Source organism: Dipodomys merriami, unplaced genomic scaffold (genome assembly GCF_024711535.1).
Source record: "Dipodomys merriami isolate MVZ:Mamm:240054 unplaced genomic scaffold, mDipMer1.0.p SCAF_120, whole genome shotgun sequence".
Classification (NCBI taxonomy): domain Eukaryota; kingdom Metazoa; phylum Chordata; class Mammalia; order Rodentia; family Heteromyidae; genus Dipodomys; species Dipodomys merriami.
The window spans coordinates 718,559-786,644 of NW_027202494.1; the positions used below are offsets into that span (position 1 = coordinate 718,559).

At 63.0% G+C, this 68,086-nt stretch overlaps 2 protein-coding genes and 1 long non-coding RNA gene across 6 annotated transcripts; 2 read left to right on the plus strand and 1 right to left on the minus strand.

Annotated features, from left to right (window-relative positions):
- The first annotated feature begins 1,125 nt into the window (after positions 1–1,125).
- LOC138823514 (methenyltetrahydrofolate synthase domain-containing protein-like) lies at positions 1,126–9,555 on the plus strand. 4 transcript variants are annotated; one of them, XM_070016880.1, is made up of 9 exons: positions 1,149–1,195; positions 2,001–2,217; positions 2,698–2,801; positions 3,607–3,720; positions 5,432–5,545; positions 7,051–7,141; positions 7,459–7,571; positions 7,798–7,923; positions 8,672–9,555. In XM_070016880.1, the coding sequence occupies exons 2-9, from the start codon at positions 2,031–2,033 to the stop codon at positions 9,152–9,154; spliced, it is 1,332 nt and encodes a 443-aa protein (XP_069872981.1). In that variant the 5' UTR covers positions 1,149–1,195; positions 2,001–2,030; the 3' UTR covers positions 9,155–9,555. The 4 variants fall into 4 exon arrangements, with proteins under 4 accessions (XP_069872982.1, XP_069872981.1, XP_069872980.1 ...); XM_070016879.1 differs by lacking the exon at positions 3,607–3,720 and adding an exon at positions 3,753–3,866; XM_070016881.1 differs by lacking the exons at positions 2,001–2,217; positions 3,607–3,720 and adding an exon at positions 3,753–3,866 and having other exon boundaries at positions 1,126–1,195.
- A 5,888-nt stretch (positions 9,556–15,443) lies between these two features.
- On the minus strand, positions 15,444–18,721 carry LOC138823515 (forkhead box protein F1). Its single transcript, XM_070016883.1, has 2 exons — positions 17,738–18,721; positions 15,444–16,900 (listed from the first exon to the last, which is right to left on the minus strand). The coding sequence occupies exons 1-2, from the start codon at positions 18,714–18,716 to the stop codon at positions 16,737–16,739; spliced, it is 1,143 nt and encodes a 380-aa protein (XP_069872984.1). The 5' UTR covers positions 18,717–18,721; the 3' UTR covers positions 15,444–16,736.
- An 8,307-nt stretch (positions 18,722–27,028) lies between these two features.
- On the plus strand, positions 27,029–55,695 carry LOC138823516 (uncharacterized). Its single transcript, XR_011370845.1, has 3 exons — positions 27,029–27,212; positions 54,866–55,047; positions 55,267–55,695. It is a non-coding gene; the product is annotated as an uncharacterized lncRNA (long non-coding RNA).
- Positions 55,696–68,086: the final 12,391 nt, after the last annotated feature.

Consider the following 68,086-nt stretch of genomic DNA (forward strand, 5'->3'; position numbering starts at 1 on the left):
CCCTAGTCCCGCCCCGGAGCCGAGCTCTTGCAGGCCAGGGCCGGTGGGTCGAGGCGCGCGCGCCCTGCGTGGAGACGGCGCCTAGGCTTGGCCCAGTCGGTTTGGGCCGGCCGTCCTCCGCCGGGGTCTAACATAGCCTTCCTTGGCCGGGACACGGTCAGGGAGCACCGCTGCTGGGTGCGCAGCCTGCGTCCACTGCCCATCACTACCAAGGGGTCACTGCCGACCGGTGGGCAGGTGGCAGGCCGCGCTCGAGGCGGGTGTATGCTGCTGTGACAAACACTCCCGGCCCCAGCAACGAAACGCTGCGGCCTGGGTGGGGACCCCGCCCGCCCCCCTTCTTTGCAGACCTCCGCCCCGCATGGCCCCAGCGAGGCCCCCCGAAAGTGTCTGCCAAACAAGGCGGCCCCAGCATACACAGGCCCAGCGGCAGTGTGCCGAGCAAGGCGGGCCCAGGGCGCTCTCCCCCGGAGCGCGTGCACAGAAGGCCCCCGCCGTGCCCGCTCCCGGGCAGGGCCGGGGCTCTGGGAACCCTTCCCCCTGCAGCCTCTGTGAGATAGAGGCCAAGGTGCGGCAATCAGAGCCTCGGTGGTGCGGCGGGCACAGTCCCCAGGCGGGGGTCGCGGCCTCTGGCTCTTCCCACCGGGGAGGCTGCGGTCAGCCCTGGGGCGCGGGCCTCCTCCCGGCCGGGCTGGGGGGCTGGCGGCCTGTGATGGGACCGCCGTGGGGGTGCGTGTGTGCACGTGCGTCCGTGTGTGTGTGCACGCGCCATCCGGGGACTTGAACCCAGGGCCTGGGCGCTGTCCCTGAGCTCCTTTTGCTCCAGGCTGGCGCTCTACCACCGGAGCCGCGGCGCCACTTCCAGCCTTTCGGTGACTACTTGGAGACGGGAGCCGCAGGCCCTTCCTGCCAGGCTGGTTCTGCGCCCGGATCCTCAGATCGCAGCCTCCTGAGAAGCTGGGATCCCAGGAGCGAGGCCTGCCCGGTGCGTTCCCACGGTGACGGGGCTCGCCGCCCGCGCACGCGCGCCCCGGCCGGTCAGGCGCAACCGGCCCCCGCCAGGGCGCAGGCGCGGAGGAGGGAGGTGAGAGCGTGGCGGGTGACGTCACTCGGCGCCAGGCCCCGCCCCCGGCGTCGCGCAGTGGCCGCGTCACCATGGAGTCGCGGGCGGCTGAGGGCCGCGGCGGGCGCGCGGGTGAGGACGGGTCGGCCGGGGCTGCGGGGGCTTTTGCGACCGGCCGGCAGGCCCGGCCGGGCTCGGGGCGGGAGGCCGCGGGGGCTCCGTGCTGCCCGGGAACCAGGCGCGGGGCCGGCGGCGCGGGCAGGACGCGGGGCGGCCCGGCCTGACCGGGGGCTCCGCGGGGCTGACCGCGGCCGGGCCCAGGCCAGACGACCCGACCGGCCCCGCGCCGCGTCTGCCCGCACAAACCCACGCCGGCGGGCGGGCGTGAAGTCATCCCGTGTTTCCAGAGCTTTCCAGGAGCCAGCGCGCCGCCTCTTACTTGCCGTGGACACGCTGCGCCTGAGTCACTGGCCAACCCCAGCGGGCGCTGCGGCGGCCGCGCGCCCCCGAGCCTCGCGCGCCCCCCGAGCCTCGCGCGCCCCCGAGCCTCGCGCGCCCCTGCGCCCGCCTCGCGCGCCCCCCGCGCGCCCCCGAGCCTCGCGCGCCCCCCGCGCGCCCCTGCGCCCGCCTCGCGCGCCCCCGAGCCTCGCGCGCCCCCGAGCCTCGCGCGCCCCCGAGCCTCGCGCGCCCCCCGCGCCCGCCTCGCGCGCCCCCGAGCCTCGCGCGCCCGCCTAGCGCGCCCCCGAGCCTCCCGCGCCCCCCGCGCGCCCCTGCGCCCGCCTCGCGCGCCCCCAGCCTCGCGCGCCCCTGCGCCCGCCTCGCGCGCCCCCGAGCCTCCCACGCCCCCCGCGCGGCCCCCCCCCCCCCCGCTCCCTCCGCGCCCCCCGTGCTCCCCGCGGCGGTGCTGGGAATACACCAGGCATTTCTGCATTGCCAGTGAGAGCCATGGGGTGATGACAGCGTAATCATGACTCCAACGTATCTTCCTCTGCTGAAAGCCCAAACACGATCCTCTGGGTTCCCAAAGGAAGGGCCTTTGTCAGAGCCTACCAGGAGCTCCCTGGTAGAGGCCGCATCCAGACCTAAGGGGAGGAAGGAAGAAGAGGCGCAGAGGCCGGGCGCAGCATGTTGCCGAAGCACACCTGAGTGTGCAGGTGTGATTTGTCAGCCAGGGACCAGGACCAGTATTTGTTACGTCCCCCCCCTCCCCCCCGAGGCCTTGGGCCTGGCCACCAGCGGCTTGTTGCACACTGTCTGAACGATTCGGGCCCAGGCCTCATGCTGCAGACCTACAGACAGGCTTACTGGAGAGATTGCACACACCATACCATAGGTTGGAAGTAAAACAAATGCCCAACAGTGGATACTGCAGGCTTTGGCCTGTGCCCATGGGGGGACAGCACGCAGTGCAGAAAAGCATGACGAACTTGGCCCGCCAGTCCAGACTGGCATAGTGGACATTTCCTAAGTTAGGAAAGATGGGGTCCCAATATTCAATTATAGAGAGGCTCAGCTATGGTCTGTTCCTGTGCTGAGGGTCTGAGGAGGGCCTGATGGAGTCATTTCTGCGTCCCGAATGCATGGTGGAATTCCTTTTTTTCCCCTTGTAAGTCACAGCCATTCGTTTGCCACAGGGGTCTCCAAGCAGGACATCCGGGAACGGATCTGGGACTACATGGAGTCCCAGAATTTAGCTGACTTTCCCCGGCCTGTCCATCACAGGATCCCCAACTTCAAGGTACGGGTCACTCTGGACAGACAGACCCCTGTCTGGGTCTCAGCATACCACTGTCTGGAATATAAAACAAGCAGAGACGTCCACTTACTATGGCATGAGTAGGAAAGACCATCTCCTTGAAGCAGCATCAGTTTGTCATTTTGGGCTGTGTATTTTCAGAGAGTAGCGCACTGTCATAGCTTAAGGCCCTCCCTGCTTCCCGATGCTCGGGTAGACTGGACATCTCCCTGTGTGGACTAAGCTCCGCCCCTTTAGCAGAGCTGGCCCCCTGATGACTGTTCTTTGCATGGGTTTCACTGTGCTCGTGGTTGGTTTTGTGCTTATTATCCCAGAGAGAAGCAGGTGTGGGGAACGGGGGAGGCTCTGAGCGGGGAGGGAGGGCTGTATCTGTGTAGGCAGCTGCTATGTGGCTGTTGTGTGGAAAACCCTCACTCTATAGTCATGACGTGTACTTTTTCCGGAGTGCATGTTTTATTTCAGCAAACACTGTTCCTAACTTGGCTCCCTTCTGTCCTCTTTCATAGAGGCCTCCTTGAGTCCTGTTTGGGCCTGGCTTTTCCTGCCCATCTGATGGTCCTGAGCCGGAGGAGCAGCCGGCCCACGTCCATGGTCCTCTCTGTATGACATTGCTTGTAAACAGGGTGCTCCGCTGGAGGCATGGCCCAAGAGGTGGAGAGTTTGCCTAGTGGGTGCAGGCTCTAAGTTCAATCCCCAGAACTGCAGAAGCAAAAGCAGGGCAGCCCAATCATGCGCTCAGCGAGCCCACGGCCATGGGTGGAATGATCTGGCATGTCTCCTTACACAGGGTGCTTCTCGAGCCGCAGAGCACTTCCCGCGCCTGCTGCCCTTCAGAACCGCCAGGACCATTAAAGTGAACCCTGATGCCCCTCAGAAAAGCATTCGCTTCCTCGTCCTCCATGTACGTGCAGCTCTGTCTGTTTGCCTAACTAGGGGTCTTATCTGGCTTGCCAAAGCATCAAAGACCTGGACGCCTATGCCAGGGCACAGGAAGTGAAAGTGGACCCCGATAAGCCACTGGAGGGCGCTCGGCTTCTGGCACTTCAGGTAACCCCACTTCCCACACTGCCCTGACCTCCAGGGTACTGGCTCGGGTCTGGTAAGTGGGAGCAGTCTATACTTAGATGAGTGGCATGCCCTGTGGCGGGTCTCAAGAGCAGACCAGCATCTCATTTCTGAATGTCTCAGCACAGAGATGGAGGGCTGCCGAGTGCTGGCACAGAGGCTCTCGGTGCCGCATGCCCATCAGAAGAGGAAGGGCGCCTGCCTCGCTCCCTCCTCCCTCTGTGATGGGGCAGCGCCTGAGTGCAAGGGGCTCATCAGAGTCTGATAACTGTGTCCCCCAAATCTAAGCTCTAGCACCATTTTCAACTTAAAATTGTTTGGATTTTCTTTAGAATACATTTAGAAATGTCCAAGCACTGTTGGCTCATGTCTGTAAATCAGGAGGCTAAGACCTGGAAAATCTCAGTTCAAAGCCAACCTAGGCAGAAAAGTCTTTAAGACTTCATCTGGCCGGGCGCTGGTGGCTCACGCCTGTAATCCTAGCTACTCAGGAGGCTGAGATTTGAGGATCGCGGTTCAAAGCCAGCCCGGGCAGGAGAGACCGTGAGACTCTTATCTCCAATAAACCACCAGAAAACCAGAAGTGGCGCTGAAGCTCAAGTGGTAGAGCACTCGCCTTGAGCTGAAGAGCTGAGGGACAGCGCCCAGGCCCAGAGTTCAAGCCCCACGACCGACAAAAAAAAAAAAAAAAAAGACTTAATCTGTAATTAACCAGTAAAAATCCAGGCAGGAGGCTCAAGCAGTAGAGCACCAGCCATGAGCAAAGCAAGTGTAGCACATGTGTAGGCACTGAATTCAAGCCCCAGTACAGGCAAAAAAAAAAATCAAATATGTTTCAGGAAGAACTATTTTAATATTACTAATTTATTATAATTAAGCATAATGTGTGATACGCTCAGTTCTTTAGCAGCTATGAAACCAGAATGGGCATATAACTTAAGTGCAGAGTTGTAAAAGGAGCGAGGTTCAGACGCGCCCATGAAGTCAGTGCGATGGCTGGTGTTTGGCAGAGGCAGGACACCTCCCTGCTGACGAGGGCCAGGGCTGGCTGTCCGGGGAGGCTCAGGGTCCTTGCAAGTCAGCCTCTGCAGCTGTGGCTGTGTTCTCTCCAGCTGATGTGGGGGGTGACTGCGGCACTCAGCACTGGGGCCTCACAGCTCCCCGCTATGCTACGTTAACCCCTGTGAGAGACATTGCTGACCCATGGTTCAGCCTCATGAGACTCGGTGGGGGCTCCAAGGGGGTCTGGCCTCTTGTCCGTGTCCTTCTACTGCTCCCCCGAGGGCAGTCAGGAGTTGTGTCCTGTGTGGTCCCCTGTGTGAGAGACCTATCCTGTCTGAGAGCATTTCCCCGCGGGCGCCACCATTCCCGTCCCCCACGTGGGGACTGGGGATACCTCCCCGCCCCCCCCTCAACCAGGCCTCTGTGTGCTGGGTCAGGTGTTCAGAGAACAGTCAGCTGCTTCCCTTTCCTAAATGGCAGAAGTATATACAAGAAAGTGCTGTGTAAAAGTTGAATCTTGAAATTTATTATCTGTTTCTTCAAAGAGCGGAAAAACATTGCTGGTCCCTACGCCACGACTGAGGACTGGATTGTTTAATAAGATCGCACCACCTGCTGGGGCCACTGCAGCCGTGCTGAGGAAATGTGCCACCTCTCAGGTAAGTGCTACAAGCAGCCCCCACGCCCCCATTAAAATACCTGCAGCCAGGTGGACGAACTCTGCTCCTGAAACTCAGTCATTTGCCCCAAGCAAACCCCAATTCCCCGTTAGTGTAAGCAGTTCACCCGGGTGCCCTCTAGCGTCAGCACCCTGCTCTCCCTGTGGCCACCGCGGCTCCTCTCCTGCAGAGGGCGATCTCCTCTCCACTTGTGAGTGGTTGCAGGCTGTTGCGTGTGTTAGATGGGAAGGCGTCACCATCTGGTGAATCTCTTGTGTGTGGTCATAGAATCTGTGTATTTTATAGCTAAATAAAACCTGGTGACTTTTTAAAAGAATTCTTAAACTCGGGTCATTTGATTCCTAATCTACTGAGAATGAAAAATAAGGCAATTCACGATACTCCTTTTTAGGAAATTTCCCTCGAGTCTAAGGTATAAAGAATGAGTAATGTATTACGTACTCATACTCTCGTCTTACCCTGAAAATACAACTTGCTGTGGCTTATGAAAACATACATGATGAGGTATAAAAAATATAGAACGGGTGTGGAGTAGAAGAGGCCAGGTGTGGTGCCTGCCTACAATCCCAGCACTCAGGAGGCGGAGACAGGAGATGAAGAATTTGAGGCTGTCCAAGAGAGGGTTAAGAGAGACCTTGTTTCAATGGTTGGGGATGTAATTCTGTAGCAGAGCACTTGCCTGGCAGTTGTGAAGCCCCGAGTTTCACTCTGTACACTCCAACCCAGGAAAGTGACCTGCTCAACCAGTGTGAGAGAAGGAAAGCTGGGATGAAAATCTTAGCTGTGGCCATGGCTCCCAGATGCAAACCTCTGGAAACCAGCAGGCATCTGGCCCCTCCGTGGTCCCTGAGACGGGGGGGGGGGGGGTTGTGGGTGTGGTACTTGGGGCACTGTGGGAGGACATGAGGCTCGTGGTGTGTACCTGGGGCTCTGAGCTCTGGAGTTCTACAGCCAGGCCTCAGCCCAACGCCACGTGCAGACTCCAGAAGGAACATGGACTCTGGGCCCCACACAGGTGACTTGCGCTCCCCAACAGCACAGGGCCACGCCCATGGACACGGCCTCCTCACGGTGTGTGTGCTGGTGTCTGGAGTTGGGGCGGGTGGACAGCCTTGCTGGCATTTAGAGGGGAGGCCGCTGGGTACACACAGGATGTGTGTGGCGTGTCCGGACTGTGCGCGCAGCCTCCAGGGCGTCCGTCCTGTAGTGCCGGCCCTTGTCTAGGCGAGGCGGTGAGGAGCCCGAAGCTCGGGCCCTTCCCGCTGCAGAGCCCTGGCTGAGCCGGGTGTGCCCTGACCTGCCCCGCTGCCTGGTGGGAAGTGGCCTAAATACCGGAAACTCACGTGCTGTGACTGTCACCACTTCCTTCTGGCCACACAAGGCTTCCGGAACCCGTGTGCTGGCTGTGTGTCCCTGGTGTGACCTCAGGTTGGAGGGAAGAGAAGGACCCATGGGGACCTTGAGCTGGGTGCCTCCCTCCGCAGGGCGTGCGGGACTTCAGCGTCCCCATCGGCTTAGACTCCAGCGTCTGCGTGGACCTCCTTGTGGTGGGCTCTGTGGCCGTCTCTGAGAAAGGTGAGGCCCGCACGAGTCTCCCTCCGCCGCCGGGCCCTGCGCTGTGCCCAGCCGAGGCCCCAGCCCCCTCCCCCGACACACCATGACAGTCCGGAAGCAGTTAAGTGGGGCTGGGCCGGTCTTGCCGCAGTTTGCGGTGAGGCGAGCTGGGTTCTCCCATGATGTTTAAATGTTTCAACCCCTGCACAGCTGGCATTCGCGCTTTCCCAGTGCTGAGCACCCACAAGTCCGTGCTCAGGGGCCGCCGTGGGGCTGGGGACTGGGAAGGCCGCGTCCCACCCCTCAGCAGGGTCTCTGAGGCTGGCATGGTCTCTTAGGCTGGAGGATTGGGAAGGGCGAAGGCTACGCCGATCTTGAGTACGCCATGATGGTGTCGATGGGTGCCGTGTGCGAGGACACGCCCGTGGTCACCGTGGTCCACGACTGCCAGGTGCTTGCAGCAGGGTGTGGCCAGCACTCGGAGCGGGAGGGGCGGGAGGGGGGTCTCCCCAGCGGGGCGTGCTGGGGCGGCCGCGGAGCCTGAGCAGAGTGGGGGAGGGCGAGCCTGGGCAGAGCGGGCGTGGGGGCTCCTCCCGCCGGCCTTGCGGTCCTGCGGGGCCGTGGGGTGGCCATGGCTCCAGCATCTGCAGTCCTGTCACCCACTTGGGTTTACACAGGTCACAGACATCCCCGAGTCCCTGCTTGAGGACCACGACCTCTCCGTGGATTACATCCTCACCCCCACCCGGGTCATCGCCACGGGCTGTGTGCGCCCGAAGCCAGTGGGAGTCACATGGTCCAAGGTGGGTGCTCTCTAGCGGCTCCTCTCAGCGCGCTCTGTGGCCTGGCCACCTCCGTGCAGCCAGGAGCTTGGCGCACCTTGCAGGCACTGTGGAGTGGCCGGGTGAGGTCTCCACTCCAGATGGCAGAAATGCCGGCTATTTGCCTGGCTCCGTGGGGCCTATGAGATCAGGCCCCCCCCCGCCCAACAGCCCACCTCAGACAGCAGGACAGCATCCCTGACCCACCACTGGGCCCACATGCATGCTTTCACAAGGGGGACCAGGTCGCCAGTGTGTGCGGAGTCTCGTCCTGCCCCAGCTCCTCCACCACGGCCGCCCTCAGCCTTGTTCCTCGCACCTGGTGCCCCGCTGTGTGTGGAGCACTCAACCTGGGCCTTGCTGGTGCCCCCCCCCCCGTCATCGCCACTGTCACAAAACAAGGTGGCTGTTGGCCAGTGGGAGGACCCTGCCCAGCACTGCCCCGCACAAGACGTGGGCTCCACCCGGCCAGGCTGTGGCTCCACCCGGTCCCTCTAGGACTCGTCCCCTGCGTTACCTAACTCACGCACCCCCGAAGTCGTTGGGAGCAGGACCCCCGTGTGAGCAGCAGCCCCAGAGCCAGGACTGGCCTCCACAGCTCCCAAGTCAAGGAGGCTGTGTGTACCAGAAAACAGAAGGCCGCTCGTGGCTGCCTCCAGGTGGGGCCTCCCTGGGTGGCCGCTGCCTGGCCCTGTCCCTTTGAGAGCAGCTGGGCATTTTGCTCTTTCAGATCACCAGTGAGATGCTGGGGAAAATCCCAGTACTTAGAAGCCTCCGGGACCGGGAGAGGCGCGCGGGGAAGGAAGTCTCCATTCGGACTGAGGCCCAGCCCCTGCCGGGACCCCGCAGCAAGCACCCGGCCCCGCGGAGCAGTGCTGGAAGACCCCACGATGTGCCGCAGCTGGACACAGGTGCTCTGGGAGCGGCCTGCGGCCCCCCGCCAGCGGAGGACAGCCCCCCGGCTGCCACCGTGTGTGTGGGGAACCTGCCTCCCGGCGCCCGCGTGAGGGACCTGAAGCAAGTGCTGCGGGAGCTCCGGGCGGCGCCCCAGCGGCTGGTCTGGCAGGGTGAGCAGCGCAGGGCGCTGCTGCAGTACCCGCACGCAGCCGCTGCCCAGCGGGCCGCCGCCGCCCTGCAGGGCCTGCGCCTGGGCTCCGGCGCCCTGACTGTGTCACAGGGGCCCACAGGGCCCGGAGGGCAGCCCGGGAGCTAGAGCGGAGCCACGCTCACCGCCGCCCGCACGCCTCGGGTGTGGGGCCCGCAGACCTGCCGTCCTTCCAGGAAAGCGGAGCTTGAGGGACGCCCACCGCCGCGCGCTGGCGTGCGAGTCCCCATCTCTGTTCTGGGCTCTGGGGGCCTGAGCCCGCATGACAGCAGCGCCCTGGGCACAGTGCACAGGCGTTGAGGGCGTGGAGTGACAGGACAGCAGCAGCAGAGAAGAGCCTGGGGTGTGGGGACCCGGTGCTGACGCGACCGTCCCCTGGGACGCAGCGGGCGCTGCCAGCCTCTGGAGAGAGGCAGGGTAGCCCGCAGACATGATGCTCAGGAGCTCGTCGCTTTTATACTTGTGGAAAACGGTACAAGAAAAACCACAGATCCTGTGCCTAAAATACAGATGCCCCAGTGAACCCTGTGTGCCTGCGCGCTGCGTGCGCACTGTGTCCCTGGGAGGGAGGGCGGGCGGGCGGGCGGGCACGCGGCCTGCCTGCTCACGCAGTGACCCTGTGACCTGGGCGAAACCACAGCTGCACCATTGGCCAAAAGTACTCGTCCCAGCCAAGTGCCGGCGGCTCACACCCATGATCCTAGTGACTCAGAAGCTCAAGATGGCAGTTCAAAGCCAGCCTGGGCAGGAAAGTCTGTGAGACTGTTCAGTTAGTCACTGGAAATAGTCTGAAATAGAGCTGCAGCCCAAGCGGTAGAGTGCTAGCCTTGCACATAAAAGCTTAGGGAATGCACCCAGCACCCAGGCCCTGAGTTCAAGCCCAGGACAGGTATGCGCGCGCGCACAAACACACACACACACACACAGCTGAGGCTGGGTGCCCAGGCCTGTGCACTGCGGGCCACCAGCCTGGCTACACCTTAGGCTCTGCCCTTCAGGTCAGAGGCCTGAACCTGACTCCCGGGCCCCAGCCCTGGACCAAACCACAAATGCACAGTGGTCAAAGCGGGCAGGCCTTTTCCTGTCTTCTGTGCAGTTCTAAGGGGCGAGTGGGCCACACCCCTTCCCTTGCCCCGCCCCCCGCCGCCCCCCCCCCAGGGTCACTGCCGGCTCACCTAAGAAGCTGCATTCCACTCTGCCTGTGAGCCGTCCTGTGCCCCGCCCATGGTGCTGAGCTGTGGGTGTGTGGTGCATTCCCATGGAAGACGCTACAGGCTCTAACAGACTCAAGTGCCTACTCACACTCCGCCATCAGTTGTGCTTGGATTTGGTAGTCAAGGCCCTGGGGCCACACAGTAGCGAGAGAGCTGAGATCTAAACCACAGCGGGTCTCCCCTCCGCCCTGGGCTGCCCCCCACCTGTGTCAAGGGAGGGCGGGGCAGGGCCAGGCCCCGCCCCTCAGGGTAATCATGGCCTCCAGCTGGCCAGGCAGGTGACTGTGATTGGTCCGGTCTGTGATGCCCGCAGGGGCCTTGGGCGCTGCTGCAGCCAGCTCTGCCCCTGGTGCTCAGGTGTCCAGTATGCGATCACTCTGCAGCCCAGGGCCCAGCAGCCCGGTGCTGCCCGGGCAGGGCCGCCCACCCTCCACGAGTGTCTGCCACATCCCCGTCTCGGTGGTCAGCGATGGTTTGCTGGAGACTGCCCGGGCAGCTGTAAACAAACCAAGATTCACGCCGGGGACCCACGCCTTGTCCGCTCCCCCTCCCAGAGCCGGCTCCTCCTGTGATCGGAGCCCGATCTCGGATGGGAAGCGAGGAGGCCCGAGGAGAGCCTGTGGCCGTGTGCTGTGGACGTGTCTGGGAAGCTGTCAGCACAGCCCCGAGGTGCCGTGTGGAGAGTGTGGACGGCGCCCCTGGCCCTCAGGAGCACCCCCAAGCCACTCCTCACCAAGGTGCTCACCTCCACTGCCAACCGGCGAGGACGGACGTACAGGACATGGCCGCCAGGGGGCACTGCTGCCACACCAGAAAGCCAGGAGCTGGCGCGAGGCTCCCAGGCCGGCCTGGACTCCCTGCCTTCCCGGAGGGGTCCCCGCCTGGGCTCCTCGCCCTGTGCCCCCCCCCACATCTCCACTGTGGCATCTGCCGCCTTGTGGAGTGCCAGCCCCCCACAGGCGGTCCCCTGCATCTTGACCAGGGCACTGACTGAGCCCTTCACTTCCCAGGGACCGCCAATCTGCTCCCAACCAGGGGCGATGGGGTCAAGGGTCCAGTAGGCAGCAGGGGGTGCTGGGCAGTGCAGAAACGCCGCCTCTGGTCTGTGGCTGGCCTTGGGGTTCCCAGAGGCTCAGGTATTTTATTGTTTTCCAGGGCCATGGGGGACCTGACCAGCTTCCATAGGGCTACAGCCAAGGGCTGAGGGACCCAGGGTCCCCGCCTCAGAGAGCGTGAGCACATTGTTCCCCACGCCACCACAGCAGCGCCACCAGTGCCACAAATGCCCTCCAGGTGGGTGGGTGCGAGGCCCAGGGCCCTACGCTGCCCACTGAGGGCAGGCAAGCAGCCAGGGCTGCACAGGTGGGGTGAGGCTGTCATGGGCTCAGCTGGGCTGGACAGGCAGGGGTGAGGCCAGGGTAGGAGCGAGGCCGTCCCAGACCCCGCAGAACTGTGTTGGGCTGGCTTCCGCTCCACTCAGGCCATTTTCCACCGCAATGTCTGGGGCTGTGGCCTGCTGGTCTCTCGGGTGTCCACACGAGCCCCACACCCTGGTCTTGCACATGGCTGCAGACCCCAAGTGGGCAGCACAAGGCCCCGGACTCGGCTCTGCGTGGGTCGGGCACACCGAGCACTGCGTGGGGCCCGGCCTCTGGCGTGGCTGGTCGGGGGCCGCGGGCTCTGGCCTGTCCTCGATGTGGCCAGGGCTGTCTGTCGGCTGTGCTCTGTGCCTGGAGGGCGCCATGGGCCTCGGTCTGCAGCATGGGACGGCTGCAGCAGCTGCTCCTCATCCGTCTCGCAGACCAGACCGCGGTCTGTCCTGCAGGCTCCAGGCGCCACCTCTGCCGCCTGGCCCCAGAGCGGAGGAGGCATGTAGCGCCCGGGACACGGCGCTAAGAGTGAGGCAGGGGCTCAGCCCTCCATCGGGGGAAGGAACGCAAAGGAAGTAGAGTATCATTGATAAAGACACCTTTGTGTGTGTGTGTGTGTGTGTGTGTGTGTGTGTGTAGCAGTCTTGAGGCCTGGGCACTGTCCCTTAGATTATGCTCAAGTCTGGTACTCTACCACTTGAGCCACAGCTCCACTTCTGGCTTTGTGGTGGTTAGAGATAAGAGTCTCATGGAAGCTGGGTGCCGGTGGCTCACACCTGTCATCCTAGCTACTCAGGAGGCTGAGATTTGAGGATCGCGGTTCAAAGCCAGCCAGGGCAGACACGTCCAAGAGACTCCTCTTATCTCTGGTTAGCCAACAAAAAGCTGGAACTATGACTTAAGTGGTAGAGAACCAGCCTTGAGTGAAAGAGGGCAAGACCTGGAGGTTCTGAGTTCAAGCCCCAGAACCGGCACAGGTGCACACCTGTTCCATGCCACGGCAGGTCATGCTTTGTCTCTGCAAGCGGATCAGCGAGGCAAGTCTAAGAAGATGTGCTGGGCTGGCTCCCATGCCGGCTGGGTCTCCTGAACCAATGCCTGCCCACCAGGCTTTTGCTTTTACGGCCACAGGAGCCAATACCACCAGCAGGCGGCAGGGGGCAGCAGAGGCCAGGCCGAGCTGCCCGGCCGGTACTCAGCCCGAGCAGAGTCCCAGCCTAGGCTCACCTGGGCCGTGGACAAGCTATGAAGACTGAAGGTGCTCAGGCGCCACCACCCGACGTTCCGTGGATAGATCCCGGGGACCGCACTAGGAAGAACGCTGGGCTTGGATAGTATTCTCCCCCTGGGGCTGGGGGCTGGGCCCTGCTGGCCTCCCTGGGTGGGCAGGGTGAGGTGATTGCATTCACTGGTGGGTCTATGCGGACCCCCCCCCCCGCCAGACCCACCGTTCAAGTTCTGCCCCTTTTTGCTGTGTTTGTGTGGAGATCTGCAGAGTCTTGCGACGCAGCCCAGGCTGGCCTCTGCCCCTGACCCTCCTGCCTCAGCCTCCCTCAGCCACCATGCCACACACAGTGGTGAGCGACTCTCGGAGAAGGGAGGGGAGACCAGGTGCGGCCAGCGGATGGGGTCCAGCAGCGCCTGGGCTGGGTGCCCCGGGAGCCGGCGGCCACCCTGGTGAGGGTGATTTGGGAGCTCCCCTCATGGCCTGGCACACTCAGGACACGTCCAGGACACCCCGACGTCCAGGGTGAAATGCCAGGCATGCTGGGCACCAGGTCGGGCTCCCCCGGGGCCCCAGGGCCCCTCTCTACATCCACTCAAGACATCCTGGTCCGTGACAGAAACAAATCCCCTGGTGACAGGTGGCCCGAAAGCGGGGCCTCCTCTCCCTCTCGGGCCTGCCTCCCACCTCAGCGAGGACGAGGTGAGACCAAGGCCCTGTGGCCAGCAAGGTGCCTCACAGCCAGGGCGTCCTCCAGCCGCCGCTGCGGCCGCCTGACCCAGCCGCCGAGCCGCTCACAGTCCCGCATGGCCCGAAGTTCCTCCCAAATGAGACTGGCAGCCCAAGTCGGTGCCCACCAGCCTTGGCTGGGCCGGGCTGGGCCGGGGGAGGGCGCGGGCGGCATGGAGCAGCTCCCAGGTACAGAGCTGGAGTCCTGGGGTCCCAGAAAGTCGCTGCTCCCAGGATCAGCCCCCACGGCAGGCAGCAGGCGTGGAGATTCCTCGCCAGGGCTCGCTCCTGGGTGCAGCCTCCGCAGGCCCTAGATCCCACGCCAGGCTGGAAGCTCATGTCTGTGGCTGCGCCACGACCCAGGGAAAGCGCAGGCTGAACACAGTAAACGGGGGACACACGACCCGGCACTACCCAGCGCAACCCAGCACTACCAGCACTACCGAGCAGCCTCTCTCCCGGTGGCTGCGGGAATCTGGCCTTTCTGGGCTTGGCTGGGGCCGCCCCCTCCAGTCCCAGCTGCTCTTCCCGCACCCACAGGTGCTTGGTGAGGCCTGGAGAGGAGGCCGGGCCTCGGGTGAGGCCTCACAGGTCCTCCACCCTCCCCACCTCCACCCGCAGTGAGCCGGAGGAGCCCGCAGCCTGCCCCGTGGTGAGCCAGGATTCGCGGCCACCTGGGCCCTGGTCCGCAGGCAGAGGAGGCTGGCGGCGCTGTGCGCGGTGCGGGGCTGGAGACGGGGCAGGAGTTCCCGGGGAGCGCAGGCTCCGCCGCCACCAGCTTCTCCTTCCCCAGGGCCTCTGGCTGGAATCGAGGTGCAGTCTCTGACTACAAGGGGATGCGGCGCGCCGAGCCGTACCGGGGGCGCGTGCAATGCTCCTGTGCTGGGAGCTGGGCTCCTTTTCCAGAGCTGGAGAGCAGCGGGGCCGCGGCGGGGCAGATCGACGCTCCCGGGCTTCCAACCCGTCCTGGACAGCAGGGCCGGGCGGAGTCAGCCGGCGCCCACACCCGCAGAGCCCGGCGCCCACAGCCTGCACTGCCCCACCCGGGCCAGAGATCTTGGGGATGGCCGGCAGCCCTTCCATCCCGTTTCTCAGTTCTATACACTGCAGCTCCTCTGGACGTTCACGGCCCGCCTGGGAGAGTTCACCTATCATCTCGGTGCTCGGTGCTCAGCCCGGGCCGGTCGGGCGAGGGGCCAGGCGGCCGCCCCACGGGCCTCCCCCGTGGCCTGGGCGCCATCCACAGGAGCAGCGCCACGTGAACTTTTCTCTCCCCAGAAGGGGAAATAGGTAATTTAGTGGGACACTGTGATCAGGTCAGGAATGAACCCGATTTGGATTTTCAGCTAGAGAAAAAACCAAGTATGGGGCACCAAAAATTAAAAGAAATTTATAAAGGCGTTTCATTGTTTGTAACAGCTAGAACATACAGGTCCCAGAAAGCCCGAGGCGGGGTCAAGCTCTCTAGTGGCAACACTTAAGATGTATGAATCCCATAGGCATTGGTACGCAAGTCTATCCCCGAGACACACACGCATCTGCGCGTGGATACAGAGGGTCTGGCTTCCCCAGGCCGGGAGGAAGGGACTGCAAGTTTTCTTTAAATGTCGGATAATTCCTTTAAAGGACAAATGACATTTAGAGGGACAGCGGGCTTTTCTTAATAAGCAGAAGCTCTCCCCCCCAAAAAAAATACTCATCCAGGTTTTACTTCAACGTGGAATGGGAAAAGAGTAAAAAGAAGAAGGAAGGAAAGAAGGACGTGGGGGGGAAGGACAGAGAGGGAAGAAAAAGAGAGTTGCTCAGATTTAAATGTTTAAGAACCCTCTGCATCTGTGAGACTGGAGAAATCCTGCAACTTCACCCCTAATACGATAGTCCTTTGATTTTATTTCTACTTGATACAGTTTTAAAGGCCATGTACAAATGTTATACATTTTTATTTTTGTTCTTTTTTTAGGAAAAAATACACAAAAGGCAAAACATCCTCAAATTGTCGTTTTATACAGTGCACAAGGGAATTAAAAATGTGTCACAACGCCGCACTCCTGCAGCAAAAATAGTAAAAAAAAAAAAAAAGGAGGGGATAGTCCTTCATATAATATATATATTTATATAAAACATATGGAAATTTGTTTTTACATGGATCGGTCTTTGTTTCAAATTTACAAGGAATATCTAAAAAAAACTACACGGCAAATATTGCCAACAATGTTACACCATTAATACTGATAACGGAGCGTCTGTGTTAGGGAGGAAAAGGAGAATAAATAACACCATGAGCCTCGCTAGAGTTTAGAAAGTGCCTTAACCATCCTACGCCACGCTGCCCGCCGCCGCGGCCTCCCGCCCTTCCCCGCGCGCTGCCTCCTTCTCCAACCAGAAAGCGAACAGGAGAGACAGGGAGAGAGAAAAACACCCGGAAAACGTCAAAATGAAATTCGAAACAAAACACCCTGAAGAGAAGGAAGGAGAAAGGAGGGCGGGCGGGCGGCCTGGGGGGTTCGGGCTGGCCAGCCGCTCATTTCTGGACTCCTATTTTCCTTTTCAAGACGAACGGTGGCTTCCAAAAAGCAAGTAATGGGTGCCCCATCCACTTGCGGCAACCGGTGGACACTTGTGGGGTGGGGAGGGGTGGGCTTTGCGCCCTCCTCCCGCGCCCAGCACAGGACGGCTCTAAAGGGAGACAGGAGACACCCCTCACCCCCCAAAAAAGGTACAAAGATAAATACTCAACCGAAGAATGAAAGTATTTGGTAAGGATAAGCATTTGATCGCTTGTTTCCATTTCTTCCGCCGATCTGCCCTCACCATAGCCGCGGGGCCGGGGCGGGCGCCGGGCAGGGGCCGGGCGGGCTCCGGTCCCCATGGAAGGCTTTCTTCCCCGGGAGCAACTGCCCGCCGCCGTCACTGCCGCCGCCGCCGCCACCGCCGGGTCCCGCCAGATCCCACCAGATCGAAAGGAGGAGCAGGCCCCAGCGTCAGCATTTTGGGGTTTGTCAGCCGCGGGGAGGAGGGCGGCGCGGCTGCGGCGGGGCTCGGGCTCCTTCCCGGCGCGGGGCGGGGGTCTGCCGCCGGCAGGCCGGTCCGTCCCGCGTTATACCTCGAGGACGCAGAGTGTCCTTCTGGCGGCGTCCGGGCGCCGGCCGCGCCTACATCACGCAGGGCTTGATGTCCTGGTAGGTGACCTGCTGGTGGTAGTAGGAGCCCCCGCCGGCGGCGGCGTGCACGGAGGACGACGCCATGGCGTTGAAGGAGAACACGAACTCCTTGCGGTCACACATGCTGGGCGACTGCGAGTGGTAGCGGGGGATGCCTGCGGGGAGGGACGCGGGCTGAGCCGGCCGCCGCGCTGGCCCCCAGGGTGCCCGACCACCCCCTCCATGAGCCCCGTCCCGCCCTTCCCACCGCCGGGCGGCAGCTGCTGCGCTGGGCCCCGCGCGGCCCCAGCTCCTCAGTCTCCCACCCTGCCAGCCCGGACAGCCTGTACCCCACCCGCCCCCCGCCCCGTCCTTCCCCAACGAGGCCCAGAAGGCCATGGCGGCCAGGGCAGGCCACCTCTCTTCCTTCCCAGGGGCTGGGGTGTCTGCAGACCGGGAAACCTGGGTCTTGAAAAACAAAGCGTCCCCGGAGCCTGCACCGGGACCCCGCTCGGGTCTGGACGGCCGCAGCCTGCCTCTCACCACCCAGCGCCGGCCACCGCGGCCAGGCTGGACCCGCGAGGCCCGGCTGGCCGCTCGCTAGCGCAGGCCTAACTCCTCCAGTTGGCTGAGCTGGGGGACCCTGAGCCTGCTGTCCTGGGCTGGGGTCCCCTGACTCTACATAGGGACCTTTCTGAGGAGTGAGGACACTTTGGGGACCCCAGAGACACTTCGATGAGAACGGGGCCTACCTGGTCAGGCTGAGGGCGCCCCACAGAGCAGGGCTGGAACGGAGGGGAGCACTGGGGCGTCTCAAATGCCCTCATCCCCCAGAGGTATGGAAGCGGGACCCAGGGGCCCCTGGTAGCGGGTGTCTAGCTAGCCCTCCCACGGAGCCTGAGCCCCAGAAGCCGAGCTGGGCTCAGTGGTCCCCGGTCATCCGCGGGCGGTCACAGAGCCGGCCTCCCTGCTGAGGCCCGGCCTCCGCCCCAAGGCCCGGCCTCCCCTCTCACCTTGGAGGTCGGCCGGGGCGTTGTGGCTGTTCTGGTGCAGGTAGGGCTGGTCCAGGGAGTGCGTGGAGAGGCTGCCGGGCAGGGGGTTGGCCGGGGGGTTGCAGGGGGACAGGGGCTGCTGCTTGATGTAGGAGGAGCCGCTGTTGAGGGCGGCAGAGGCGGCGGGCGGCCAGGCCGCGGCCGAGCCCGAGTAGACGGCATGGGGCTCCATGACCCCGCCGGCGGGTGCGGGCAGCAGGGGCGAGGCGGGCACCGACGCGTCGTGGTGCGGGTAGTCGCCGGCCGCCGCCGAGGCCCCGCAGCCGCCCATGTAGGAGTGGCCACCGTTGGAGGGCAGGTGGGGCACGGAGTGGCCGGGCAGGGCCATGCCGTCCACGTTGCCGGGCAAGTGGCCGTTCATCATGCCCAGGCCGCCGTCCAGCGCCAGGCTGTTGGGCGGGCAGGAGAGGCCTCCGGGCGCGCCCTGGAAGCCGTAGGTGTCCGGGAGGTGGTTGAAGGCCAGCCCGTTCACCATGCTGTACATGGGCTTGAGCGCCTGGCACTTTCTCCGGAAGCCGCGCGGGCGCCGGCGGAACGAGCCTTCCTCGAACATGAACTCGCTGGCCGGGTCGATGGTCCAGTAGTGGCCCTTGCCCGGGCGCCCGAGCCCCTTGGGCAGCTTGATGAAGCACTCGTTGAGCGAGAGGTTGTGGCGCACCGAGTTCTTCCAGCCCTGGTAGGCGCCGCGGAAGAAGGGGAAGCGGCTCTGCAGGAACTGGTAGATCTCGCTGAGCGTCAGGCGCTTGCTGGGCGAGCTCTGGATGGCCATGACGATGAGCGCGATGTACGAGTACGGCGGCTTCTCGGGCCGCCGGATGCCCGCGTTGGTCTTCTTGGCCTTGGCCGGGCCGGACGCCGCGGGGTCCATGGCCGCCGCGCCGCCGCCGCCGCCCCCGCCGCCGCCGTGCGGAGGCTGCTGCTTGTCGGGCGCCGAGGACATCGGGTGGCTGCTCCCGCCGCCGCCGCTGCCGCCGCTGCTCTGCGCCGCCGCGGGCCCGGGAGGAGGAGGAGGAGGAGGAGGAAGGGGAGGGGGCGGGGAGGGGCGGGGGAGGGGGCGCGCGCCCGGCCCGCGCCTCTGCCGTCAGCGCGGCCGCCCGGCCCGGCCCGCCCTCCCCGGGAGCCGCGGCCCACCCCCCCCCCCGCCCCGTCCCCTCCTCCCGTCCCCCCCGCCTCCCCGCCCTCCCTCCCGGGGAGCAGCCTGGCGCAGGGCCGCGCGCCCAGGCGCCGCCTCCCGGGCCCGCGGCCGTGCGCCCCCCCCCCCCCGGCCGGGAGCAGCGCCGGGGCCCCGCCGCCCGCCCCGCTCCGCCCCGCGCGCCCTCCCCGCCCGCGCCGCCTCCAGCCGGGCGAGCGAGCGAGCGCGCGCCCTCCGCCCGCGGCTCGGCCCCGGCCCCGGAAACGCGCCGGCCACCCCCGGCCTTGCCCGACGCGCACGGCCCGCGCCGCGGCCGCCTCCAGCCGCGGCTCCCGGCAGGCACCGGCCCGGGCCGCACGGCGGCGCGCGGCGACTCGCCGGACGCGGGCGGAAAACGAAAGCGCGGGGCTCCGCGCCCGGCGGAGCCGCGGGGTCCCCGGGTAACGGACGCGCGCCCGCCCGCCCGCCCGCGCCTGCGCCCCGCGGGCCCGGTCCGCGCCCGGCACCCGCGCGCGGTGCCCACGCGCCCCGCGGCCCCGCACGTGCGCGCCCGCCCCGCGGGGTCAGCCCGACCCCCCCGTCCGAGGTCACGCGTGGCGACCCTCCCCCCGCGCCCCCGCTCGGGGCGCCCGGGCCCCGGCCCTTCCAAGCACAAGTCCCGGCTTCCTGAGCGGTGGCCGGGCCCGGGCAGGAAGTTTACGCGGCTCGGAGTAAACACGTTCTGGAGGGTTCTTCAGTGATCATAATAGAGGGCTGGGGGGGGGGGGGGTTGGCCCGGAGCCTCCGCGGGCTCGGCCTGCGGCGCCGCGCGCCGGCCCCGTTCCGGGAAGCTGAGGGCGCGGGCGGGAGCGGGGCCCGGGAGCCGGGGCCGGGGAGCCGGGCGGCGGAGGGCGGAGGGCGGCTCGCGCGGACGCGCCCTCCCCGGCCGCCCTCGCCGCGCCGAGGCCGGGCGCCACGCAGCGCGCGCGGACCAGGTGAGTGCGGGTCCCTCGCTGGGCGCGAGGCGGGGGGGGGCGCCCTCCCCACCGGTGCCCCGCGGCGGAGGCGGGCTGGGGGGCGGCCCGGGTCCTCTGCGGGTCGGCGCCGACGCCGGGCAGCGGCGTCCCGGCCGGAGCCGGGGCCTGCGGCGCTTCAAAGCCCCCGGCCCCGCGGCTCCCCGCGCCCCGTCGCCTCGCGGGCGCCTGGCACGTCCGTGTGAGAGCCGGGTGGCCGGGGGAGGTGGCCCCGCGCTGCCGCCTCCTCGGGCGGAGCCGGGTCGCAGCAGGGTCCGCGGAGCGCGGCCGGGGGAGAGGACGGGCGCGGGCGAACCCCCGCCCGGTCACGCAGCCCACCTGCTGTCCACGTCCTCAGAGTCGGGCCCGCCGCGGGGCGCCCGGCCTCCCCGCCCCGCAGCCGCCCGCGCCCCCACCGCTGCGAGGTGCTGCCCGCCTGCACACGCGTCTCCCCCAGACCCCGGGCGCCCCGCAGTCGAGGGGGAGTTCGGAGAAGTGCCTACACCCGCCGGCCCCCAAAGGTGAGGTAGAACTCCCCCTTCTGCCCAGCCCTCCCCCCAGGTTCCTCCGAGGCCAAGTGGACTTATCATCCACGAAGCTGGGGGGGGCTGCGGCCGTGGGGGCCGTGCCCCTCTCCCTGAGGTCTGCGTTGCCGCCCTTCCTGCTTCATAGACCCCGATGCGGCACCCTAGGTCTTGGGGTGAGGGATCTCAGGGCTCCCTGGCCTTGCTGGGCAGGGGCAGTGGAGCCAGGGTTCCATTTGTCTTCTGTGTATTCCTTAGGCCTGGGGGGGCGGGGATGTGAGGGGAGCCAGGCCCCGGGAGAAGGAAGGAATGAGCTCCCCCCCCCCCCCCCCCCCGCTCATTCCCCAATTTTGGGAAAAGCTGCAGCCAGGAGAGCTCTCCACGAGTCCAGAAAGCGCGCCCTGGCCCCCAAGGCACCCTGTGAGGGCCTCCTTAACGGTGCATCTTTCAGATTGGGGTCCCCCCTCCTGAGAACGGGGCGGGGGGAATGCTGGATTAGCCGCACGTTCCTTCCAGGACAGGTGCCTCAGCGCCGGCCTCCTGGGCTCGGGGGCCAGAGACTCTCTGGAAAATCAGTCGTTAGAATGACCCGGAAAACCACCAGCCCAGGGACAGTCAGAGACCTGTCAAGTGCTGGTGGCCCAGCGTGCAGCAGGTCTGCTCACTCTACAAGCCGCCCGGGTGACCACCTCGCCCCGGCCGCGGCCCGGCCGACCCCACCCGCCAGGCACCCACATCTGCGTGAAGTTCCCCCGTGCACGATGCACACCTTCCAGGGTGCCCCCGACCTCTCCAGGGCCCTCTCCACAGCCCACACCTCTCTGTGCGTGACGCCGCCCAGCATGTGCCTCAGAAGCCCCCGCGGGGTCACTCTACCCCCCGTCTTTGCAGGTGTGCTTAAGGGGTACTCCGTCCCCCAGAGTGGGCAGCGGCCCCTATCCTCCAGGGTGGGCGGCGGCGTGGGTGCAGGGGTGAGGGCCTCTGGAGGCAGGGCAGAGCTGCTTCCCTGCAGTTTCCCTCTGACGGGCTCTGCACCCCCTCACTTTGGGGTGCTGTTTAAATTGCCCGTGCCTTCGTTTCTTCATCCAAACAAAATGGGGTGATGTGGGCACCGTCTCCTGGGCTGAGGGGGAGGGTCCGACCCCCACTCGCCCCCCCCCCAGCCAGAAGCACGGACGGACAGTGGGAGAATCACGGGGGCCGGCCCGTGCGCAGCTCTCCACTCGTGGCTTACAGCTCCTAACGACCCCCCACCCACCCCATCCCAAATCAACTGTGCGCCCCAGGAATCCCCAAGCTGGGGAGGGGCTCGTGAAAGCAGACCCGCCCGGGCCGCCTCTGCTCCCCAGGACAAGGCACTTTTACTGGCTAATTGCTTAAGTGAAGCCGAAGGCCTCGAGCGCAGTAACCCGAGCAGGGAACCAGATCCAGCCGGGGCTGTGCCGGGTGGGGGCGGGGGGGGGCAGCCGGCCACCCACCGCGAGGGCAGCCGCACCCCCCTGCCCCTCCCCTGAGCCCCCTGCAGGGTGAGGTCCAAGCGTGGCCTCTAGGTAGGGCAGCCCAGCCAGACCCGCAGGGGTGCCAGGGGCGGGGAAGAGGGTGTGGGGCGGGAAGGGCAGGAAGACCCTGCAGGGGCACGAGGGCGGGGTGGGGAGAAGACATTCAGGGTGCAAATTCAGCTCTTGTGTATGCAGGATGACAGCAGAGAAGGTAGGGTTCCTGGGAGGTAGGGTGCTGTGCGCCCCTATTGGAAGTTACCTTGACTGGGACCTCCTACCCTTCCACGGTTGCTGGGGGCAGAGGTGGAATGCGGGTGGCGGGTGTGAAGGCGTGCAAACACTTGTGGCCATGTTCCAGTGTGGGGTGGCTCACCGTGCAACAAAGATTTGAAGACTGGAACAGTATAACCTGCTGTGTCTGTCACTGTTGGAGTGAGTGAGTCTTCCTGCACAGAGCACATGAGGAGATGCATGTGCGTGGCCGACGCTGGGTCCTGGGGTGTGTGCAGGCCGCCCCCCACCGTTGCGGGGTGTTGCAGGAAACGGACGCGGTGGCACGATGCACATGTGTGTGTTCTCTGGGGGTTCAGGGCCTGGCACTTCTGAAGGCAGCTACAGTTGATGCCATAGGTGCTGATGTCACAGCCGGGCGGCAGGGCTCACTCAGCACGGAGGTTCATGAGGAGATCCTCCAGGTGCAGACGCTCCTGCCCCCCAACTCCCAGGGCAGCATGGGGGGGGCTGCGTTCTAACATGTACAGAGCTCACAGCTGGACAGTCACTGGGCCCGCCTGACCCCCTCCCCATGAGATCCAGGAGCTCACCAGCTCACACCCGCACCACACCGTGTTCTGTAGCAATGGGAGACAGTGGTGGCGGTGCCTGGGCGAGGAGGCATGTGAGGACTCTTGTTTTCTGCTCTTCATGGGCCTGCAGCCAAATTCCCTACCTACCAGGATGAGGGCTCTCCTGGGGAGGGGCCCCGAGGCCCCGGGGGAGGCCCGTGCTGGGCTCTGACATTTGGGGGAACTGATCTACTTGTACCGTCACTGTCACTGTCCACCAAACACCAACAGAGTGAGTGGGAGTGGAAGGGGCAGGGGAGGCAGCCCCCCTCTGCCTCGCCCAGCAAGAGTTTGGGGTGCAGCTGCAACAAGGGTAGTTTCTCTCTGGGGGGATCTGTGTCAGCAAGAGGTTCCTAGTTTGGTTCAACAGACAAAGCAGGAAAGGAGGAAGGGAGAGAGGGAAGGTGGGAAGGAAGGAAGGAAGGAAGGAGGGAGGGAGGGAGGGAGGGAGGGGGGAGATGGAGAAAGAGCAAGGAGAGACAGAAGGAGAGAAAGAAGGATGAGCTCACCCCGTTCCTCTTGGCCCTTTTACCTAAACGCACGCATTTTCCATGACGCTCTTCAGTGAAATATTTGACAACATAGCAACCCAGGAATTTCCAGCTCTCTTCCCTGTGAGAGTTCGGGGCGTTTGCTGGCGGGAGCAGGGCTTGCGGCTCCCCAGCCTGGGACCTCCTGGCCCTGGGCTGCGTCCCCCTGCGCCCCGAGGCCGGGGCTTCGTGTGTGTGTGTGTGTGTGTGTGTGTGTGTGTGTGTGTGTGTGTGTGTGTGTGTGTGTGTGTGTGTGTGTGTGTGTGTGTGTGTGTGTAGGGCTTCCAGAACTTGCTTCTGTCCTGGTGCTGTTCAGAGGAAGGGAGGGGAGGAGGGGGAGACGATGGGAGAGGAGAGGGAAACGAATGGGTTTCAAATATAATTAAATTTAAGGGAGCAGGTAGGTTTTTTTCAGAGCAAGAGCAAGCTGTACCCCAAGGCACGTGTGCAGCTGAGAACTGAGGGCAAAGACGGAGGGGGACCCCAAGAAATGTGTCCGGTGTGCAGGAGTGAAAGGGGAGCTTGTCTGGATTTGTTTCCTAATCAAAAGCAGCCGCGTCACTGGTCCCCAGAACCCTGCGGTGCGCACGCGGGTGCCGGCTGGCCTCCGTGGGTGTCGCCCGTGCATGTGATCAGCACCGCCAGGGCACTGAAAGCAGGGGTCAGGCGCGCGGGGAAGGGCCCTGAGGCGGAGGGGGTTCAGCGGCCGGGGGAGGAAACTCCTCCCCACCCCCAGGCTGCCCTTCGGCCTTTCGCCCCAGCGGGGTTGAGGCCCCAGCTCCCCGGTGTCCCGGGATTGGAGCTTGGATGGGGATAGACCAGCCTGCTTTTGTGCGGTGGGGACTGTGGGTGAGGTGACTCCTGGATCTGCGGTCTGGGAGCCCGTGGGTGCATTTGGAGTGGAGACGGGGAGACGGGGGCCCGAGGAGGGTTCCATACCAGAACTGAGGGGGCCTGTAGAAGTTGGGGGGAGGGAGTGGGGCCACAGGAGACTGGCAGAGATGGGGGTGAAGGCCAGGCAGGCAGAGCTCACGGGGTGGATGGTTCCCAGGATGAGCTGCGGGTAGGCCTTGGTAAGAAGGGGTTTGGGAGTGCCTTCACTCTGATTTAGCACCCAGCCTGTGTGTGTGTGGGGGGGGAGGGTCCCCAGAGGAGAAGAGTACATTCCTGCCCTGGGCCTAGCTGCAACGTTTGAATCTTGGGCAGATGCTTGCAGGCGGGTATCTGTCCACCCACAGGGCCAACGGGTGGTGGTGGGGGGACAAACACCAGACTTGAACGGAGCAGGAGGGGGCTCAAGCGTAGATTCAAACCGTGTCACAATTGTTAAGTGCACAAACGTGGCCACGTGCGTTTAGGAACTTGGAGTTCAGGGCCTCCGCGCCTCATTTTTCTCAACTTCCAGACAAGATCAGGGTGAGGCCCCTGGTGGGTGGTGCGGAGGTCAGAGGAGTCAGCCGTGGCCGGCTGGGGTTGACGGTCCCAGGTGCAGAGGCCCAGGGGGCGCAGGGTCTGGGTGGCTGCTTGGCCGCTACGGCAGAAGAGGCAGTGGGTGGAAATCGGTGGTGGGCCTTTGGTGGCATGGAGCACGGTCGCTTTTCTGCCACGGCTCTGGAGAAGAGCGCAGGCTCAGAGGGGTCTGCTAGGGCCCCCCCAGAACTGGGTGGATTTGTGTGGGCACAGTGGACCCTGCCCATTGGGGCTGAGCCGTGGGCAGAAGCTTCCAGGGCTCCCCATAAACCCTGATGGGGTGCCCAGGAGAGCTGGCTCTCTACCTTCCAGCTGTGTGCTTTCTGTGCGGCTGCCTGACCTCTCTGAACCCCGTTCCTCCTTTGCATCTAGGCTGCCGTGAAGTCTGGGGGCCGGATAGCTTTATCATTAGAGATCGTTACACACCTGCTATGTACGAATGTGGCTAGTATTTAGAGAATTGCTACAAACCCATTTTCATGGCACCGACCGGGCTAATGGGAAAGGTCTAATAAATGCAGAGTCGCTTTTAAGGCAATGCCATGGGACCCTGTGGAAGCCCCACCTTGAGCTACGGGAGCGAGCGATGCCGGCGAAGACGCCTTCCAACGCTGTTGACTAAGGCAGGGTTCCTACCTCCCAGCTCTGCACACTTAATAATAAAAAAGTGGCCTTCGGCCGTGGTCTGCTCGGCACCCTCTCCCAAAAGAGCAGGGAGGCGTGCGCTGCCAGCTCTGCTCCTGGCCTCCAGGTCCAGAGGAGGCGCGGGAGAGAGAGGAGGCTCGGGAGAGGAGGCTCGGGCCATCACGAGCACGGCCGATCTCATCTCGCGGGTGTCAGGGAATCTTTCTTTACCAAGTTTGTTTTCAACGCCTGGGATGGGTGCTGAGCCAAAAAGACCCCTGGGGCTGCCCTCCCTCTGCTCCCCCCCCCAGAGAAAAACTCCTGGGCGGAATTCCTTGGGGAGCAGAGCGGACCAGCCAGGCCCTGCCGCCCACAGGCCCTGGCAGCAGAGCCCCTTCCAGTTCAGCGTGCACGCCTCTGCCCCGGCCCAGGGTGGGCTTTGGCTTTGCATTCAGTGCTCACCAGTTTTCTACCCTGAAATTAAAAAAAAAATTCCAGTAGACATTAAAGCATAAGGTTATCCCGAGTTTCCAGTTCTTAAAGAGGCAGATCCTCTCTTCACCTTCTGACAAGAGCTCGGACACCGATTCGTTCTGAAAACGAGTTCTTCCGTGCGCTTGGACTGTGTGTGAGCCCGCAGTGCTTCTCGGCAAAGCGTGCGCTTTACCCAGTTCTGTTCCCCGCAGGGGAGGTGGGCAGGGTCGGCTGGTTTTTAAAGAACGCACAAACGGTGCTGGGTGTGTTTTCTTAGGCTCCCCGTGTCCAGCCCACCTCTCCCCGCCTCCGTTCTCTCTGGAAAGGTCCGGGTGTGAGTTCCACCCGCCCCTCGGCTCCCCGCGCTCCTCCAAATTGGGCTGAGTCCCATTAAATTCACCGCGAAAACTAACTTAATTAGCAGGCAAACGGGCTCTCTTGTGGGAGCAGACAAGTGCCGACTCCCCCTTTGCCTCCCCCCACCCCGCGTTTTCTCCCTCTGTCCCTCCGTCCGGGCATTTTCTGCTCTGGCCACCTGCCCCAGGCTCCTTTCGAACCAGCCCAGACTCACTCTGCTTTCTCAACTCTGACTGGAACATTCTTTCTGTCATTTCCCAGAAAAGCGCCGTGGAGAGCTGAGTTCGGCCGAGGCGGTGCGGCCGGCACTGGGCGAGCGGAAAGCGCGTGTGCGCGTGCAGGGCAGAGGCGGTGTGGGCCTGCGGGGTCCCGCGGGGGTCCCGCACCCGGCGCGCTGCTGCCGCTGTGGAAGGAGACCAGCGGTTCTTTTTAAGCGTGGTTTGGGCTAATGATGGGGCCGGGTGCTGGCTGGGCGGACGCGGTGTTTATTTTACGCTAGCGGCCGGGGGAGGGGGCCGGGCGCGGGGCGCTGGAGCCACACGCAGGCTCCGGTGCCCAGGGAAGCGCGTTGGTGCCCCTTCCCGCCAGTCTCCTCTCCCGTTTCCTGCCCGCTGGGCTCGGCCGTGCGGGCGTCGGGGTGGACTCAGGCTGCCTTCCGCCGGGCAGCAGGCTGGTGCCGGCCTTGGGGAGACCAAGCCCCGCATCTCCCCACCCGGACGCCGCGTTCGGCTCTGCACTCACCTCGGGGTGCGACCTAGAGCCCTGGGGCCGCGGCTCCACACCAGAACCCGAGATCCCGCCGCCAAGGGGTGCTTCCGGAACGTTCCCTCTGCTACCCCCCCCCCCCGCCCCCGGAGCCGCTGCGGGAGAAAGGTCGTTCCAGCCTTCCCCCCTCGACCAGAGTGAGAGGATGCGGGATGCCGTCGGGTGCGGAGGCCAGGCGGGCTTGCTGGCCAGAGGACTCCGAGGGACGCATCTCCCCTGCACAGGTGGGTGACCAGGGCGGGGGCTCCGGTGTGAGCGGCCCCCATGCCAGGCCCCGACAGCCTGCGGATCCCCCAAACGCGGGATCCCGGACCGCGTGCCGGTGCCCCTTAAACGCAGGGCACCACCGGCGTTCAATTCCCACGGGCGCAGGCCCACACGTGCGGACAGACTTGAAGACCCAAGGGCCTGGGGTGTCTGGGGCTGTGCCCCGTGGGGAGGGCCGCCCTATGTCCAGGCCAGGGTCCAGGCTGGGGTCCCGGGTCACTCTCCCCCGCCCAGACCCTTTTCCCGCCCCTTCAGAGGGAGAGCTGGAAGCTGCGGGCGGGCGGGCAGGTCGGGAGGCCTGTGCGCTTTATCTGGGCGGCTTCACTGTGAGTGTGTGGTGACAACTCGGCGCGTCCTCGTCCTCGGGGGCTCCGAGGCCGCCCACCCGGGTGACGGCTGGTCTGTGGGGTGCGCCCGCCCCGGGGTAGCCCAGGGCTGCAAAGCCGACCAGGCCCCGGCGGACCAGGTGCCCGGGCCTGGCAGGGGGCGGGGCGCAGGGACCTTTCCCGGCGAAGTAGGTGGCCGTGTATATTTTTGTTCAAGTGGTGTTTATGTTAATGAAAAGGATGGAATTACAAACAGCCGGCGGGAGCGCGCGGCGGGGTCCGCGTGCAATCAAAGGGCGCGCGCCCGCCCACCCCGGGGCTTTTACCAGAACCCCTTCCTGCCGGCTGGGAGAACCGTACCGAACCCCACTCTTTAACCCCCTCCCCAGCCCCGGCTCTGACCGCAATCACCCCCCCAACCCGGGAAGGCCGGCAGCTCTCCCCCCCCAGGCCTCGCCGGGGTGACCAGGTTTGTGCACGAGAAAAACAGATCTCAGCGCAGTTTCTAAAGTGGCCCGGAGCCTGGGGCGGCGAACCCCACGCTCCCCGGGGCGGAAGTCCTGTCTTTTTATGCTGCAGTATCATTAAACAGGGTCTCTAGGTTTGTTTCCCAGCCCGGACCCCCCCCCCCCCGCCGCCCAGCAGAAGTAGCTGGGCTCCCCATCAGCACCGGCGTCCCCTATCCCAAGAAAGCCTTTCCTCTTCTTTCCGCCCTGCCCTCCCAGTGGGAAGGAAGGAGCTACCCAGCCCTTCCTCAGCTAAATGAGGCTCAGGGGTAGGAAAAGCCAAGCGGGAGCAAACTGCGCCCAGCGGGTGGATTCCGGCGCCTGCTGGAGGCTGGCGGAGGCCGGGCCGGCCGAGCCCGAGGGAGGAGGGAGGAGGGAGGAGGGAGGCTGGGTAGGAAAGGTGTTGCCTGGACCTGAGCCCGGCCGGCTGCCAGAGGCCAGCTTCCTTCCAAAGGAGTCAAGGTCCCTTTCCAGACTCAGGTGTGGGGGTGAGGGGCAGAGGGAAGCTGCCCAGCCGAGGGGACACCCGGGCAGGCCCCTCCTCTCTGCTTCCTCCTGCCCGCGGACCTGGCAGCCGGATGTCAGCCCTGAAGGCCTGAATCACCGGGGCTGAAGAAACCAACCAGATGCAAAGCAGGGGAGAGAGGAGAGGGGGCAAGAAAGGAGAGGAGGGGAGAGGAGGGGAGAGGGGGAGGAGAGGAGAGGAGGGGAGAGGGGGAGGAGAGGAGGGAAGACGGGAGAAGGGGAAAGAGAGGAGAGGAGGGGAGAGGGGGAGGAGAGGAGAGGGGAAGAGAAGAGAGGGGAAAAGAAGGAAAAGGAGGGGGAAAGGAGAGGGGGGAAAAGGAGAGGGGGAGGAAGAGGAGAAGGTGGTCGCTGGGCCCCATACTAGTCCCGCCCCTCCCCCTCCCTGGCCCTTGGGGTGATTTATCTTGAGTTCCAGGTAGAGAAGCTGCTGGTGGGGGCGGGGCTCCCCCAAGGGAGCAGAGGCACTGTGGCCTGATGATGAGGTCTGTGGAATTGTTGGGACAGCCACAGGTCTCTAGACAGGAGGTGCAGAGCCAGGTGTACAGCGGCAGCCCCGAGCCTTAGGCCGCTCCCACCCTTCAAGCCCCAACCAAGGCCCTCTCAGGCCGAGTTCCTGGCATCCTTAGAGAAGCCCCAGGAGGGAGAGAGAGTCCTGCAGAATCCATTCCCCTCCCCTGCCCCAGTGGCCGAAGCCAGGGCCTGGGCCCCGCGGGGGGGCCCCCCCCATCTACAAAAACCCTTCAGCAGGTGTGGGGTCTGGGAGGGACTGGGGGAGCAGGGGGTGTGCACGCCGGTACTCAGCCTGCTGCTGGAGGGGCATCGGGACCTGTGTTGGGCGTTACCCACCCTAACCTGGGGTGGGGGCTCCAGGCTCGGCCCGAGGGCGCCCCCTGCCCTCGCTCACCTCCCCGGGCATGGGCGTGGCCCTCGCCGGCCTGGGCACTTTCCCTGGGACCAGCGGATGCCAGATGTCAGCCCCTTGCGCGCCCCCCTGGCCCCCGTGCGCGTCCCGCCATCTTCCCCATCCTGTAATTAAACTCCAGGTCACATCTCCCTGTGACGACGCTATCAGGCCGGCGGCTCATTAAGGCGTATATTTAGCCGTAAAATAGGGGTTGCAGAGAGCGGGAATGAAAATGATCGTGCTCCGGGAATGAATCCTTTTAGCAGAAACCAGAGCTGTTATTTACCACGGAGAACTAAGTACAGGCTGCGTTTTCCAGGCGGCCCCAGCAGGACCAGCCTCGTCTCCAGGCCCTGTCCTGCTCTGCCTGCACCCCAACAACGGCCAGGCACCAGGTGCGAATCTAGCCGAGGCCTCCCGGGGCAGCACTGCCCTGGATGGGGTTTGGCCTGAGGAGCCTGGGCCGGGAGGGGCCGCACCCCTGGCTGCCTGGGGTGGGTGTACAGGAAAGCTGGAGGAGGATGAAGTCAGACCAGGTCAGGGAGCAGCTCAGGGAGGAAGGTCCTGGCCTCCCGGAGGTAGAGCCTCGGCTGGCCATCTGGGCTCTGGGTTTGATGGCCAGCCCTTCCCTCCCTCTAATCGGCGTGGGGTTGCTGGAGCTGGGGCCCTTGTCACGTCACCCCTCCCGCAGCGTCGGTGCCTCATGTAGGCCCGGTTTCTGTCTGCCCACACCACGTGAGCCAGCCCGGCCGGGCCAGCTGAGACTCCCCGGGAGCCCAGGCCTCCCCCGGGCAGCAGGTGGCCACAGCTGGAACTAGAAGCTTCCAGATGCCCCGGCGGTGCCCATTCTGGCGTGGCAGTGCTCTGGAGGGAGTCGGGGTTGTGTGGGTGGGAACACCCCCAGACATTGCCTTGCGGAAGTGGCCGGTGACCCACAAGCTGCAAATATTTGGATAAACGTCGAGGGAGTCCCGGGCTGGATGCCTGCCCGAGGTTTTCAGGGGGGCCCCACCGCAGGCAAGGCCCCGCGTGGCCACCCTGTGCTGAAAGGAAACGGGGTACCCCTCATTCCAGTTGTTCTGGCCAGCGGTCGAGGGCTGCCTCAGACCTGACCCTGCCCAGGGCTCCTGGGAGCCCGAGAGCCTTAGCCCCATCCCACAGGACAGCTGACACGGCCACACCCCCCAGCACAGCCGGCAGACCCTGCCCCACCCGCCTGGGGACACCCCAACCCACCTGGGGTGCTATCCTCTGCTTGTCCAGCATGGCACCCCCACCAGAGAAATGGGGGGCTGGCCTGTTTGGTTTTGCCTGCCTGCCTGCCTGCCTACCTACCTTCCTTCCTTCCTTCCTTCCTTCCTTCCTTCCTTCCTTCCCTCCTTCCTTCCTTCCTTCCTTCCTTCCTTCCTTCCTTCCTTCCTTCCTTCCCTCCTTCCTTCCCTCTTTCCTTCCTTCCCTCCTTCCTTCCTTCCTTCCCTCCTTCCCTCCTTCCCTTTCCTGCCTGTCTCCTGGTCCTGGGGCTTGAACTCAGGGCCTGGGCCTGTGGCTTTGCTTTCCCACTCAGGGCTAACTCTCTCACTCGAGCCGCAGCTCCACTTGAGGCTTGCTGGTGTTGCTTGGAGTCTCTGTGGGTTCCTGCCCAGGCTGGCTTCGAGTGTGATGCTCAGGCCTCAGCCTCCTGGACCGGCTGCCGCTGGCCTCTGGGCCTCTTGGTCAGTCCTCGGGGTGTGTGCCGGCGTGCGGAGGAGTGAGCGCCCCGTCTCGCTGACGCCCCCCCCCATCTCCGCCACCTCCTCCCTGCTCCGTCTAGAAGCACCTGCCGGAGTTTCACGGGGTTCCAGCCTCACTACCCTTGGGACTCCTCTCGTTTTCTAGATGGGGGACTGAGCGTCAGAACACTTTAACAAAGCCCAGAGAGCAGACTGGGCTGTCAGCTCTGGGCCGACCCTGCCCCCCCCCCGGGCGCGGTGGGGGTGGTGACTGGGGTCATTCTGGGGTGCAGCCACCAGCTTGACCACTGCAAGGCCCTGTGGAAGTGTTGTGGCAGGAGGCGTTTGGCCTGTAATTTTTGCTCGTTAAGAGAAATGCGTAGTTTCTCGTGCCGGGGGCCCTGGTTTATTTGGGGTGATCTCGTCTGACAGCTCCATGAGGTTTCCTAAGCCCGGCGGTGGAGGCCGCTGGGGCAGCGGGTTAACTGCAGATTAGAGTCTCATGGACTGTGTTCCCTGGGCTGGCTTTGAACCTCAGTCCTCAGAGCTCAGTGTCTTGGGTGGGATTACAGGCGTGAGCTATCGTTGCCCGACAGATGTCCCGCATTTAAGACAGTGTTGGGTACGAAGTGGTGTGGCATCGTCAGAGTAACCCCTCTGTGCCCCCCCCCGTGTCTCCTGGGGATTCCCACGGGAAACACATGGGTGGCTCCTGAGTGACTCGGGGTGCAGTGGAGTGGAGCTGGGGGGGCAAAGCCTGGCACTGGTCTGTGGAGGCTGATTTTTGCGGCTCACTTTCCTGTTTTATTTTGTTCAAGATCAAAAAGGAAAGCAATGAAATTGCCTTTCCTTAAAACAGAAGGATTATTAGCAGCAAGGAATCGCGCACAGGTGTCTCCTCGCCATGTTCCCGCGCGGCCTTTGGTTGAGTCACACCTGTATTGCGTGAGGGCCAGGCAGAGAGCGGCCGGCACACTGGAGCCGGGAGCTACCGGTCACTTGTGCACCGAGTTATTATTTACTGACCTTTCTTTTAACTGTCCTGCCTCTCGGCTGAATAAAGTAACCAGGATGTGTCTGCAGCACGCCCTGGCCAGTGAGGGCGGCCTTCAGAGAGCCTACAACAACAGACATCTCCTCCCTCAGCTCGGAGGCCCGGCACTCACGGTGTGGTGCTGCCGGTCTCCACCTGGCTTCCCAGCGCCATCTCCTCACCTGGCAGGAGGGACGGGATGGAGGGATGGGAGGGGGAGATTGTACCTGAGAGGTGCCCGTGAGCCAAGGCTTCAAAAACAAGGAGAGGCAGAAAGGGGAGGCAAGAAATCAATAGCACGTGGAAAGGTCCTGAGGTCACAGCAGCATAGTATTTCCAGGATTTGGGAGGAGGCCTGCGTGGCTGGAGTTAGGGGAGTAGAGAGCTAAAGCGGCAGAGGAGGTGGATCGGGAGGGGGAGGGTGGGCGGAGGTCAGCAGGATCCTGCCCGGCCACGAGTGTGGGTCAGCACACCGGGGAATGACTGGCGTGTGGGGGCTGTGGGGAGCGCGCACCTTCTCGTGCTCCTCCCTGAAGAGCTGGGAGCCTCCCCCCCCTGCTGTGTGCGTGCCCCAGCCAGGCGCCCCCCCCAGGGGCAAAGACACCTCTGCAGAGCCTGTGTGGCCGCTGGCAGGGACCGACTGGCCACATACGCCACAGGGGCCGGAGCCCCGCGGCCCAGCCCAGCCCCCACAACACCAGGCCCGGGGAAGCTGAGAGAAATCACGGAAGATGGTTCTCGAAGCCGCTCCCTGTTGGTGGGATTGGTTACGCAGCCGCAGAGAACCAGAAAAAAAGCCACTTACGTGTTTCTTAGGTAAACCTCCTTATTGGGATGCGAGATGTCTGCAAAGAAGTCTGCAGATGAGCTTGGCTCGGTGTTTTTCCCAGGCAGAACACGGGCGGGCGGGGAGGGGTGCAGATGCAGATGCAGCCCCCTCCTCTGCCCCCCCCCACGAGCCCTGACTGGGCATTGCTTGTCTGCACCGGCGGGGGACCGCGGGTGGATAGAATCCGGCTGTGTGTGCGGCTCCCTGCCCCGCGTTCCGTGTGTGAGGCTGAGGTGCGGGCCGGGCCAGGGCCTGGTCATGTTCCCTGCTGTATAGTACTTTGTGGCGCAGCGGCGTCCCGAGGCCCGCGCGGGCCTCCGCCGGCGCCCGTGGCCCTGGCACGACGCGAGTCCGTGTCCGTCCCGCACTCTGAGCAGCGCACAAAGAAAGTTTCAGACGCCGGTTTTGCTTCTTTGAATTGGTTCTAGGTTTGCCTTTGGGGTGACCCGGAGGCCACAGAGCCCCCCCCCCCACCCGCTTCCACCCCTCCAGTGAACGGAAAACAGTTTCCTCGCGAGCTGGTTCTGTGTTTGTGCCATCTTGAGGCTCGAACTCTGGGCCCGGATGCTGTCTCTGAGTGTTTTTGTCCGCTCATGGTTAATCTACCACGTGTGCTGGTTTGATGGAGGTCAGAGTCTTGCAGACTTTCCTGCCCACGCTGGCTTCAGTCTGCCACCCTTGGATCTCAGCCTCCCGAGCAGCTGGGGTGACGGATGAGCGCGGCTCCGGGCCGAGGCCGGCCGTCTGTGAGCGAGGCCCCGCCCGCGGTGCGGGCCACGAAACCCAAGTCTCACCGAATCCACCGCCCCGCGAAAACCACTGCAAAATTGCTCCCTTCCTCCCAGGCGGGGCCGGGAGGCCCGGACAAGAGGGCATTGTGTCCTGCCGGCCGTCCCTGGCACAAAGGGGCCTTTCACAGCTGCCGATGGGGTGTGTGCGCGCGCGTGCGCGTGCTCATGCACACACGCACGCCTGCGTGCTGAGGCTCTTCCCTTAGCCGGCTCTGGGCACAGCGGCCTGGGGTTCGAGTCCTGGCACTGCTCCCTCCGAGATCTCCAGTGTCCTGCCGGAGCCTGGCTGATGTCCAGACAGTGGAGGTCTGCCCAGCGCCCGCGGGTGGGGCGGGCTCCCCGGTGTCTTGGGGGACAAGTCTCGGGGGGCAGGCGGCACCTACAGTGCCCAGAGCTTGAGGCCGGGGCACTTGGGGTGAGAAGTGTTGCTGGCTGTGTGTGTGCACATGTGTATACACACGTGTGTCTCCGTGTGCCCAGGCCTGCCTGTGTGTGTACCCGCATCTGTGTGCACGTGTGCGTGCACGTTGGGGAAGTTCTACAACCCTGCGGGCTGTGTGATTGAAGCGTGGGCTGGGGTGGACGTGACTGCACGTGGACCTGGAGTTCACGCCCATCTTCGCCGGCAACCAGGCCCCTTCTGTTTTCAGGTACAACATGGCTGCCCGGGCTGGAGGGAGGGCTGCGGTGTTGCTCGCTGTCCGGTGCCCGCAGGGCAGCGCTTTTGGTGGCTCCGGTGGAGCGGTGGAGAGGGCGCCGACGGACTCGCCCGGCCCGGCCGGCTGTGCACCGCGGTCGCCGGAGCTCAGCCTCCAGGGTGTCTGGGATTACAGGTGTGAGCCGCCATCCCCGATGAGGATGTGTCTGGATGCAGGCCGCTGGAGCTCAGGGCCGGTCCACGCGTGGAGGAGGGGCCCCGGAGGCAGGGCCGCCTCTCGTCACTAGGTTGGAGTTGTCTGCGGGGTTGGGCTCTGCGTGGCTGTGTGGCTCTGGTCAGCCGCGCTTCAGGGGGCTTCTCTGTTCCGTCCAGCACTGCCTTTGCTGACGCCGATGTCCGGGGCGTTTCTCGGCTCTCCCCTGACCCGCGTGGGCTCCGCAATTGCTCCGCTCTCCCCCCGACCGCAGCCGCCAGCTTCTTCTCCTTGTTCCTTCCCAACGGAGCTGGGCCTGGACGCTCCTGTTCTCTTCCCTCGCTCCCGGGTCGCCTCGCTGTGCTCAGTGGTGTCGCCTCGAACTTCCCGGCTGAGCAGGTTTAACACCTGGCCTGGCATCAGGGATGGCTGGAGCGGTGAACCAGTGCGGGGCAGTGTGGAGTGGTGTGAGCTGGTGTGGAGCACACTCCCCTCATTCCTCACACGGTAGCCGGGTGGCTTGCGGGGCGGCTCCCTGCCCTCCGCTCGCGCGTGTGACTCTTCAGACGCCGCCATGCTGATTCCCGGCTGAGTCTCGCCTCCGTTGAGGCTGCCGGGGCGGCCGCACAAGCTCCGCTGGGGCGTCCTGTTGTCCCTCCCACAGTCTGGATTTTGGATCCTTTGGATTTCAGATCTCTGGATTAGAGATGGTCAGGCTGCAGATACATGCGTGCTAACTGCCGTATGCACAATATAATAGAATGTGCACACACGGCGTGCGTGTGTTGCACACATGTGCGCTGACCTGTGGCCCATCCACCCTGGCCACCTCTGCCTCACCTTTCCTTTCTGCTCGACCTGGGCTTGGACTCAGGGCCTTGCCCTCTTTTGTTTAATTTTGATGATCTTTAAGTAGTTGTGCAGCAGGGTTAGAATCCAGCTGCGGCTGTGGAGCCTGCGCACTCCCCTGGCTCTTCCTCTCAAGGCTGGCGCTCTGCCACGCGGGCCCCAGCGCCGCCGCCTCTAGTTAGCCACCTTTATTCTTTTCCAGTTCCTTTAGGTTCATGAGATAAAATTCGTTTGTTTGGTTTTTGTTGGGATTTGAACTCAGGGCCTCGTGTTTACTAGGCAGCTGCTCTGCCCAGTAAAATACATTTTATTTTCATAAACAACGTGTGATTGCCCAACGTGAAGGCACACAGCTCCGTGGTGCGACCCGGTCCTGTCTTCCTGCCAGTGATGAGCTCTTTTTGCTGGCTGCGTAGCATTTCCTCCTGGTTCGCTTAGCTGGTCCAGCGCTGCTGGTGAGGAAGGAAGAGATGGGAAATGCCACGTTACTTCAAAAAACCAAAGATCCAGCTTCCCTCTGTGGTGGGTGGGAGCGTGAGGGGCAGGGGAGAGGGGGGCTGTGTTTAGGACCAGGTGGTAGACGCCGTGTGTGTGTGTGTGTGTGTGTGTGTGTGTGTGAGTGACGCTGTGTGTGTGTGTGTGTGAGTGACGCCGTGTGTGTGTCTGTGTGTGTGTGTGACTCCATGTGTATGTGTGTGTGTGTCTGTGTGTGTGTGAGTGACGCCGTGTGTGTGTGTGTGTGTGTCTGTGTATGTGTGTGTGTGTGTCTCTGCTAGCACAGCCAGAGTGGAGGAGCCTTCCTCCCCGAGCCTCCGGCTGGCGCAGGACTTGGCCAGGCAGCGTGCGAATGCTTTGGACGCCTCCTGTTTCTCCTCTCAGGAAGCAGAGAGGCAAAGAAGTTAGCAAGCTTTTTTTTGGCAGAGGACAAAACACAAAACGCCCAACCACAGAATTCTCAAAACTATTGCTAAGCACTAATTTCGCTAACATGTCAGGCTGGATCTCGGTGATCTTGTTCCTTGGCTGGAAACAGTTCCCGAAAGCCACGTGATCCCAGATCCACCCGGGCAAGCAGTAAACAGAGAGTCCGCCCCAGCCCTCGCGGGGCTGTGCCAAGCAGCTGGGCTTCCCTGGGGCTGGGCCCTGCGCCCTGAAGCCGCGGCCGGGCCTCCAGCACTCACCGAGTATGCAGGGGCTCCATCACCTGGGAATAACCCCACGCTAGGCGCCGGTGGCTGGAGCCTGGATCCTGAGGGTGAAAAAGGCAGATGAGAGGGCTGTGCCCTGAGTTCAAGCTCCAGCACCGGCACGCATGTGCGTGCGCGCGCGCACACACACACACAGAGGAGAACAGTCCACCAGAGCCACACCCAATGGCACAGCAGAAAGCCACCTTCTGGAACCTGACTAGGCTCCCAGCTGACCCCGCCTCCTGCTGCCAGGATCAGGGTCTCTGCCAAAAGGGGCTGAATAACCAGGCCGAACGGGGGCTCATCCCTGCAAGGAGGGTAATGAGTCACAAGTGCTGCGTCCATGGTTTCCTTTGAAAGCAACGCACACCACCAAACCAATTTTAATTAGAGATATTGTCTTTGTAGTCAGGGCCATCACAAGTGAAGGCAGAACTGCTTTCATGTGGCAGAAAGATACACAGAGCCCGGCTCGTTTTCCCATGAAAGGGCTGGGCAAGTTTTTCTTTTCTTTTTTCTTTTCAAATGAAAAAAAAACCCACCCAGGCTTGTTGCTAGCGGTCGGTCGGGAGGAGCTGTGCGGAGCTGCGTTTGCGGAGTGAGATTGGGAATCCTCTGGAGAAGCCGTTTGTGGATGTTAACCCGATCGGAAGGCGTGCCAAGTGTGTGTGCCAGCTGCTTTACCCTTTGAGATCAGACATGCCACCCTGATTTTAAGTGAAAAACACAGCTGAAAACCAAATAAACATACCTACATGCACATCTAAGGCTTCCGGGGCTGAGAAACGACCTGGGGGGGGGGGTCCCCCGCGGCCCTGCCTCCCCGCAGCCCACCACCCCGCCGCCCCGCCCTGCCGCCCACCCTGCCGCCCGCCCTGCGGGAAGCGTTGGAGACCATGTTTTGGCTTTTACTCTTAGGACTGTGACTCCAGAAGTCGGGGCCCCAGAAACTGGGGAGGGAGAAGCATTTCCAGTTTAGGACGCATGAAGGCCAGCGGTCCTGGGGGAGAGGGCTGCCTTGCTCCTTGCCGGGCGCAGCACAGCCCGAAGCCGCAGGTGGATGCGGGGGGAGGGCAGCGGCCGCCATGCTGTGCGCACCCCATCTTCCGCAGCACAGAGGTGGGCGCAGGCAGTAGGGCCCGGAGCCTTCTGGCCACCGCTGTGCAGGCCCCGGGGCACCGTCCACCCCGCTGCCTGAGCCCCGGGGGGGCAGCGGGGCTGGCCACACGTGGGCCTCCCAGGTGGTATTTTAATGATGATTTTCAAGGTTTGTGCTGGTCTTGGGGCCTGAACTCAGGGCCTGAGCACCCACTGTGGCTTTTGTGCTCAGGGCTCAGTGCTCTACCAGTTGAGCCACAGCTCCGCTTCCGGCTTTTTGCCGGTTAATTGGATGGACCTTTTCTGACTGAGCTGCCTTTGGTGCTCACTCCTCAGATCTCAGCCTCCCGAGTCGCTGGGGTGACAGGCGTGGGCACCGGCGCCTGGCTCCTCCAAGTAAGTTTCCGATGCGTCCTCCCGGGACGGTGAGCCTGTCCGTCTCGGCTGGCTCACCCCGAGTCACGGCCAGGGCGCTGGACGGCCGCCGGGCTCTGGAGTTCCGGAGCCTGGCGATGGCCTCCTGGATGAGGCGCGGGGATCGCAGGCCGGGGCACACAGCCAGCGGGGCCACCGCTGCCCACGAGGCCCGGCTCACCATGCAGCCCTCACTCCGGCTGGCAGACCAGGAAGAGGCCGGAGCGGCCCCCACGCCGCCCCACACGGCCTCCCGGCCCGACAGCGCAAGTTCCACTCGAGCCTCACGCGCAGCCTTGCTCTCCTGGCCTCGGGTGGGGTCAGCCCTGGCCTCATCCTCCAGACTCCCTGCAGGGAGAGGGGAGAGAAATCGCTAGCTCCCGAGTCCAGCCTCCCCTTTGACAGAAGGGGAAACTGAGGCTCAGAGAGATCCCAGGAGAGCGGGTCTGACCCAGGAGCCTCCTTCCTGCCCCCGTGGCGCTTTGTTTGTCTGCAGAAGCCTCTCGTGCCCGTCTCCTCCATGCTCCGACCAAGGATAAGCAGTACCGGGTGAGGGGAACTTTCCCCTTGCCTCCTGGGAGGCTCGGAGCACACGGGCCATGTCCTTTGCCCCATTTACGTTACAGGAAGACTGCCCTGCGTTGTCCATGCCTTCCAACCCGGACGTCCTACCCTCCGCCCAGGCTGGGGCTGGTCCCCTGGGGTGCTGGTCTTCCCCCGCCTCTGTACCCCGGGAGTCTTTCCCCAGCGGTAACATCGCCCAGCAGGCAGCGCCAAGACCAAGAATCTTCTCTGAGTCCCAAGGCCCTGAGTGACCTCGCAGAATGAAGCACAGGGTTCCGGCCGGGATGGGGGCTGGACAGCTGAGCCTGGCGCCTGCATTGCCCGCTGCACACCTTCCTTCCGGAACAGGCCAGCACTGAGCCCAGGGCAGAGCCCGCCGCCGGCCCCAGGTCTGACTAGCTCCACCAGCGACACCCACCCCGCCACCCTTGGCAGCCTTGGCTGCCCAGCAGGCTCCCGCGTCAGGGACCGGCTCGTGAACACGGCCCCGGCCAGTTACCCCTCTCTGTTGCTTAGCCTGATAACTGTTGCATTTGGAAATAAATGACACACTTTTCCTACATCTGCTCCACATTTGCATGTCCGAAATCAGAGAAGCCGCTCACGTGGTGCGCACGGCAATCCGGGCTGGGCCGCCGCGTGGCCTGATTGGATATTCTGTCTGGAGGAGGGGAGTTTCTACCTCGGTCCAGGAAATTGAGTGGAACACCCAAACTGACATCCAATATGAAGTAGTCCACTCGCAGAGCTGTTCTTAGAGGCCCTGGCATCCGACATCTGGGAGCGAATTGTATAAATGGAGAAATCGAATACCTGGTTAGAAGGAGACTCATCAGAGCTAAGAAATTAAGATATTACTGTCGATACTCCGAGACGGGCCACTTATGAAGGTAGAGCTATTAAAATATGATTAGCTAAGCCGTATTTTGTCTCAAAAAATGTCATACACCATTAAAGTTGAGAAGGCTTTGATGCAAATCCTCCTGGCACAGGGTCTGCCTTGTCAGCAGCCCCAGAGCCGACGGTTCTCTCTGCACACACAGAGGCTCCACCAGTGGGGGACCTGGGGGTGTCCGGGCTGGTGCACCCCAGTCCCAGCGCCGAAGGGGCCGCGGCCAGACCTATGGGGATGAGGGAGAGAGTCGGGAACGTGGGTGCTGTCTGCACAGCAGCAGAAAAATCACAGATTCCCAGGCTCCACGTCAGCCCCATCCGGCCGGAAGTTCCCCTTGGACCCCTGCCCCCCAGGTGGAAAGTGGGGAGGTCTGGCCACACCCCCGCTGTCTGTGCACGGCCACCCCCCGTCTGGGCCACCAGCTCCCCAGGGCTGAGCCTGGCACACGCCCTGAGGTTTCCTGAGGTCCAGGACCAGGGGTCGCTCTGCCCCGCCCCTTGAGTAGAGACCATCACCATTGGGTAGAGTTGGGGACCCGCTGAGGAGAGCATGGTGGGGGATGGGAGGTGGCCAAGGTATCACCAAGGAGCTCGTGTCTTGGGACACAGTGGCGGGGGAGGGGGGTTACTCTGTGGATTTCCTTCGACCACTGAGGCCTGGAAGGCGCCCAGGCCTAACAGAACCGACCACGCCGTCCACTTAGCTGGTGACCATGGTCCTCGTAAACTGCCCAGGGAGCCATAAACTAAAACAACAGCTCTCCAGCTCGCCGCTCCTCGCTCCCGGCCGTTTGTTTGGCTTGGCCCAGATGCCAGATAGTGCCAGCATTATTATTTTATTATTGTTGTTGTTATGACAGAATCTGGGTGACTCATCTCCCACATCTGAGCTTTCCTTCCGCTGCCCGCCCGCAAGGGAAACCTCTCCACTGCCCGAGCCCCGGGTGGCGGGGCTCTCAGGCCCAGCAGGCTCGGTGGCTCGCGGTCCTTGGCTCAGGCCACGTGGAGGCAGCCAGCCGACCGGGACCAGCCTCAGCCACGCTGCCCGGCCCAGCCACGGCGGGAGGAGGAAGGAAGCGCGGCTGGCCGCAGACGCCCGGCATGCGTGAGGGGCAGGTTCACATCAAAGCCCTGATGTGGATCTTAGTAGAAAGTGAGCACATGCAGGTGCCTCAGTTTCCCTATCTGCAGGCAGGGATGACAGCCGCAGTGCCGCGCGGGGGTTTAAATGCAGAATGCTTCCAGCCACGCCAAGTTCCTCGTCAGGAGCCCCTTCCCCTCCCTCCCTCCACCCACCCCTCCAACTCTGTTTTAAAACAGTGTTCATTTAGTGCATTGTCATCAAAGTCACCGTTGCCTCCTCCTTCAGCACAGCATTATTATTATTGATGATAATTATTTTGTGCTGGAACTGGGGTTTGAACTCCAAGATGCACGGCTTGAGCCAGGCCTGTATGCTTCCCACTTCTTTTTTTTTTTTTTTTTTTTTTTGGTCAGTCGTGGGGCTTGAACTCTGGGCCTGGGCGCTGTCCCTGTGCTCTTCAGCTCAAGGCGAGCGTCTACCACTTGAGCCACAGTGCCACTTCCTGTTTTCTAGTGGCTTATTGGAGATAAGAGTTTCACAGACTTTCCTGCTGGCTTTGAACTGCGATCCTCAGATCTCAGCCTCCTGAGTAGCTAGGATGACAGGCGTGAGCCACCGGCGCCCGGCTTGCTTCCCACTTCTTTACTGGTTAACTGGAAATAAGACTCTTGAGGACTTGTCTGCCCTGTCTGGCTTCGAACCTCGATTGTCAGACCTCAGCCTCCTGAGCGGCTGGGAACCTGAACCACCCACACTGGGCTCACATTGCTATTACTATCACCACCGTTATTAAAAACCAAGCATCAGACCTTACTTCTGGGGCCCGGTTTACCCAGCCCACACGCCTTTATTTCAGTAGTGCAGAAATGCAGTTCTCCTTCAGTAGCTGCTGGGAAGAGTCAGAAACAAGTGCTTTCCTGGCAGATAGAGGGAGAGGGAACTACACAGACTACAAGGCTCTACGGAGGCCTGAGCAAATGAAAAGGAAAGACTGAATCGCTCACCTACCCTTCATCACTAGCCTATCAACCACCACACACCCAGCCAGCCAGCCACCTACCCACCTACCCACCCAGCCATCCATCCACCTACCCACCCATCCACCCAGCCAGCCAGCCATCCAGCCATCCATCCACCCACCCACCCACCCACCCACCCACCCATCCATCCATCCACCTACCCACCCATCCACCCACCCAGCCAGCCATCCAGCCAGCCATCCATCCACCCACCCACCCATCCATCCACCCACCCAGCCATCCATCCATCTACCCACCCACCCACCCAGCCATCCATCTACCCAGCCACGCATCCATTCACCCATCCTCCTACTCACCCATCCATCTATTCATCCAGCCAGCCATCCACCCATCCATCTACCCACCCATCCATCTATTCATCCACCCACACACCCATCCATCCACCCACCCATTCATCCATCTACCCAGCCACCCATCCATCCATCCATTCACCCATCCATTCACCCATCTACCATCCATCCATTCACCCACCCATCCATCTATTCATCCACCCACCCACCCATCCATCCACCCACCCATTCACCCATCCATCCATCCATCCATCCACCCACCCAGCCACCCATCCACCTATCCAACTACCCACCCATCCATCCATCCACCTACCCACCCATCCACCCACCCAGCCAGCCAGCCAGCCATCCATCCATCTACCCACCCACCCATCTATCCATCCACCCACCCAGCCATCCATCTACCCAGCCACGCATCCATTCACCCATCCTCCTACTCACCCATCCATCCATTCATCCAGCCAGCCATCCACCCATCCATCTATTCATCCACCCACCCACCCATCCACCCACCCACCCATCCATCCATCTACCCAGCCACCCATCCATCCATCCATTCACCCATCCATTCACCCATCTACCATCCATCCATTCACCCACCCATCCATCCATTCACCCACCCACCCACCCATCCATCCACCCACCCATTCACCCATCCATCCATCCATCCACCCACCCACCCACCCACCCATCCAGCCAGCCAGCCACACATCCATCCACCAGGCCATCCCTCCACCCATCCATCCATCATCCATCCACCTACTCACCCATCCATCCATCCACCCACCCAGCCAGCCATCCACCCACCCATCCATCCATCCATCTATCCACCACCCACCCATCCATCTGTCCATCCACCCACCTATCCATCCATCCACTTACCCACCCATCCACCCACCCATCCATCCATCCACCCACCCATCCATCCATCCACTCACCCAACCATCCAACCATCCATCCATCTACCCACCCACCCACCCATCCATCCACCCACCCAGCCATCCATCCACCCATCCACCTACCCACCTATCCAGCCAGCCACCCATCTATCTACCCATCCATCCATCCACCCATCCATCCATCCACCCACCAACCCACCCATCCATCTACCCATCACTCCATCCACCTTCCCATCCATCCATCATCCATCCATCCACCTACCCAGCCATTCAGCCATCCATCCACCCACCCACCCGTCCATCCATCCACTCAAACATCCACCTACCCACTCACTCAACCACTCATCCACCCACCCATCCATAAGCCATCCACCCAACTATTCAGTCCATCCTTCCACAGAGCTGCCCATGAATCCTAAGTCAAAATGTGTCCCTCCCTCAATCTCCATGACAATTCTCACAGATGGGTTCCACCATTGCTGCCTGCTTTGGGCATGGGGAAACTGAGGCACAGTGACTCAACATCAAACAGCTCCAACCAGCAGTGCCAGGCTTTGACCTCAGGACTATAGACTTGTCCATACTGGTGCCTGAGGCTCCCTGGTCACTACCTGGTGCTTCCTCATGAAGGATGGAGGCATGGTGTGGTGCCCACCATCACTGGTGAGTGACCACTGGTCTCAGGGCATGGCGTGATTGCCACCAGCTTTCACCCGCCTCCTCACCCAGTCTGGAAGGTCTCCCCTGGGGCTGGGGGATCATCTGCACGCAGCCTCAGGGGAGGTCCACCTGGAGTCTGGGCTTGAGACTTTGGAAGTAGCTGGTTCTCTTCACTGGAGTCTTGTACAGCGTGTGTGGGAACAAAACCACATTTCCTGTGTTTACTGAAGCTGCTGTGTAGGATGAGCAAAGACCCGGTCATCCAGGCCCTGGGCACATTCCTAGGGCCCAGCTGCCCGGGAAGGAAGTGGCAAGGGAGGGGGCCAGGTAGAGGTGGCCACCTGGGGGGGGGAGTAAAGCACAATGGCACCCTCCACTTTTTTAGAGAGATAGGAAGGGGGGGCGTCTTCCTGCAACAAGATAGAACCCGAAGCTAGAGTTCACCAGCACCAGCACCACTGCCACTGCCATCATCACCACCAGCGTTAAGACATTCACCACCACCACCACCATGACCACCACCGCCACCATGACCACCACCACCATCATGGAAGCTACATCAGCTACCACTGTTGAAGTCATTTTTGGGGATCATACATCATGTGGCACAATTCATTTCCCTCTAGAGAAGGGGGTCCCATCATCCCCACTGTGTGGACGGGGAAACTGAGGCTTACAGGGGCGAGTACTTGGTCCTTCACAGCTGGTGAGGGCAGGGTCTGGACTGGTGTCCGCTCTGTACTGGGTTGCCTGTGGGGCTTACAGATTGTACCAGCAGCTGGGGAAGCTAAGGCTGCTCCAGTCCTGTTAGAGTAGAAGCAAGGACGGTGTGTTCACCTGACAGGGAGCCGTCAGAACACCTGGGCGGGTGTGAGGTGTGGGGCCACCTTCCCCCCGAGGAGCACGGGCACTGCCCAGAGAATCCCTGCTGTGTCCTGCCCTCCCCAGCTCCCCCCCAGGCTGGGCTCACTCCTGCTGCCTCCACGGAGCCAGACCAGTCCTGAGCACTCCCCTGGGTTCTCTGCTCTGCCCGTCTCGGAGTCAGTGAGAGACACCGGAGCATCTACACACCAAGGCAAAGGAAACGCCTGACCCGGTGCTCAGGGAAACCACTCTGCCCACTGAGGGCTGGGCGCCCTTTCTATGCCTGTTTCACAGTAGGATCTGTGGAGCTTGGGGCATTTGTTAAGTGTTCCAATGCTGTCCTCAGTAATTGGACAGCTTGTAGCTGTCTTGAGAATCTGCCTGGTCCCATTCATGCTTCCCCAGCCATCCTCCTGGTCCTCCCCCCCCAGCCATCCTCCTGTTCCTCCCCCCCCAGCCATCCTCCTGGTCCCCCCCCAGCCATCCTCCTGGTCCTCACTCCCACCCCAGTGTCCACCAAGCCATCCTTGGTGACCAGACCTTCTCATGGTGCTCAGGTCCCATCTGGAGCCTGCTGTCGAGGCATTGGTCAGGCCAGCTCTGTGCACACAGGTGGACATGCAGGGCCACCCCTCAGCACCATGGCCTGACCACTTCTGGAGGCTGAAGGATTCAGTCTTGCTCCCACCCTCTTGGTTTGTTCCCGGGGCTGAGAGAGACTCTCTTGGGGTTCTGCAGTGGGTGTACTCGTGGGGAGCTGAAAAACAAAGATGTGGTGGCCTTACCCGCACGTGGAGTCTCCCTAGGTTTGGTGGTGACAGGATTGCATTTCCTAACCCCTTCTGTCATAAGCAATAATTGCCTTTCCGTCAACAAGTTTTGACTCCTGGTGGCATCTCAGATCCTCATCCCCAACCCTGTGCCTTCTAGAAGGTACAGGGAGAGACCTGGACCACAGGGCTGCAGGCTGTGGAGTGGGCCCTGGACTGTCATCACAGGCCCTGAGCCTGGCTGCCTGGCAGGCAGGTTGAGTCTGGGGGTGTGGGGGTGGGGAGGTGTCCACAGCTGCAGATGGACTGGGTGGGCAGAGGAGAGAGAGGCCCATGAATAACCTGCTGACCTTGGTTTTCCATGTTTGGGTGAACTTAAGCCTGTTTACAATAAACCACAGAGAGATTTTTCATCCCTCCAAATGGAACAAGGGTTATGTAAGCAGGGAGACCTCGGCCGGGCGGTGAACACCTGCTCAGGGGCCGGGGAGGTGGAGGCCCTCAGTGGCTCACGGTGAGTTCACGATGGCGGGGCTTTCTCCAGCCTGGAGGCTGCTGGGAAGGCCCAGGGCACTGCCAGAAGCACAGGGGACCCCTGTGTGCGTCATGGGCTCCTCCCTCCCTCCCCTGTGCCCTGCAGAGGTCAGAACAGCACAGGCCTCGCCCGCCCAATGCAGCCCCTGTGCTGGCTTTTATTCCAAGCCACCCCCAGGAGGCTCGCTCACCCCCATGTGAGGGCTGCACGATTTCTGATGGGCGTGAGCTGGAAGTGGGGGTGGCACCGGGGAGCAGCTCATCCGGTAGCTTTGCCCTGCGGCGCACCAGCCGGGCAGTGCAGGGCCCCGTCCCGGGCCGGGCTTTGCCCTGCGGCGCATCAGCCGGGCAGTGCGGGGGCCCCGTCCCGGGCCTCTTAGAGGCTGCAGGTGGAGAACCGAGGAAGGAGAGCAAACGGGAGCATTGCCACCAAGGAGGCCGCTGGGAACAAAAGGCCGAGAACCCACGGGCGCCAGTCCTTGTGGTGCTGCGGTGAGAAGATGCCACAGGCGGTCACATAAACAAGGGGAATGTCGCCTGGCCACCCTGGAAGCTCTGAGGGGGCCAGGGGGGTCAGGGTCAGGGGCCGGCTGCGGCTCTCTCCCAGGACCAGACTCTGCATCAAAGACATCTGTCTCCAAGGGGTGTGCCTGGCGGGACAGGTGAGGACCGGCCTCCTCCTCCCGCCCTCCTCCACGCTCATCCTGCCCCAAGCGGCCAACTTCTGAATCTAGTCCTAAGGGTCCCTCGTCTCCCTGGGACCTGGCTGTCCCGGGCCCTGTCCCGGGCGCGTGTATGCACGCATGCACACGTGTTTGAAGGCACGGCCAGGCAGCACCTGTGGCAGACTTTGTATCAGGGCAGCGGCAGCCTGAGCCCTCCCTGGGCCTGGAGAGTGTGGCCTCTCCCTCCCCCGGACCCTCTCCCTCCCCCGTGGCTCCCCACCCCCCCGTGGCTCCCCCTTCCCCCGTGGCCCCCTCCCTCCCACTGTGGCTCCCTCCCTTCCCTGGGCCCCCTCCCTCCCCCGACACCCTTCCCCCCTTGGCCCGCCCCCATGGCTGAGGAGGTTCTGCTCCATCCCACAATGGGGCACGGCTGTGCTGTAGGCAGGACCAGCCCAGAGGGAAGGAAGGAAGGTCATGCGTGCAAACGCCATCTTGGAGGGAGGGCGCCACACATCTGTGGACTGTGTCCACGGCCGAGGCGGCCGCTGCAGACGCAGAGATCGCCGCAGGGAAGCAAGGCTGCGCTCAGGCCGTCCCGTCCGGCCTGCAGAGCTGTGGGGGGCTCTCAGGTTTGTGGTTCTTTAGGGCAACAGCCCCCACACCAAGGGAGAGGGTGGCCAGGAAGGGGAGGCTCAGGGAGAGGAGGCTCAGAAAGAGCGAGGCCAGGAAGAGAAGGAGGCTCAGGAAGAGAGGGAGGCCAGGAATAGAGGGAGGCTCAGGAAGAGAGGGTACCCAGAAATCACCTGTCTCCCAGTCACAGCCTCCAACAGGCACTGGCCTCCGCCCAGGCCCCCTCCCTTCCCCACACTCATTCGCCATTTCTGGAAGATTCTCTTGTGAACCACACCTGAGCCTGGCTTCTCTGGACCCCCCCCCATGTGGTCACCTTCCAGCTGGCTGGACCTCTGGGAGCAGACATTAGGATGATAAAAACGGCGCTGCCTCTGCCTCCCACCCCCGCCCTCTCCCTCACCCTGTTCCTGCGCCTCTCCGGGCGCTGCGGCACCCAGCCACGCTCACGCCCGCCCGCGCTGCAGGCTTTTTCTGGAGACAGAATCCACCCCGACGGAATGGGGGTGAGGTGCGGGGTGCTGCGTGTGGAGGGACGGCCTTGGGGAGGCTGAAAACGGCCACGGGGGCCATTGGGGGGGTCAGCCATAACCCACAGCCGCAGCAGGAAGGAAGCCAGGGAGTAACACCCCTTCCCCTTCCTCGTCCCGCCTCCCCACCCCTGTGGGTGCCTCTCATTGGCCGAGCTCAGCAGGAAGCCTGGCAAGGCATGCTGGGCCGTGGCCCCTGGTGAGGAGGAAGGGCTGGGCCCGGGGCCTGGGGACCCCGGCCTGGATGTTTCCTGCTTGAGCTAGGCTGCCCGCGCCAGCCTGGCCTGGGCTTCACTTAGGGAGTCGCAGGCCCTGTCCTGTCGGTGCAGGACGCTGCCCAGTGGGGCCGTGGGGCCGTAGGCGCGGGTTGAGTGCGCCCGCGCCCGCCTGCGGTGCAGGTGCTCCGCCGCTCTTGTCTGCAGCTGTGTGCTGAGCTAGAATCATTGCTGTTTTCTATGAGGGGCGGTGGTGGGGATGGGACTGGGGTTTGAACTCAGGGCCTTGTCCTCTTTGCTTTTCTCTCAAGCCTGGCACACTACCACTTGAGCTACAGCTCCACTTCTGGCTTTTTTGCTAGTTAATTAGAGATGAGTTCCTGAGATCCTCGGAGCTCAGCCTCCTGGGTAGTCAGAATGACAGGCATGAGCCATGGGTGCTGGCTGCACCGACAGCTTTTGCTCAGCCCATAGAGCCGGCCCCACTTCCACCCCACCAAATAGAATCCTCTGCATCTCGTGTCTTTGCCTGGAGGCTGGGCTGGGTCTGTCACTCCTTAGTACCAGACGTGTAGATCAATCTGCATGGACGCTTGGGGCCTCCCAGATGCATCCTAAATCATTTCCTTTCTGTAATCCCTCTGGGGGGAAGCCGAGTCTGTGGAAAGCTGGGTGAAGTGACTTCCAAGGGCACAATCTGTGCAGGACCCCGGGGCTTTGAAAACTGTTCTGCTGTCACAGAGGCCATCCTGGCGTTCCAAGGTAGAGAGTTCCAGGTCCCTGGGGGCCCAGGCGGCCATCCCTGCCGCCCGGTCGGGGGAGACTTTCCCCAGCGGCTGCCGGTGGCCAGCTCATTTACCCTGGCCCCGTGTGGGGTGAACACTCGGAGGCCCCGGTCTGTTCCTGAGCTCGGGGTGTGTGTGGAGCAGTGAGTGTCAGGCAGTGAGCTCATGAGGCGGCCCTGCTCCGTTAGAGGGAGGTAGGGGTCTCGAGGTCCGTCCACCCACATGGCAGAGTCCTGGCGGCCCGGGCCTGGGCCTTCCCAGCACCAGCACAGCCAGGGGCTCCTATGGCGGTCAGGGATTCATTGGGAAGAGCCAGGGTCTGGGACAGGTATCCAGCCAACCCCAGCCCTGCGCCTTGTGCGGCCTGACGAGGTGTCTCAGGCAGCAAGAGCTGGGGCAGCGCGGGCCGGGGCCGGCCTGGCACCCGGTGCACAGTGACAGCAGGAGGGGAGGTCCTGGGGCCACAGCCCGGGTCCAGGGGGAAGGTGGACCCACCCTCCCCGGCTCACAAGCCCCCCGGCTTCCTGGTGAAAGCAGCCAGCCCCCCATCTGAAGCAGAGCCCCAAAGTAACCCTATAAGCAAAGAGAGATGCGTTTCCAGCCGGCCTGGGCAGCAGGGACCACATGGGGGAGGGAGGGGTGGGGGGGTGAGAGGGGAGCAGCCCCGCAGAGCTGCCCCACGCAGGGCGGGCTGGGCCCACAGGGGGGAGGTGTCCAGCCCCTCCCCGCGCCGTGTGCCCCGCTGGACCGTGCCGCGCAGCCGTTACTAATGTGTGGGGTTTGCTACTCTTTTTAAATTGAAAAGCAGGCTGTGCTGAGCACGGTCTGTTCCCCAGGCGGCTGCGCACTTGGCCACCTTGAAAACCAACGTTTGTGTGACCCCTGACCCCGTTCTCGCAGAGCGGGGTCTCCCACGGATCCCTCCCCAGAATGAAAAAACAATAAAAGTAAATATGCAACGGAGAGGCCCGAGGTTAATGTCTGTAACGAGATAATGTTACTTTAGGGAGCCCTAAAGCCAAGCGCTCCGCGCGCCCGGCCGGCCGCTCGGCTCGCTCTGTGTTTCTTATTTCCATCGTGTGTCGCTGTCGGGTCGGTGCCATTGCTCCCACATTACGTGGCAGGTGGATGGGGCCCGTGGAGCCCCCTGGAGGCCGCCGTGGCTCCCGGGCTGGCTGGGGTCACGCCAAGACCACAGAGTGGTGGCAGCTCCAGGGCTCTTTGGCACCACTCTAATCAATTAATTAACTAGTTAATTCATTAATTTTCTGCTGGTCCTGGGGCTTGAACCCAGGGCCTGTGAGCCATGCCTCAGCTCTTCCACTCAAGCCTTTCTACTACGTGAACCGTAACTCCACTTCCAGCCTCTCGGTATGGTTCATTGTAGGTAAGAATTTCATAGGCTTCCCTGTCCAGGCTGGCTTTGAGCCATGCTTCTCAGATCTCAGCCTCCCGAGTACCCAGTTTTACGGGCGTGAGCCACCAGCACCTGGCAGTCTCAATCCTTTAAACAAAATGAGTTGGGCACACGTGGCCGGCCGCACGGCCTTCTGCTCCCACGTCCTAGCCTCTCTCTGCTCCCAATACTAAACAAAGAAGCGAAGACATGAAGGCTGTGGAGCGAGGAGAATCCTGCGTGTCAGGATGTGTGAAATGCCCTCCGCAGCTGCAGGCCACCCAGGGCAGAGTATTTTTAGAGCATCTGCAGTTCCTTCTGGACCTTAGGCTCCGGCTCCCGGCCCAGGCAGCACCTGAGGTGGAGGAGTGAATTTATAACAGGAAGCCTTTGATTCGTGAGCCTTTATGTTTTTGAAGTCGTCCAAAGCAGGGCTGTGAAGCAACTGGCTTGCTTTAAAGAATAGGACGTCCCTGCTCCACGCGGGGGCTAGGCCGAGTCTTCCTCTACACGGGAGGGCAGGTCTGTGGGTTCAAAGCAAGGAAGCACCGGTCTGTCCGCCCCACCCCCGCATCCCTACTCCCGCCCTCCTGCCCTCCTCCTCCCTGCTCCACCCTGGGGACGGGAGGACGGGGGTGGGGGGTGGGGGGGGTGTGCCTTGGCCCTCCGCCACTCCCACCCCACGCCCCCCCCCAGTCCCTCCCTTCAATTTGACGTCTGATCTCAGTGTACCAAGAAGGAAGAAATCTGGTGACCTTAAGTACGAGTGTGTAGGGCTCTGGCCTTACCATCCCATCTACCGTGGCGCTGTGGGAAGAGTGGCTGGACCCCGGGCAAAACCTTAACAAGACCCTAGCTCAAAACACAATCCAGCAGTCTGGGCGCGGTGGCTCACGTCTCTAATCCCAGCTAGCGGTGGCCATATAAAGAAAGAGTCCTGCAAGACCCTAGCTCAGCCCGGTGGTGTAGGTGAGCTGGCTTGTGCCTGTAGTTAGGAGGAGACGGAAGTGGAGACAGGAAGACCTGGCCTGGGACTGGGCCCGGGGGGGCCAGAGGCCCCGAGTCCCCTGAGGACCGGGAGTCCACACAGGACATCCAGGCTGCAGCCCCTCACGGGTGCAGTAGGCCTTCGTGTGTCCCCGTGGCCATCCCCAAGGCTCTGCTGTCCCCACCCCCTGTCCCGCGGCTCTCACCACCCACCACCCCGCGGGTGGCCTTTGGGAAGTGACCCGGATACCCGACGAACTCTGACTGCTCCCACAGTGCTACAAGGTGGGTGCTTAGATCTCTTCTGCTCAGGGGAAGAGAACAGCCCACTGCACAGGGGACACGGGACAGGGGACACGGGACAGTGCACAGGGGACACAGCGCACAGGGGACATGGGGACAGCGCACAGGGGACATGGGCAACACACAGGGGACATGGGACAGTGCACAGGGGACATGGGGACAGCGCACAGGGGACATGGGCAGCACACAGGGGACATGGGACAGTGCACACGGGACACGGGCAGCGCCCAGGGCTTGTCCTGCCGCTGTGGGCGCTGCGCCCGGGCCGCCCCGCAGTCTGTACACGTGTCTCTGCCGTCCCCCCCCGGGGCCGCAGGGCGCCGCCGAGCGCTGTGATGTCCAGCGTCTCACAGCCGGGTGCACAGCGTCCTCCGGCGTCCACGCGTGTGTGGAGACGCTGAGTGGCAACGTTGCAGCCGTCAGAACAGGGCTTGATTCAGAGCTCAGGCCCACACCGAGGGAAGCTGGCCCCAAATGCACCAACGTGGGGGTCGGGGGCAGAGATGGGGCCAGCTACAACCCAGGACAGCAGAAGCGGGGGCCAGGCCTGCCCCCCCCCGGGAGCCAGTGGCTGGCGGCTTGGACTTACGCTTGGGCTTCAGACAAAACCAGGTCCTGGGTGTAAACCCTCGGGGTCCTGGGAAATGCATACCGCCCACAGCTGTGTTTCGGGGTGATTTGCTAGGACCCCCCCCCAAGGCCTCGCCCTCTTGAAGACAGGAAGGACCCCACCTGTGGTATGGACGAATTCCTGCCACGCAGGCACAGGGCACCTGCCCGGCCACCCTCCGAGGAGAGCGCAGGTGAGGGCTCCGCCCTTCACCCCCTGTGGCAGGCCCGAGCCGGCGTGACCCCCCCCCCCCCCGTGATGCGCTTCCCTTGGGAGCCGGGTCTGGACAAACAGGAAGGTTGGTGCCGCGCTGCGGTTTTACGGGCTTCCCAGGGCGCTTTCGCAGGGTGGGGGCGGGAGGGTGAACAATGCCTGTGTGCGTGGAGCGAGCGCCCGCCATGTGCTTTCTGCATTCGGCCGGACACAATTGACCAGCTGTCCGGACGGCGGGGTGGACGGCACTGACCCGCAGCCCCACCCCTGACCGGTGACGGCCTTTCAGAGACCCCAGGGTCCCAGGGGGTGCTTCTGTGGCAGGCGATGACTTCCCAAGTCAAGGCTAAAGATGGGGGGAGGGGCTGGAGTCCTGAACTCAAGGCAGGGCACTGCCCCTGAGCTTTGTAAAAAGCCTTTTTGCTCAAAGCTAGAGCTCTACCACTTAAGCCACAGCTGCACTTCCAGTGTTTCTGGTGGTTCATGGGAGATAGTCTCACCACTTCCCTGTCCGGGCTGGCTTTGAACCGCGATCCTCAGATCTCAGCCTCCTGAGTAGCTAGGATGACAGGCGCGAGCCACCGGCGCCCGCTGTAGGACTATTTGTAAAAATAGCTCTTCAGCACATATTTAAAACGTCTCCCAAGGCCTGGGCTTGTGCCCCGTGGTGTCCCGTGGGGGCACGGACACACGCGCATGTGGCAGCCACCTCACCCTGGGCGGCTGTGGGAGGCTGGGGCAGGGCCGCCCTGCGTGGGTCCGGGAGGGGTGCAGTTGATTTCCGTTAGCAGGGCCGGGCGTGAAACCTGGGCGCTCTACCGCTGGGCACATGCCCATCCTCGAGTGCTCTTCGAGGGTTGCTTCTGGAAGCTCAAGAGAGCTAGGTTCAAATCCCCGGGTTGAAGCCGTGTTGCTGGTCTCCTCGGCCACGCAACCCCGGGGCCCCGACGTGGAGGGAGCTCTGCGCTGTACCGGCAGGATCTTTCTTCTGTCATTTGATTTTACTTTGTTCTGCTTTGTCTTATTTTATTTTAGTGTCACTTAAGTGTGTGTGCACACGCGCACACGTGCTGGTCTTGGTGTTGAACTCAAGGCACTCTACCACTTGAACCACGGCTCCACTTCTGGCTTTGGGGCGGATAATTGGAGATAAGGGTCTTAGGGACTTTTCTTCCCCAGGCTGGCTTCAAACCGGGATCCTCGGATCTCAGCCTCCTCGGTAGCCAGGACTACAGCGGCCGGCGCGTGGCGTTCCTCGTGAGGCCGGGCTGCCGTGGGAGAGGCCGCACACAGCCTGAGAGCCGAGCCGTCCTCCCGTGGCTTCTCCTCTCTGAGCCTGGGCCAGCCTGGGTAGAGCAAGGCTGGCACCAGCGGCTCGGGGTGGAAGGGAGGACGTGGGGATGAGCGATGGTTCCCGCGCGGCGGCTCTGCGCATCCTACCTCAGCCACGGCAGGTGTCGCCACGGGAGATCGGTCCACGCGGGGCGCGCCTCTTGGTTCTCTTCCCCCCCATGAGAGGGACTGGGATCACGTGGGAACTCACAGCACCCTAAAATAGAAGCAGAGCCATCTCGGAGTGTGTTACAGCTGTTTCTAATGGCAAGAAATCTCTCCCCGGGGTTATGTAGACACGGCCGTAAAACCCACAACAATGGAAAAGGCCAGTGGGGGGAGGGGGATTAAGTGAAAGCAATGAGACTTTATTATTAGATGTCAGTGCTTGCAGCACAGTGGAAAAAAGAGAAGGAAGAGGGAAGGAGGGAGGGAGGGAAGGAAGGAGGGAGTTAGGGAAGGAGGGAAGGATGGCTGTCTGGACAGAACCTAGCGGTCACCCAGTTCTGCTCCGGTCCCCGGTGGGTGCGCTGCCCCACAGGTGACCGGTTCTGCTTCGTACCAGAGGGATCCCCCCTCTGGTAACCCCAGAATAGTGGTGGTGCCGGCCTGGCCCAGGACCTCAGCTCTTCGGGCCTCCTCTCTGCCCGGCCCTGGCCGGGGCGGCCACTCAGCCTCCCGCGGGGCTCCTGGCCGGGGCCTGGGGGCACACTGTGCTGACCCCCAGGCCGGGCAGCGGTATACCTGCACACACACACCCCAGGATGCCTGCTGCTACCCCCCGCACGTCCGCCCACTTCAGGGGTTCATGTGATCACCCACATTGGCCGTCTGCTCGCGAGGCCGGGGTTTGGAGCCAGGATGTGTCGTCCATACTTTGGAGGGACAGAGAAGGGGCGTAGACAGGGACAGGATGGCCTAGGTGTGGCAGGTTCGGAAGGGCCCTGACCGACCCCAACCGCCGGCATGTTCCACGCACGGTTCCACGTTGCGCCCCTCACGGGCCGGGCGCACAGAGAGGTTACACACAAGACCCCAGCCACACAGCTGGCTAGCAGAGCCAGACGGCTCCCATTGTTTTCTGTCCTAAATCCCCAGACCACAGGCCCTGGGCCTGAGCTGTCCTTGGCCTCTCTGATGGGGTTATAGTGCTGGGGGGGGGGCGGGGAGAGGAGGGGGGCGGGGAGAGGAAGGGGGAAGGGAGGACCCAGCTTGGAGCTGGTAGCACTTGGGACGGAGGGTACTTGCTGAAGGTGGTAACTAGGAGTCAGCCTGGTGAAAAGTGTTTTGGAGATCCATCTCCACGAGTGGTTGTGACAGGTACCTCTGCTCCCAGTCCCGCGGGAGGTAAACACGGGGGGATCGAGGTCCAGTTCTGCATAAACCGAGTGCCAAGCCTCGCAGGACCCAACGTGGCCACAGTTGCTCCGTGTGGAGGGAGTCACCCAGGGGTCTGCAAGGGCCATCCCTGCTCAACGCGTCCGTCTGCGGGGGAGAAGCGGGTGAGACTCCACCAGCCCCTGCCGCGTGTCCCCCTCCCACACCCCCCCCAGCTGTGTGGGTGGTGGGAAGCCCCACGCGGCCCTGGCCCTGGTCACAGCAGGACGTCTGGGGGGTGGGCCGCTGCCCTGGGGTGCCCGGAGCCCTGGAGCCAGGGGAGGGGTGAGGAGGGGGAGGAGGAGGGGGAGCTTAGCAGAGCCCTGTCCCCCCTACCCCCCCAGCCCCGCGGTGTCTGCCTTGCACTGTATCTGACCTCTGCAGAGCTGCAGTGTTTGCTGGAAAGGAGAAAGCCAGCCTGCACGGCCTGTCATCCCTCACCCAAATGAGCCCTTCAGCAAATGTAAATACGCTCTCCCTCCTAATCCCCACCCAGCTCCAGCGGTCATTTGTAAGCGCCTGTCTCCGGCTCAGCTCGGACTGGCCGCCCTGTGCTCCCCGAGTCTCCTGGAAACCCCGGGCCGGACTCGCCCAGGGCGGGTGGCAGCCGTGCCCACCCTGGGAGCGGGACAGCCCGCCTACGGCTCAGAGCCTGGGCTGCACCCACATCTAGAGGTAGGGGCGGGCCAGCTCCGTCCAGCGGCCCCGCCCCAGCAAGACCCGGCCTGGGGCGCTCCGTCCAGCGGCTGCGCCCAGCCCCAGGGCCTGCCCCTGCTCCCACGCTGACCCCGGCACGGCCCCCGCCCCCAGGGCTCGGACCCCGCGGGTCCCCTGCCCAGGAAGATGGAGACCGCCAGGAGCAGAGGGAGACACGGCAGCAGGACGCTCCCGGCCCCACCCACTGGCTGAAGACCCCCAACCCAACGAAACGGGGCCTGGATTCCAGAACTCTCCGTAGACCACCACCATCCCACCCCACGAGAGACAAGTGTGAGCACCCGGGGTGACCCCAGCGGGACCCCGGAACTGGGCCTGTGCCAGCAGGCGGGGGATGCTCGTACACGCCGCAGGGAGCTCCGTCTTCCAGCCCCCGGGACGCCGCCCGGGCACAGCGGCGGCACGGCACGGCCCCCCGTGGCGCTGGGGAGCCGGGTTCTACCTGGCTGCAGACCCGTGGTTTTGTCCACGCAAGAAGAGCCGCAGCTCCTGTGGGGCAGGGCCCCCCCCTTCTCTTTTCAAATAAAGTCTGGTTTACAGCTAGTAAGAGGAGAACTTTGTTCACTAATGCAAGCACACACACACACCGCCGCAGGACGTTCATGGTAAGGAGGCAGGGTAGGGCACTCAAGGCTCTCTTGGCACCACATCCACAACACTTACTTCTGCTCATTAAACCTGTTCTGAAGAGGGGTGTGGCCCTTCGGAAGGAGGTCCCGGCCCCTCATCTATCCTCCTGTCCTGCTGTGAGAAACTCGGATGTGTGGGCTGGAGCTCCGGCAGCCATCTTGGAGCGCGAAGCCTGACTTCAGGGAGGCCGCATGGCGCCGGGCCCCTTCTGGGTTCGCACGGGCGGCGCCCTGGCGGCGAGGTCCCTTCCCGAGTTATGAAGGAAGCGCCGGGGTCGGAGCTGGCGTGAGCTGTGCGTCCGTGTAGTGTCTTCCACCTCATACCTGTCTGCGGACCGCCACCAAAGGTGGTCGGGCTGCTTTCCACCCCAGGAGAGCGCGCTGCCCCGCCGCTGGGCGGCCGGGGAGGCTGGAGGTGGGGCGCGCGGGCGGTGCGCGAGCGGGAGGCGTGGATGGGAGGCGTGGGCGGGAGGCGCGTGAGCGGGAGGCGTGGATGGGAGGCACGTGGATGGGAGGCGCATGGATGGGAGGCGCGTGGATGGGAGGCGCGTGGATGGGAGGCGCGTGGGTGGGAGGTGCGTGGATGGGAGGCGTGGGTGGGAGGTGCGTGGATGGGAGGCGTGGATGGGCGGTGCGTGGATGGGAGGCGTGGAAGGGAGGCACATGGGTGGGAGGCGTGGATGGGAGGCACGTGGGCGGGAGGCGTGGATGGGAGGCGTGGATGGGAGGCGTGGATGTGAGGCGTGGATGGGAGGTGTGGATGGGAGGCGCGTGGGCAGGAGGCGTGGATGGGAGGTGCGTGGATGGGAGGCGCGTGGATGGGAGGCGTGGGTGGGAGGTGTGGATGGGAGGCGCGTGGGCGGGAGGCGTGGATGGGAGGCGTGGATGGGAGGTGTGGATGGGAGGCGTGGTTGGGAGGCGCGTGGATGGGAGGCGTGGATGGGAGGCGCGTGGGTGGGAGGCATGGATGGGAGGTGCGTGGATGGGAGGCGCGTGGATGGGAGGCGTGGATGGGAGGCGCGTGGGTGGGAGGCGTGGATGGGAGGTGCGTGGGTGGGAGGCGCGTGGATGGGAGGCGTGGGTGGGAGGCGTGGGTGGGAGGTGTGGATGGGAGGCGCGTGGGTGGGAGGCGTGGGTGGGAGGCGTGGGTGGGAGGTGTGGATGGGAGGCGCGTGGGTGGGAGGCGCGTGGATGGGAGGTGTGGATGGGAGGCGTGGATGGGAGGCGTGGATGGGAGGCGTGGATGGGAGGCGCGTGGATGGGAGGCGCGTGGATGGGAGGCGTGGATGGGCGGCGCGTGGATGGGAGGTGTGGATGGGAGGCGTGGATGGGAGGCGTGGATGGGAGGCGCGTGGATGGGAGGCGTGGATGGGAGGCGTGGATGGGAGGCGCGTGGGTGGGAGGCGCGTGGGTGGGAGGCGCATGGATGGGAGGCGCGTGGATGGGAGGCATGGATGGGAGGCGTGGATGGGAGGTGTGTGGATGGGAGGCGTGGAAGGAAGGCGTGGATGGGAGGCATGGATGGGAGGCGCGTGGGTGGGAGGCGTGGATGGGAGGCATGGATGGGAGGCGTGGATGGGAGGTGTGTGGATGGGAGGCATGGATGGGAGGCGTGGATGGGAGGCGTGGATGGGAGGCGCGAGGATGGGAGGCGCGTGGATGGGAGGTGTGGATGTGAGGCGCGGATGGGAGGCGTGGATGTGAGGCGCGGATGGGAGGCGTGGATGGGAGGCGTGGATGGGAGGCGTGGATGGGAGGCGTGGATGGGAGGCGTGGATGGGAGGCGCATGGATGGGAGGCGTGGATGGGAGGCGCATGGATGGGAGGCGTGGATGGGAGGCGCATGGATGGGAGGCGTGGATGGACGGCGCGTGGATGGGCTGCGCGTGCTCGCACGGCAGATCCAGCCAACGCGGGCCTGGGTCCTGCAGCAGCCACAGCTCGCGGGGCATCACGGTGAGCGAAGGTGGCGTGGGGCCTGGCCGCGTGGCGCTGACGTGCCGCTGACGCGCCCTCCTGCGGGCGATTTACTCCGTCCTGCCCGCCGGCCTTTAAGCGGCTGTGGCGCGGAGGGGCGCGCGGAGGCCCCATTAGTGTGAATTATGGCACCTGAGGAGAGGGAGGATCGTAAACGCGTTCCCGGGGAAAGCAAGTATTTATGACCGACTTGCTGTAATTCATCTCCAGCTTGACTTGGTGCAAGGGGACCCCAGGACCCCAGCCATGGAGGCTGGGGGGGGAGGCTGGGGGGAGGAGGCCGGGAGGGGAGGAGGGGGAGGCTGGGGGGGAGGCTGGGGGGAGGAGGCCGGGAGGAGAGGAGGGGGAGGCTGGGGGGAGGAGGCCGGGAGGGGAGGAGGGGGAGGCTGGGGGGGGGAGGCCAGGAGGGGAGGAGGGGGAGGCTGGGGGAAGGAGGCTGGGGGGAGGAGGCCGGGAGGGGAGGAGGGGGAGGCTGGGGGGAGGAGGCTGGGAGGAGAGGAGGGGGAGGCTGGGGGGGAGGCTGGGGGGAGGAGGCCGGGAGGGGAGGAGGGGGAGGCTGGGGGGAGGAGGCCGGGAGGGGAGGAGGGGGAGGGGAGGAGGCCGGGAGGGGAGGAGGCCGGGAGGGGAGGAGGGGGAGGGGAGGAGGCCGGGAGGGGAGGAGGGGGAGGCTGGGGGGAGGAGGCCGGGAGGGGAGGAGGGGGAGGCTGGGGGGAGGAGGCCGGGAGGGGAGGAGGGGGAGGCTGGGGGGAGGAGGCCGGGAGGAGAGGAGGGGGAGGGGAGGAGGGGGAGGGGAGGAGGGGGAGGCTGGGGGAAGGAGGCTGGGGGAGGGAGGCTGGAGGGATGGCGTCCTATGCTTCTTACAGGCGGGAGGCTGGGCTTCTGGAAGTCCCTTCCCCACCCCCGGGGTGGTCTCCGCCTTGGGTCCAGTTGGGGCCATGGGGGCTCAGTTCCCAGGAGAGGACCGCGTGTGAGTGGTGACTCACAGGTGTGTGGTGGGTGTGCATACGTGTGTGCACACGTGTACGTGTGTGCGTGCGCTTGTGGGACTGCATGTCAGCAGCAGCTCCCTTCCCCCCACCCCCAGCTGTGGGGCTCTGGTGACCGACCCGGCTAGAACCTTCCACCCGAGATGTCAGCCCGGGACGGGGCCCTCCTGGTGTCCTCCCTGCCCTCCCGGCGCCCCCCCTCCCGGCTCCCCCCCTCTCCCGGCGTCCGGCAGCTGTGTATAGAAGAGAAGCTGGCGCGTCTTGTGTGTGGGGGTCCATGGACCTCCCCTCGGCTCGCCGAGGCTCTCTGGCTTTGTGCTGGCGGGTTGAGGTATGAGTGTTCTCTGGGTGGCTTTGAACCGTGACCGGCGGCTCCCGGCCTCCCGTGCCGCTCCGGGACGCAGCCCCGGAGGGCCTGGCTTTGTGTGTTCAGTGCTGACTCGCGGGAGGAAGCGACGCACTGAGCACGGGATGCCCAGGCTTGCGGCAGTGGGTGAGTCTTCCCAGCCCTGGCGTTCCACAGGGGGGTTCGAATTCAGGGCTTTGCACCTGCCAGGCAGGTGCTGGACTGCTTGAGCCATGTGCCTGGTCGTCATCATTAGCATCAGCATCACCACCATCATCACCACCACCATCACCACCACCATCATCACCACCACCATCATCACCACCATCATCACCACCACCATCATCACCACCATCATCACCACCATCATCACCACCACCATCATCACTACCATCATCACCACCATCATCACCACCATCATCACCACCATCACCACCACCATCATCACCACCACCATCATCACCACCATCATCACCACCACCATCATCACCACCATCACCACCACCATCATCACCACCGTCACCACCACCATCATCACTACCATCATCACCACCACCATCACCACCACCATCATCACCACCATCATCACCACCATCATCACCACCATCATCACTATCACCACCATCATCACTACCATCATCACCACCATCATCATCATCACCATCATCACCACCATCATCACCACCGTCACCACCACCATCATCACTACCATCATCACCACCATCATCACCACCATCATCACCACCATCATCACTATCACCACCATCATCACTACCATCATCACCACCATCATCATCATCACCATCATCACCACCATCATCACCACCGTCACCACCACCATCATCACTACCATCATCACTACCATCATCACCACCATCATCACCAACATCATCATCACCACCATCATCACCACCATCATCACCACCACCATCACCATCATCATCACCACCATCATCACCACCGTCACCACCACCATCATCACCACCATCATCACCACCATCATCACTATCACCACCATCATCACTACCATCATCACCACCATCATCACCATCATCACCATCACCACCATCATCATCACCATCATCATCACCACCATCATCATCACCATCATCATCAGCATCACCACCATCATCACCACCACTATCATCACCATCATCAGCATCACCACCATCATTACCACCACTATCATCACCACCATCATCACCACCACCATCAGTATCACCATCATCACCACCACCATCATCACCACCACCATCAGCATCACCATCATCACCACCATCATCACCGCCATCAGCATCATCACCATCACCATCATCACCACCACCACCATCATCATCACCATCATCATCACCACCATCATCACCACCACCATCAGTATCACCATCATCAATCACCACCATCATCACCGCCATCAGCATCATCACCATCACCACCACCACCATCAGCATCACCGCCATCAGCATCACCACCATCCTGGCCACCTTCATGATGACCATCCTCCTGCTCATTACCCTTGCAGCTATTTTGTGCCTACTACTGGTTTAGAAAGCCAACACATACTTATGTCATGTAGTCTTTGCAGCAGCTTCAGGAACAGGAAGGCGCTGGCTGTGACCCCCAGGGAAGAAAAGTGGGGTGCGGGGACACGGCGACCTGTCCCCTGTCCGGAGCAAGCCCGCTTGGAGTGGAGGGAGCAGCGTTGCAGGCTCGGGGCGGCCGACACCAAGCCCAGAGCTCGCTCCGCAGCTCTTTCCTTCAAAACCTCTCAGGATCCAATTGCGTCAGAGCGGAGGAGAGTGCGAAGAGGAGGAGGAGGGAAAGGAGGAGGAGGATGGTGGTTCGGGTGATAGGCTGGTGGTGAGGGTGGTGGTGATGACTGTGATGGCGCTGGTGGTGGTGAAGGTTCCTTCCTCCCTCCCTCCCTCCTTTCCTCCCTCCCATCATCTGAAACACAAACACAGGCAAGGTGACGCAGCCCGAGCCCCGCCCCGGGGCAGCAAGGGCCGTGGGTTTGAGGCCGCCCCCCCCCCCGGGCAGAATTCCGACCCTCCTCGGGTTGGTGGGGCTGGGATTTGAACTCAGGGCCTCACACTGGCTTGGCTTGGCCTGTGGGCACTCCACGGCTTCAGCACCCCACCCCAGTCCTGCCTTGTGCAGATGGCATCTCACAGACTTTTCAGCCCGGGCTGGCTTCAAACCATGGTCCTCGGGTCTCAGCCTCCTGCGCGTGAACCCCTACTTCTAATGTTAAATTTGCTGGTAGGCTGACTGCCGGGCGACAGGCAGGCTCCTGCTGATAGCTCAGCATAGGGAATCGATCTCAGTCTGTATCTGTCACCTACGGCCGTGTAACAAGTGACCCCCGACCTAGTAGCTAAGCCTGGGGGAACGTCAGGCTGTCCACGGTCATTTCAGACAGACACCCACGTAGAATCCGAGTGTCCTCTGCACCACTCAGAGCCGAGGGCAATGAGGAGCACTCTCCACATGCTGGTCCCTGTGTCCTGGGGACATCGAGGCACAGACTGCCCGTGTGGAGGCCGGGGCTCTGCAGGCGGCCGCCATACCTGCAGGGGATGCCCGGTGGCTGTTTTTGCCGTGTGTGTAAGTCTCTGCCGCTGCGAACCTGCTTCGTGGGTGAGGTCTTGAAGCACCCCAAAGGACGTGCTCCAGACCCGGCCGCGGGCCACGAAGGCCGGCCGCACCTCCGGCCCCACCGACAAGCGCGGGAGGCAGCGTCTGTGCATTGCTGCTTCCAGACCCGGACAGATCTTTCCAGGGACTTCTCCATGACTGTCTACACTGGAGGTAGATTGCAACTGGTCAGAATGTCTGAAACCGTGTCCGGGAAGGACGTCAGGGGAACAGAAGACCGGCGGGGGGGGGGGGGGGGGGAGGGGCGGGTGCGGTAGGCTGCCCTGGACCCAAAGCAATAATAATAAAACAACAACATCTTTCACAGATGAACTGTTCTGCCCCGGTAGCCACCGCCTTCTTACTCCTCTCCACAGTGGTGCTGGGGCTCGGGGCGGTAGGGAGCAGGTCGCAGGTCACAGGTCACAGGTCGCAGGTGGGTGGCCCCAGACCCCGCACCACCTGGCCCGAGCTTCCTGCCATGTCAGGTCCCCCAGCAGTGAACCCCAGTGAACCCCAGACCCGCGGGCTTCGCAGGTCTCTGGCCCAGATCTCCGGGGCTTGGGTGCGAACTTGGCGCGCCATACGCCAGGCCCCTAGCAATCATGGAAGCGCGTGCAGCTGCTGTCTTCCTAGCAGGCTGCAGAAGTTCACCTAACGGAAGGGTGGGCTGGGGCGGGAGGCCGAGGACCGGAGGCCTCCCTCTGCCTCCCTCCTCTCCGCAGAGGTTCCCGGTGTCTGCAGCATGTCACCTGGGTGTCAAACAGCACACGCCAGACCCCGGGGACCTGGGCCAAATCCAACCATCTGGGAACAGAGTCAGGGAGGATGAGGAGGGGCGGGGAAGGGGAGGGCAGCTGGTGGCAGCGTGTGCACCGCCGAGCCGGCCGCCGCAGCACAACCGGCCGGGCCTCCGCTCGGGTGTGCGACACACACCAGGAGAAACGTAGTCTCCATCCGCGTGGCACAGGGGGAGGGAGGGAGACTTAGGGGACTCGATGGCAGCTGGCCTTGGGTAAGGTGGCCAGTGCATCCGTCAGGCGCACCTGCGTTCCGCTGCAGTAACAAGCAGCCCCAAACCTCGGTGGCGCAGAGGACCGAGGCGGGGACCGGGAGGGCAGCGCGCCCGCGTGCTCGGCGGCTCGGTCAGCGGGAGGAGGAGAAGGCCCTGCATTGCCCGGTCACCGCAGCGTCTGAGAACAGAGCTCCCAGAAGCCCCCTCAGCCCCAGCACGCCGCGCCGCCACAAACGCTGCCCCCAGGAGTGCACACACCCCAGGTCCATCGCAAAGTCTCTGCACTCTTCGGCTTCTGCAGAGGCCGTCAGAGCCGGGGGGGGGGGCAGGGACCAGAGCACTCCCCCCCAGGAGACCATCCTCCAGCGCTCAGTCCCTGCTTCCACTACCCGGGCTCCACCCACCAGCCCTGCCGCCATCCACACAGCGCATCCCCGTGGGTGGATGCTCCCAGCGGGCGCTGCACGGCTCACGCGAGGATCTGGGCTCATCTTCAAAGGCAGTGCTCTGGTCTGAGGCTGGGGCTCACCACCAGCACCCCACCACGGCCCGTCCGTCCAGCATGGGAGGGGGTGCGGCCGCTCTTTCCTCAGGACGGGGCAACCCAGGGAAGCACTTGGTCAGGGACGCGCCGGTGGACGAGGAGGCAGGAAGTGGAGTCGGCCTCACTGGAGGCTCCTGTGTGCCCACAGCTCGGGGCAGCGTCTCTGAGAGGGCAGGGACCAGGTCAGCGCTCGGCCTCCTCCCTGCCTCCTCCTCTGGCCTCCTTTCAGGCTCCCAGGCCGCTGGCGATTTGGGCTCCGTTCCCAGCTTACTGCCCAGTCCCTCTCTGATAGCCAAGTTCAAGCCCAGCCTCACAGGACCCCAGGCACAGAGCCCTGCCACAGATAAGTGGCCATTTGCATGATGGATTACACGGGCAGCCAAGAGGAATGAACGCCAGCCACCCCGGGGACCCAATTCCAGCCTGGCTGGTGAACAAGCCTCCTTCTCAGACCCGTCCCTGGGGGAGAGCCCACGCAGAGGAATGCAGATTCATTCTAGGCCAGGCACTATCTCCCCACCGCTGCCCACCACTTCCAGAGCCCCACTGCCAAATTAAACACAGGCCTGGGCCCGGTGAATGAGCACCCAGACATTTAGGGGGCAAAAATAGACACGAGCCTGGCCCAGGCCAGAGCTCGGAACAGGGCCTCGGAGGAGGCCCGGGGTAGCGTGAAATATTATTCATGGGCTCTGCCTCCGACAAGCCTTGGGAACCTATTTTGGGGACAGGGGATAAATGGCTGCTCAGAATAGTTCCCACCTCTCTGGAGAAATGAGATTTCACACTCCACTCAAAATGCCCCAGGAGCTTGAACTAAAAAGTGGGTACTCAGGTAAGCCCCACCCCACCCTGTCCCCCCAAAATGGTCTCCTCACAGAAAAGTCCTTTCATGAGCTATCTAGCCAGAGCTCTATCCCCATGGATGGATGGATGGATGGATGGATGGATGGATGGATGGATGGATGGATGGATGGATGGATGGATGGATGGATAGGTGGACGGGTGGATGGGTGAATGGATGGATAGATAGGTGGATGGATGGGTGGATGGATGGATGGATGGGTGGGTGGGTGGGTGGGTAGGTGGATGGGTGGATGGGTAGAAGGATGGGTGGGTAGGTGGGTGGGTGGATGGATGGGTCGGTGAGTAGGTAGGTGGGTGGATGGGTGAGTGGGTGGATGGATGGGTGGATGGGTGGGTGGATGGATGGATGGGTGGGTGGATGGGTGGGTAGGTGGATGGGTGGATGAGTGGATGGGTGGGTGGGTGGGTGGGTGGATGGGTGAGTGGATGGGTGGGTGGGTGGGTGGGTGGATGGATGGGTGGATGGGTGGGTGGATGGGTGGATGGGTGGATGGATGGATGGGTGGGTGGATGGGTGGGTAGGTGGGTGGGTGGATGGGTGAGTGGGTAGATGGATGGATAGGTGGATGGGTGGGTGGGTGGATGGATGGGTAGATGGATGGATGGGTGGATGGGTAGATGGATGGGTGGGTGGATGGATGGGTGGGTGGATGGGTGGGTGGATGGGTGGGTGGATGGGTAGATGGATGGGTGGGTAGGTGGGTGGGTGGATGGGTGAGTGAGTAGATGGATGGATAGGTGGATGGGTGTCTGGATGGATGGGTGGGTGGATGGATGGGTCAGTGAGTAGGTAGGTGGGTGGATGGGTGAGTGGGTGGATGGATGGATGGATGGATGGGTGGATGGGTGGGTGGATGGATGGATGGGTGGGTGGATGGGTGGGTAGGTGGATGGGTGAGTGGGTAGATGGATGGATAGATGGGTGGGTGGATGGATGGGTGGATGGATGGATGGGTGGATGGGTAGATGGATGGGTGGATGGGTGGGTGGATGGATGGATGGGTGGGTGGATGGGTGGGTAGGTGGATGAATAGATGGATGGGTGGGTGGATAGGTAGATGGACGGATGGATGGATTGATGGATGAGTGGGTGGGTAGGTGGGTGGATACAAGGGTGGATGGATGATCTTGGCCCATTCTTGGGTGAGGGGTGAGCGTGATGCCATCCCGGCTACCCGGCCTTGACAGGGACAGGCACACAAGTTCCTGGCTGGGGCTGTCACCCAGCAGCCAGCCACACGGGGGGTGTAATGGTGTGGGGCAGCAGCCGGCCATGCGTGGGGAAGGGGTGGGGGGTGGGGGGCATGATGGAGCCCCGGGTGTGGGCAGGAGCTCCTTCCTCAGTCTGGGAGTCCCGGGGACGCGGCCTGTCCTGGCGTTTGCATGGAGTTCTCTGCACCGGGTTATTTATTGGCTCAGCCTGGAGAAATATCTGTTGAATAAACATGAAGGGTTGGAGCCATCAGACGGCTCAGCCCGGGGAGTATTTCCAGGTTGCTCTGGCTTTTCGGAAACCACTCCATTTTGTTCTCTACTTGAAAGGAAAAGAAGAATTGGCCGGGTGAACGTGACATGCTTCTTCCTCTGAGCCGATGGAAGAAGGTTTTGACCGCTGTCCAGGACATCCGGAGCGGCGGATGGATTCCTTCCCTGGCCAGCCCGCGGTGTTTACTTGTGCAAAGTCTGTTCCTGCTGGGCAGCAGGTGTCTGGCCCGGCCCGGGCCCGTGGCTTCTCCTGTCTCTGGTGGGAGCTGGGGTCGAGAAGCAGTGTGGGCCCAGAAGGCTGTCTCCTCAGAGGCGATCCACCGTGTGGCCACCATGGAATGTCTGTGGTTCCGAGGAACCGGTGGGGCAGAGGCTGGGGCTGGGGCGGGGGGGGGGGTGGGCAGGGCCCCCCCCCATAGAGCTAGGAGACCTGAGGGCCCAGAAACGCCTGCACAGCTGGGACTGGGCAGTCATTTGGAAGTGGTGTCTACCCCTGGTGTCTGGGAGGGGAGGGAGAGCAGAGGGCCAAGCACAGCGCTCAGCCAGACAGTGCTCAGAAGCATCAGCTGCTCTACCCATATCTCATTTAATGCTCAGGCAAAGGCTGGCCGGTGCTGGGCAGGGGCCGGTTGGACAGGTTGGGGTTGTGGCTGGCAGCTCAGCTCTGAGCGCTCTGGGACTTGGAGGCTGCGCAAGCGCCGATGTGGTCTTTGTGGAAAGGGGGAAATTGAAAGGGGGCACAGGAAAAAGGGGAGAATGACCGAGGCCAGGAGGGAAGGAGGGAGGGGGAGAAAAGGGGGGAGGAGGAAAGGGAGGGAGGGATGAGACAAAGTGTGAGAAAACAGGAGTTGAGAGAGACTGGGACAGATGGACACCGATAGCTGTGGAGACAGACAGACTGCAAGTAGGTCAGGAGCAGAGAGCAGGCAATGGAGGGATAGAGAAATACGGAAAGAAGAGGGGGAAGGAAAGCCAAGTGGAGGGGAGACAGGGAGACAGACCGTGCGCACAGAGACGGGTGCTGGAGATTCCTTTCTCAGCAGGATGCACCCCTCACCCCGTGTCCGCCCACTGTGGAGATCGCGTTCCTGGTGTGTGTGTGTGTGCCTGTGTGTGTGCATGTGAACTCTCCCATCCGACACCAGGGCATGGTTAATGCCCCCAAGTGCAGGCCCTGGGCCCTCGGATCTAATTAGGCCTGACACTGGAAGGGGCGAGCCCCCCTCCCCAGACCCGTCTGGCCGCTTATCGGGAGCCCCGAAGGCCTCTGTGAGGGCCGCTGTGAAGGGTCAGGGCCCTGGGGCTGGGGGGCTGGGGGCTGGGGAGCAGCACCCAGGATGACCGGCCGTCCACAGAGTGGGATTGACCTGCAGAGGCCGCCCCTCCACGCCAGCCAGGGGGACCGGAAGGGACCGGCACCAGCACAGTCGACCCTAGGCAGATCCAGGAGGCCCGCCTCAGGATGGATGCATCCAAAAGCGGAATGGTTGACTCGGCTGCCCGAAAGCTCAAAGGCCGCAGCAGTTACTAGTGAAAAGGAAAGGGTTGTCATTCGAGTAGTCATGATTCATCTTCCCACCCATCCATCCTCCCATCCATCTATCCATCCACCATCCACCTATCCATTTACCATTCATCCATCCATCTACTTACCCATCTGCCCATCCATCCACCCATCATTCATCCATCCACCATCCATTCATCCATCCAACTATCCATTCACTCATCCACCTCCCACCCATCCACATCCATCCGTCCATCCATCCACTTACTACCTATCATCTGTTCCTTTTGCTTGAGATTTGTGGCATTATTGGTGTATAGTTTTGTGGGTTTTTTAAAACCAAATTTGAGAATGTTACAGTCATTACTTCTTCAACTCTTTCTTCTTTCTTTCTTCTTGCCTCTCCTCTTCCTTCCTTCCTTCCTTCCTTCCTTCCTTCCTTCCTTCCTTCCTTCCCTCC

What these genes read in the sequence shown, in the direction of transcription:
- LOC138823514 (XM_070016880.1), top strand. Translation starts at nt 2,031, where the DNA reads ATGACTCCAACGTATCTTCCTCTGCTGAAAGCCCAAACACGATCCTCT. An exon ending in GGAAATGTGCCACCTCTCAG is followed by an intron (nt 5,546 to 7,050) that starts GTAAGTGCTACA and finishes CTCCCTCCGCAG; the next exon opens with GGCGTGCGGGACTTCAGCGT. An exon ending in CCGTGGTCCACGACTGCCAG is followed by an intron (nt 7,572 to 7,797) that starts GTGCTTGCAGCA and finishes GGGTTTACACAG; the next exon opens with GTCACAGACATCCCCGAGTC.
- LOC138823515 (XM_070016883.1), bottom strand. Translation starts at nt 18,716, where the DNA reads ATGTCCTCGGCGCCCGACAAGCAGCAGCCTCCGCACGGCGGCGGCGGG. An exon ending in CGCCCCGGCCGACCTCCAAG is followed by an intron (nt 16,901 to 17,737) that starts GTGAGAGGGGAG and finishes CCCTCCCCGCAG; the next exon opens with GCATCCCCCGCTACCACTCG.